The sequence below is a fragment of the Crinia signifera genome, chromosome 9, assembly GCF_055691185.1.
Source record: "Crinia signifera chromosome 9, ASM5569118v1, whole genome shotgun sequence".
In the NCBI taxonomy this organism is placed as follows: Eukaryota; Metazoa; Chordata; class Amphibia; order Anura; family Myobatrachidae; genus Crinia; species Crinia signifera.
Genome location: NC_139225.1, coordinates 40,224,260 through 40,287,495, shown reverse-complemented (window position 1 = coordinate 40,287,495; position 63,236 = coordinate 40,224,260). Strand labels below are relative to the sequence as shown.

The following is a 63,236-nucleotide window of genomic DNA, read 5'->3' as shown; positions in this document are numbered from 1 at the left end:
GATCGTCGGTCTATTTTATAATTTTAAATCATACTTGCCTACCCACCTGAAAATCGGGTCCCCTCCCGTGCCCCCAAGAAACGTGGGCAGGACTACTACATGCCCCTGCACCCCTCGCATCTCCCCCCCCCCCATGCTGTACAGTTACCACGATTCACTGTTCTTCAGGAAGGGGGGGTGGGCTAAAATTAATAATTTTCATAATTTTAGCCCTGCCCCCTCATCATACTCCTGCTAATCGCGGTATTTGCTGTACTGGGGGAGGGGCTTGATGACATAAACATTAGCTCCCACCCCCCTTAATGCAGCTGACAGTCTCCTCTTTGGAGAGGAGACAGAACAAGTTGGCAAGTGTGAGTTAGATCTATCTACAGTATATCTCACATCACCCCCCGACAGCCGGGGAGCTTTTTATCAAAGGGGCATAATAACTTATAATATTTTTTTTTTTTAATAATCTTTATTAATTGTGTTCCCACTTCCCCTCACATATATGTATATATTTTCTAAATACATTGTGAGTATGGATACAGGGAATTTTATCGTACAATTTACATGTAGTTAAAAATGTGCGAATCATAGTGTACCAAGACACTTTATAGAGTTTCATTCAAGTGTGTCCAATGGGTTATTGGTTTAGAACCTGTCCTGGTAACGAGCTGTGGAGGGGACCGTTTCAGAATTCTATGCAAGCAAGAAGCCGCATGGATTCAGAAACAGCAGCCCCTTTAACGTCAGAGATTAAATGCGACTATTGATCTTGAATTTATATGAACCCTGTGAAATCCTACTTCTCGTTTCCCCTCTTCCTTTCTTTTTAACCCTTTTTATCATGATATTGGTGGACCACTGTATTCATTTTTACCTTCGTCTGGCCTTTTGAGATTTAGTCGTGAGATGACAAGGAAACAAATAATTATGATTTGCATAATCATCAATTCACAGCCAGGGAGAAATCATTTGAACGCGACCATCAAATTATTTCTCCAACACAGAAATACACAGCCCGATTGCAGCCGGATCCCACCACTGGAAGGGACGGCTGCCGGGTTGTGGCCATCCCCTCCATTGTAAACTGCTCAGTGCGGCACTGCTTCTTGGCCGTGTGGGGTTTCGCCGCTCGGCAGGACCCGGAGCGTGTGAAATAGCCCTTACAGCCCAAGGTGGGATTCGTGTGGCAGGTCAATGTTAGAGGCCAAGGTGGGATTTGTGCTGCAGGCCAGTGTTACAGGCCAAGGTGGGATTCGTGCTGCAGGCCAGTGTTACAGGCCAAGGTGGGATTGGTGCAACACACCAGTGTTACAGGCCAAGGAGTGATTCATGTGGCAGACCAGTGTTACAGACCAAGGAGGGATTCGTGTGGCAAGCCATTGTTACAGGCCAAGGAGGGATTCATGCGGTAGGCCAGCGTTAGGCCCTTTCATTCGCTCTGGCTCCTGTCGGGCGGCGAAACCCTGCACGGCCAAGAAGCCGCGCCGTGCACAGCAGTTTACAATGGTCAGGATGGCCACAGCCCAGCCACCGTCCTTTCCAGTGGTGACAGACGGCTGCAACCGGGCGGCCAGGCCTTGACCGTCCCATGTAAATGGACACAATCCAGTCCATTATTAACTACTGAGTATGGCATGGCTTTAGTCGTGCAGTGTTTCGCTGCCCCGCAGGAGCCGGAGAGTGTGAAAGGGCCAAGGATGGATTCGTGTGGCAGGCCAGTATTACAGGTCAAGGTGGGATTCGTGCGGCAGGCTAAGGTGGAATTCATGCGGCAGGCCAGTGTTACAGGCCAAGGAGGGATTCGTGTGGCAGGCCAGTGTTACAGGCCAAGGAGGGATTCGTGCAGCAGACCAGTGTTACAGGCCAAGGTGGGATTTGTGCGGCAGGCCAGTGTTACAGGCCAAGGTGGGATTCATGCGGAAGGTCAGTGTTACAGCCCAAGGTTGGTAGTCGTGCTGCAGGCCAGTGTTACAGGCCAAGGTGGGATTCGTGCAGCAGACCAGTGTTACAGGCCAAGGTGGGATTAGTGCGGCAGGCCAGTGTTACAGGCCAAGGTGGGATTTGTGCGGCAGGTCAGTGTTACAGCCCAAGGTTGGTAGTCGTGCTGCAGGCCAAGGTGGGATTCGTGCAGCAGACCACTGTTACAGGCCAAGGTGAGATTCGTGCAGCAGATCAGTGTTACAGCCCAAGGTTGGTAGTCGTGCTGCAGGTCAGTGTTACAGGCCCATGGTGGGATTTGCATTGGCAAGTAGGTGTCACAGGCCCATGGTGGGATTTCAACGCATACTTACAGACATTTTTTTCCCCCTCTCTGGGAGAAACCCGGAGAGGAGACCAGATACTGCTGCCAGGAGGAGCGGGACAAGGCTGATGTTAGCAAACCCCGCCCCCATGCCAATCAAACTCTGCAATTCACGGGTCCGTGGATTTGGGGAGGGGCTAAAATGACGCAAAATTATGGCATTTGTGTTATTTTAACCCCACACATTTGCAGCGGACGCGCTAAACCCGTGATTCCGCTGACGGTGCAGCAGTGAAGGTAGGTGCGGAGGCTGTGTGGGGGGGAGAGAGACTTGCCTACCTTCCCTACCTTCCCGGGGAGGGGGACCCGATTCAGGAGCTTCCTGGTCATTTCGGGAGGATAGGCAAGTATGTTTCAATGGTAGGTAGGTATCACAGGAAGGAATATGCCAGTTTCCAGTGACCACCTCTACTAGAACCCGTGTGTGAGTGTATGTATGTATATGTGTACAAGTGTATTAGAAGCAGAACATGAGGAAAATATGCAGGCTTACATTGGGTCGGCCAATGTACTGTAAGCCTTCATATTTTCGTCATGTTCTGCTTCTAATACACTTGTTTTTCCACAAATCTCGTGAGTGCTGGTTCAGTTCTTTCCCTCACCTAGGGAGGAAAGTGCATTTATTTACTTCTATAAGAACCCTGCACCTAACTTGCGCGTTTAATATTTTGAGTGCCCTCTTGTACCACATGATTTGCTATATATTCCTTATATGCCGGCACTCCAAGTAAAGCAACGTGGTCCGGAGCACTCCAATATCAAAAACAGGTATTGAATGAAGAAGACACACAGACAGGCTTTCGGAGTCACCACCCTGTCTTCGGCATAACTGCCTTTCAGAACAAATGTGAACATCAATTGATTCCCATCACACAGCTAGACTAAATAGCAGAATTATTTAATTACTCACCTGTCCCGTCTCGTGTCTCCGGGTGCCGCCGCTCCATTCACCGGAAGTTGCATTTACTGCCAAACACCGGATGCCGGGTCAGGAGCGCTGGTCTTGCGTTCCATTCCCCTGCTTTTGCATTTCACCGGTCAGCTAGGGGGCGTATCTAGCGGCTTTCTGGAGTCAAAGTGCCCCTGGGACACCTGTAAAGGAGCGATGCGGTGCACTTTAAAAAAAACATATATAACAGACTAAAAACAAATATGCTTAAAAAAAACATAAAAAATAAACAACAAAAAAGTCTTATACCAGGGAAGGCTAAGGACTGTGGTATCGCCATTGCGAGGGGTTCTATAGCTAATACATACTTGATAGGTGACAAGGGGCAGCCCTGCCTTGTTCCATTGGAGATCTTAAAGGGAAGCGATGTAAAGCTGTTACTAAACACTACCGCGTTAAGTGAACTATAAAGAGCTAAAATGGAAGAAAGAATTGGACCTTGAAGGCCAAAACTTGTCAAGGTTTCGGTGAGAAAGCCCCAGTGGAGCCTATTGAAGGCCTTCTCGGCGTCTAAGTATAGGAAGATAGCTTCTTCTCCTCTATGAGAAATATATTCTGCAAGGTCAAATACCCCCTCCTAGTATTATCTGCTGTTTGGCGCCCTTTTACAAAACCAACCTGATCTGGGTGGATCAGATTGGGAACGAGGGGAGCTAATCTGTTTGCAATTTTAATTTAGAAATTTTTTAGATCCATGTTAAGCAGGTCTATAGGCCAGTATTTTTGACAAATTGAAGGGTCCTTACCTTGTTTATGGATTGTGATAATGTGGGCGTGTAACATTTTATCCGGGAGTGCACCAGCTTCAGTGGCGAAGTTAAACAAAGGATAGGGAAGGAGTTAGGTCATTAATATATATAAAATGCATTGGAAAAACCATCCGGGCCTGGGGCCTTCGCTCGGGGCAGGGGTTTAATTACATGTCCAATTTCTTCCACTGACTATTTTGCGTTAAGTGCAGCTAAGTCTTCCAAAGTCACTTTGGGAAAATGTAAGGCTTCCAGGAAGGAAGATATTAAGGCAGGGGTGGGTTGGGGGTATTAGGATCTGAAGTGAGGTTATATAGGTTGTTGTAAAATATAGCATACGATGCTGCTATATCAGCGGGGTTTAAGAACTTTTTACCATCCTGCGTCTGAATGAATTTAATTTTGTTCCTCGTTTGTCAAAGGCTATGGGCTAAAAATTTGCCTGATTTATTACCCAAAGAGTACAATTTCTGTTGGAGTTTAGAGTACACATACTGCATTCGGTTTAAAAAGAGTTTTTGGCGTTGATTCCTAAGTGAAACAATTTCCCGCTTCAAGGCGCGAGAGGGGTGAGATCTGTTAAGGGACTCAGCTTGAAGTAGCTTCAGCTCCATGTCTTCCTGCATTTTTAACCATTGCCTCTTCAACCTGGCTTCGGTTTCTATGATAACTCCCCTAAGAACTGCTTTTAATGCAAACCAGTGGATAGGAATTGAGGTATCGGATGGGGAATTAAATTCTAGGTATGTGGTGAGCATTTTTGAAATAGTTACCGAGGCCTCGTGAGAGTCTAAAATGTATTCCGGGAGTCTCCATGGTTTAGGGAAGGATTGGGATTGGTTAGAGCTCCGCGTCCAGGTCACCACCACGTGGTCAGACCACGTAATAGGTACAATAGTAGATTTTGAAGTGTGTTGTAAAGACCATTTATCTGTCCCTATTAGGTCAATACGTGAGTACGTGTTGTGAACCTATGAGAAGGTTCAAAACACGTGAAGGTGATTGTGTGCACCAGACATCGTAAAGGTCAAACTCAGTTAGTAATCGCCTTAGAGTAGAAGACTGATGGGAGTTCGGAAGTGACCTGGATTGGGCGTGGGATTTATCAAGTTTCTCATCTAGAACCAGGTTGAAGTCGCCCATAATGACTACACGGCCTTTCTGGACTAGTTGTATTGTCTCAAAAAAGTTTGCATAAGAATGCAATTTGGTTAGTATTCAGGATGTAAAGTAAGACGAGAGTAATATCTATGTCACCTAATTTCCCCACCAGAATCAAATATCTCCCTTCTTTATCTGAGTGTTGGGAAACCTCTTCAAATTGTACAGAACATTTCTCTTAGCAGGACCATTCAAGAAGTAGCCTAATGGATAGTGGGAATTGTAAAATTTAGGGGGAGCTGAGGTTAGAAAGTGTGTTTCCTATGTATACGGTCATTTGGTCGAAAAGCATTAGGTCGACATGGGCTTAGGTCAACAGGTCATTAGGTTGACAGTCAAAATGTTGACATGGGGTTTTTCACTGTTTTTTTGAGCCATGTGTCGACAGGCGGTATGTCATGCCCTACCATCCACTAGGGCGTGGTGGAAGAATAAAATAGTGTGCCCGAAGCATGTCGAGAGAAGCACTTTAAAATGTGTCCATGTCGACGGTGTCGACGTTCGGGTAAAAAAAACAGTAAAAAACCCCATGCGGCCTAGACCAGGCATGTCCAACGTTGGCCCTCCAAATGTTGTGAAACTACACATCCCAGCATGCTTTGCCACAGGTTTGCTATTAGAGAATGCTAAAACTATTGCGAAGCATGCTTGGATGTGTAGTTTCAAAACATCTGGAGGGCCAACGTTGGACATGCCTGGCCTAGACACTGTTGACCTACTGCTTGTGTCCGCCTATTGACCTGTCGACCTATAACCATGTCGACCTAATGGTGTTGACCTAATACTTGTCGACCAACTTGCTGTAGACCAAACGTTCCCAACCCGTTTCCTGGAGGCCGATGACCTGGGCGCGTTCTATGTGGAAGGTTTCTAAAGGTGCCCATACACATTACAATTATTGTATACAATATTGTATACAATATCGCATCTCATCGAATATCGGTTATGCGATGAGATTTGGTGAGATGAGATCTAGTACAAAAAGTATGTGCTGCACATACTTTTTGTACTAGATCTCATCTCATCTGATCTCATCGCAAAACCGAAATGCGATGAGATGTGATATTGTATCCAATATTGTATACAATAATTGTAACGTGTATGGGCACCTTAAGGCTAGGCATCTTTTGTTAGGAGAGTTTAGGCCAGGGGTGGCCGGACTTTTACAACCTGGGATCTACTTTTTGTACACTTACTTACCGGGGATCTACCAGCATCTACCCCTGCGTAAAATATACCCTGTCCCTTAAGGTGCGTACACATGGATAGATTTATCCAACGATTCAATCTCGTTAACGATTTCCTCTGAACCTCCTGCACAAACGATTTGGTGACAAATGATGAACGATTGAGCAAACGATTACACATGAAAGATTGATCTTTAACGATTTTGGAGGGAGAGGGAGCCAGTCAATCAGCCTTACCAAATCGTTCATACACATGAAACGATTGGTACACATCGTTAATGATTGGTCGCTGATCTTTCTGCATGCAGGAAAGATCAGCGAGCTCTACTAACGACTGGCGGGTGCGCGCATCGCTGGCCATATCGTTCCTAAACACGGAACGATTTGAACGATTGGTCTTTTCGATCGATCGGGAACGCCCAGATCTTTTGCCAAATCTATCCGTGTATACCCACCTTTACACATTGTGCTACACGTAATGAGACAAACTTAACATTACAGTATGCCTCAAATGATGAGCTAAAATTCACATTCTGAGACCGGGAACGTGCCCGAAATTCACATTCTGAGGCCGAGAACGTGCCCGAAATTCACATTCTGAGACCGGGAACGTGCCCGAAATTCACATTCTGGGACCGGGAATGTGCCCGAAATGCACATTCTGAGACCGGGAACGTCAGGGGCTGGCAACTTTTAGCCTGGGGGGCAAGTCCTGAGCACTGGCCCATAAGTAACAGCGCATCATTAAAATGGAGGTTTTTCGGTAAAAAAAAAAATGTATTAATAAAAAAAAGATAATAACACCACAACACCACAACAGGCTGCTCCCCCTGTATAATAACGGATGTGGGACGGATATTAGACAGCACTTACATAGACAGCCATTACATCGACACCATTAGTTCGACAGCTCAATAGGTCGACATGGTTTTAGGTCGACATACCATTAGGTCGACAGCTCATTAGGTCGACATGCTTTTAGGTCGACACTGCCATTAGGTTGACAGTGTCTATGTCGACAGTCAAAAGGTCGACATGGTTTTTTCACTGTTTTTTGGCCGAAATGTCGACACAGTCGACATGGACACAGTTTGAAGTGAACCGCAGCCCCTCGCATCGCTCGCTTCGCTCGCAATGCTTCGGGCACGGTGCCTCGCTGCGCTCGGCACACTATTTTATTCTCCCACCACGCCCTAGTGGATAGTAGGGCATGAAATACCGCCTGTCGACACATGTCGGCTCAAAAAACAGTGAAAAAAACATGTCGACCTTTTGACTGTCGACATATACACTGTCGACCTAATGGCAGTGTCGACCTAAAAACATGTCGACCTAATGAGCTGTCGACCTAATGACATGTCGACCTAATGGTATGTCGACCTAAAACCATGTCGACCTATTGAGCTGTCGAACTAATGGTGTCGATGTAATGGCTGTCTATGTAAGTGCTGTCTAACAATAGTCCGGATACCTATAATAACAGGACACCAGAGCCTCTGGTGTCCTGTTATTATACAGGGGGAGCAGCCTGTCGTGGTGTTATTATCTTTTTTTTATTAATACATATTTTTTTTACTGAAAAACCTCCATTTTAATGAGTCCACAGGCTGCTTCCCCTGTATAATAACAGGACAACACAGGCTGCTCCCCCTGTATAATAACAGGACAGCACAGGCTGCTCCCCCTGTATAATAACAGGACAGCACAGGCTGCTCCCCTGTATAATAACAGGACAGCACAGGCTGCTCCCCCTGTATAATAACAGGACACCACAGTCTGCTGCCCTGTATAATAACAGGACACCACAGACTGCTCCCCTGTATAATATCAGGACACCACAGGCTGCTCCTCAGTATAATAACAATAACAGGACACCACAGGCTGCCCCCTTGTATTCAAATAACAGAATAGGACACCACAGGCTGCTCCCTCTGTATAATTATACCAGGACACCACAGGCTGCTCCCCCTGCATAATTATACCTCACACCACAGGCTGCTCCCCCTGCATAATAACAAGAAGACACCACAAGCTGCTCCTCTGCATAAACTGAACAGACACCACAGGCTGCTCCCTCTGTATAATCATACCAGGACACCACCGGCTGCTTCCCCTGTATAATTATACCAAGACTGTCCTGGTATAATGATACAGGGGGATCAGACTGTGGTGTCCTGACAGGACACCACAGGCTGCTCCTCCTGTATAATTATACCAGGTCACCACAGGCTGCTCCCCCTGTAGTAGTAGTAGTAGTACGTTTATTTATAAGGCGCCGCAAAGTGTCCGCAGCGCCGTACATAGCAAACAAAAAAAACAAATTACAAGGTAACGTACAGGGTGTGTTGAAAGATACAGTATAAATAGGGGTATAGCTGGTCGAACTAAAATCAGCATCAGTTCAGAAGTAGGTGTCAAAATTGTCAAGGACTATCCTGGTATAATTATACAGGGGGAGCAGCCTGTGGGGTCTTGGTAGGACACCACAGGCTGCTCCCCCTGTATAATTATAGGAGGACACCACAGGCAGCTCCCCGGCCCCCATTATAACACTCAATACATACTGTAGTTACAGGACACCTGCCTTTCATAGGCCCGGGTCCATGCTCTACTGCTGCGGCTCCCTCTGCCCTCTTTGCCTTTACTTTCTGGCACCGCCTCTCCATCCTCCGAGTATGTGTCGCACGAGTGGGACGGCAGTGACGGCGTCATGATGTCACGCGGTGTCCGCCGCGGCCACACTGTAGAATGTAGACCAATGCCAGGAATCCGTCCGGGACTTGCACATCCCATGCTGGTGAGCATGTCCTCATGCAGGAGGAGGCAGCCATGTTCCTGCAGCCGTGGTCAGTGGCGTAACTATAAATTTTACTCCCCCCTGCCAAAAAAATTATTGCACCCCCCCCCCCAATGGGCTTTTTTGGCAAGGCAAAAACATGAAGAAAAAAAACAGTTCTATTTTTTTTTTCAAAGTATGCCTGACGACGGGCCGAAACGGCCCGAAACATTGCATGAAATTGAGTGGTATGCGTTGTCATTACTAAGATTACAGGAGAAGGACCCGGGGAGTGCCGGTCATATCGTGTGTATGTATGAAACTTTTTTCTGACAAGGCACCCCACCACGGAACATAGGAGCGTGAGTGCCAGCACATCAGTTTGCCTCTAGACCACTAATCCAAGGCACCCCTGCAAGTGTCCTGAGGAACCCCAGGGACCCTAGGCACACAGTTTGGGAACACTGTATATATATATATATATATATATATATATATATATATATATATAGTCCAGGGTTCCCACACACTTGTGTAGGATATAGGGCACTCGCCGAAATTAAGAGTGTTAAACTCAATAATTAATCATCAAAGGCATTGATTTATTCCACAGAAAAGGTGCTCCATATGCTCCAACGTTTCGGTCCCTGCCTTGGACCTTTGTCAAGGAGCCTAAAATACATGCATACAATAGTTCAGTGTATATACCAAAACATGGTCCCACAGGGGACCCAACATAATACATTACAAGAATGGCATTCGAAAAAAGCACAAAAATCTGTTACATTACTTGTTATGGAGAAAAGAGCCAGCGTGGTTCAAGATGGAAGGAGCCTCCAGGATTGGGAGTCAGCACCTACTATGAGGCTGCCCGGGCCCGACATTTATACCCCCTTCAATTACTGAATTGATTACAGCCGGCATTCACGCCGCGCTGTGCGCCCCGATACCGGAAGTACGGGCGCCCGGAAGTGACGGCGCTGGACCGCATCGTGGTCCGCATAGCGCGTCTAGCGTCACTAGGAACTAATCTATGCTATGGACGTGTGAACCGCTGGATGGCACGCATGACGTGCTCATCTCGCGGTATTTGTGATCAGCTGTGCACACTAATCAGTAAGGATGGAGAGGGCTAGTCGGGGACCGTAATACAGTGGTAGATAACGGCTGTGTATATTAAAGATATACACCCTATTAACCCCTTCCTGACAGAGCCAGTTTTTGCGTTCCTGACAGAGCCCTTTTTTTCAAATCTGACATGTCTCACTTAAGTGGGGATAACTTTTTTTTGCTTTTACTTATCCCAGTGATTTTGAGATTGTTTTTTCGTGACACATTGTACTTCAAATTAGTGGTAAATTTGGGTCGATACAGTCTGTGTTTTTTTGTGAAAAATACCAAAATATCGTGAAAAAATGGAAAATTTAGCGATTTGCAAAATGTTAAATTTTCTGCTTGTGAGACAAATAATCTTACCACTCAAAATAGTGAATAACTAACATAGGCCATATGTCTACTTTATGTTGACATCATTATTTCAACTTCCTTTTAATTTTTTGGGACACTAGGAGGCTTACAATATGAATAGCAAATTCTCAAATTTTCAAGAAAATTTCAAACACTGATTTTTTTAGGGACCAGTTCAGTTCTGATGTAACTTTGAGGGACTTGTATGTGAGACACCCCCATAAATGATGCCATTTCAAAAACTGCACCCCTCACAGTATTCAAAACAGCATTTTGGAAGTTTGTTAACCCTTTAGGTGTTTCACAGGAATTAAAACAAAGTGTAGGTGAAATTTCAAAATTTCTTTTTTTTTGCAGATTTGCAATTTTAATACATTTTTATAAGGAACACAGTACATTTTACTAGAGAAATGTGACTAAAAATTGATTCCCCCAATTCTTTTGTTTTCATAAATATCCTATATGTGGCCCTAGTGTGCACGGTGACCAAACCACAGGCTTCATAATAGAAGGAGCACCTACTTGATTTTGGAGCCTCCTTTTTATGAGATTATTTTTTAGGCACCATGTAGGTTTCAAGGCACCATAAGATGCTAAAAGTTAGGAACCCCCCCACAAGTGACCCCATTTTGCAAACTACACCCCTCAGGGAATTCATCTAGGGGTATAGTGTACATTTCAAACCCCCAGGGGTTTCACCAATTGTGGTACAACTGGGCAGTGAAAATGAAAAATTATTTTTTTTACACAAAAATGCAGTTCTGGCTCCAAATTTGTCATTTTCAGAAGGTATGAAGGAGACAAAGCACCCCAAAATCTGTGCCCCAATTTCTCCCGAGTACGGCAATGCCTCACATGTGACCAAAAAATACCAGTTGGGTGCATGGCAGGACTCAGAAGGGAAGGAGTGATTTTTGGATTTTGCAGCTCAGATTCTGGTGGAATTTTGGTGGGTGCTATGTCGCATTAGCAAGACCCCCCAAGCACCAATACAGTGGAACCCCCCCACAAGTCACCCCATTTTGCAAACTACACCCCTCAGGGAATTCATCTAGGGGTATAGTGTACATTTCAAACCCCCAGGGGTTTCACCAATTTTGATACAAGTGGGCAGTGAAAATGAAAAATTACATTTTTTTACACAAAAATGCAGTTCTGGCTCAAAATTTTTCATTTTCAGAAGGTATGAAGGAGAAAAAGCACCCCAAAATCTGTGCCCCAATTTCTCCCGAGTACGGCAATGCCTCACATGTGACCAAAAAATACCAGTTGGGTGCATGGCAGGACTCAGAAGGGAAGGAGTGATTTTTGGATTTTGCAGCACAGATTCTGGTGGAATGAATGGTGGGTGCTATGTTGCACCAATACAGTGGAACCCCCCCACAAGTCACCCCATTTTGCAAAGTACACCCCTCAGGGAATTCATCTAGGGGTATAGTGTACATTTCAAACCCCCAGGGGTTTCACCAATTTTGATACAAGTGGGCAGTGAAAATGAAAAATTACATTTTTTTACACAAAAATGCAGTTCTGGCTCAAAATTTTTCATTTTCAGAAGGTATGAAGGAGAAAAAGCACCCCAAAATATGTGCCCCAATTTCTCCCGAGTACGGCAATGCCTCACATGTGACCAAAAAATACCAGTTGGGTGCATGGCAGGACTCAGAACGGAAGGAGTGATTTTTGGATTTTGCGGCTCAGATTCTGGTGGAATTTTGGTGGGTGCTATGTCGCATTAGCAAGACCCCCCAAGCACCAATACAGTGGAACCCCCCCACAAGTCACCCCATTTTGAAAACTACACCCCTCAGGGAATTCATCTAGGGGTATAGTGTACATTTCAAACCCCCAGGGGTTTCACCAATTTTGATACAAGTGGGCAGTGAAAATGAAAAATTACATTTTTTTACACAAAAATGCAGTTCTGGCTCAAAATTTTTCATTTTCAGAAGGTATGAAGGAGAAAAAGCACCCCAAAATCTGTGCCCCAATTTCTCCCGAGTACGGCAATGCCTCACATGTGACCAAAAAATACCAGTTGGGTGCATGGCAGGACTCAGAAGGGAAGGAGTGATTTTTGGATTTTGCAGCACAGATTCTGGTGGAATGAATGGTGGGTGCTATGTTGCACCAATACAGTGGAACCCCCCCACAAGTCACCCGATTTTGCAAAGTACACCCCTCAGGGAATTCATCTAGGGGTATAGTGTACATTTCAAACCCCCAGGGGTTTCACCAATTTTGATACAAGTGGGCAGTGAAAATGAAAAATTACATTTTTTTACACAAAAATGCAGTTCTGGCTCAAAATTTTTCATTTTCAGAAGGTATGAAGGAGAAAAAGCACCCCAAAATATGTGCCCCAATTTCTCCCGAGTACGGAAATGCCTCACATGTGACCAAAAAATACCAGTTGGGTGCATGGCAGGACTCAGAACGGAAGGAGTGATTTTTGGATTTTGCGGCTCAGATTCTGGTGGAATTTTGGTGGGTGCTATGTCGCATTAGCAAGACCCCCCAAGCACCAATACAGTGGAACCCCCCCACAAGTGACCCCATTTTGCAAACTACACCCCTCAGGGAATTCATCTAGGGGTATAGTGTACATTTCAAACCCCCAGGGGTTTCACCAATTTTGATACAAGTGGGCAGTGAACATGAAAAATTACATTTTTTACACAAAAATGCAGTTCTGGCTCAAAATTTTTCATTTTCAGAAGGTATGAAGGAGAAAAAGCACCCCAAAATCTGTGCCCCAATTTCTCCCGAGTACGGCAATGCCTCACATGTGACCAAAAAATACCAGTTGGGTGCATGGCAGGACTCAAAAGGGAAGGAGTGATTTTTGGATTTTGCAGCTCAGATTCTGGTGGAATTTTGGTGGGTGCTATGTCGCATTAGCAAGACCCCCCAAGCACCAATACAGTGGAACCCCCCCACAAGTGACCCCATTTTGCAAACTACACCCCTCAGGGAATTCATCTAGGGGTATAGTGTAGATTTCAAACCCCCAGGGGTTTCACCAATTTTGATACAAGTGGGCAGTGAAAAAGAAAAATTACATTTTTTACACAAAAATGCAGTTCTGGCTCAAAATTTTTCATTTTCAGAAGGTATGAAGGAGAAAAAGCACCCCAAAATCTGTGCCCCAATTTCTCCCGAGTACGGCAATGCCTCACATGTGACCAAAAAATACCAGTTGGGTGCATGGCAGGACTCAAAAGGGAAGGAGTGATTTTTGGATTTTGCAGCTCAGATTCTGGTGGAATTTTGGTGGGTGCTATGTCGCATTAGCAAGACCCCCCAAGCACCAATACAGTGGAACCCCCCCACAAGTGACCCCATTTTGCAAACTACACCCCTCAGGGAATTCATCTAGGGGTATAGTGTACATTTCAAACCCCCAGGGGTTTCACCAATTTTGATACAAGTGGGCAGTGAAAAAGAAAAATTACATTTTTTACACAAAAATGCAGTTCTGGCTCAAAATTTTTCATTTTCAGAAGGTATGAAGGAGAAAAAGCACCCCAAAATCTGTGCCCCAATTTCTCCCGAGTACGGCAATGCCTCACATGTGACCAAAAAATACCAGTTGGGTGCATGGCAGGACTCAGAAGGGAAGGAGTGATTTTTGGATTTTGCAGCACATATTCTGGTGGAATGAATGGTGGGTGCTATGTTGCACCAATACAGTGGAACCCCCCCACAAGTCACCCGATTTTGCAAACTACACCCCTCAGGGAATTCATCTAGGGGTATAGTGTACATTTAAAACCCCCAGGGGTTTCACCAATTTTGATACAAGTGGGCAGTGAAAATGAAAAATTACATTTTTTTACACAAAAATGCAGTTCTGGCTCAAAATTTTTCATTTTCAGAAGGAATGAAGGAGACAAAGCACCCCAAAATCTGTGCCCCAATTTCTCCCGAGTACGGCAATGCCTCATGTGTGACCAAAAAGTGGCAGGACTCAGAAGGGAAGGAGTGATATTTGGATTTTGCAGCACAAATTCTGGTGGAATGATGGTGGGTGCTATGTCGCATTAGCAAGACCCCCAAAGCACCAATACAGTGGAACCCCCCCACAAGTGACCCCATTTTGCAAACTACACCCCTCAGGGAATTCATCTAGGGGTATAGTGTACATTTCAAACCCCCAGGGGTTTCACCAATTTTGATACAAGTGGGCAGTGAACATGAAAAATTACATTTTTTTACACAAAAATGCAGTTCTGGCTCAAAATTTTTCATTTTCACAAGGAATGAAGGAGACAAAGCACCCCAAAATATGTGCCCCAATTTCTCCCGAGTACGGCAATGCCTCACATGTGACCAAAAAATACCAGTTGGGTGCATGGCAGGACTCAGAAGGGAAGGAGTGATTTTTGGATTTTGCGGCTCAGATTCTGGTGGAATGAATGGTGGGTGCTATGTGGCATTAGCAAGACCCCCGAAGCACGGTGAAATTATGAACCTAATATTCCATAGATGTGTGGTATATTTTAAAACACTCCTTTATACATAGGCCGGGTTTGTCGGGGCAAGTGTCACACTGGAAAATAGTTTGCTTTCTTATTCCCTTTTTATAGCAAACTTTGCACCTTTTTTGTGTCCTGCCCTTTTTTCCAGTGGAGGGGATTTCATCAGGAAAATGCTGCCCTGGTACAATACGGGGGCCAGTACTAGAAGTACTGGGGCCCTCTGCCTGCTGGTTCCCAAATATTAGGCCCTTTATGACTTCCTCTTGAAAGTGCATAAATGTCCCCCTCTGGCCGGTAGAACGGAATAGCACGTAAGCGTTATACAGTGCCATCTGGATGATATACACGGCCACCTTCTTGTACCAGATTTTTGTTTTCCGCAGGGCACTGTACGGCTTCAGTACCTGATCTGAAAGATCCACTCCGCCCATGTACCTATTGTAATCCAGGATACAATTAGGTTTTGAGGTGTGGGTACTGGTACCTCGTACAGGGACGGAGGTGGTACTGTCTCCGTGAATTGTTGTCAGTATAAGGACATCCCTCTTGTCCTTATATTTGACCAACAACATATTTTCGGTGCATATTCCCCTGCTTTCACCCCTTCTCATTACTTGGGCAATGTGCGTTTTTGGGAGGCCTCTTTGGTTCTTGCGCACAGTACCGCAAGCTGCTGTACCTCTTGAACCAAGGGCCTTAAACAGGGGGATGCTGGTGTAAAAGTTATCCACATAGAGGTGATAACCTTTATCCAGGAAGGGGTGCACTAAATCCCAGACAATTTTCCCACTAACACCTACGAGGGAGGGGGGGCATTCTGGCGGTTCAATTCTTGAATCCTTCCCTTCATAAACCCTAAACCTGTGGGTGTACCCTGAGGTGCTTTCACACAGTTTGTACATTTTTATGCCATACCTTGCCCTCTTACTGGGAAGGTACTGGCGGAATTTAACCCTTCCTTTAAAATGTATAAGGGACTCGTCGATACAAATAAATTTTTCAGGGATGTACACCTCTTCAAATTTGGCACTGAAATGATCAATGACCGGCCTGACTTTGAATAGCCGGTCAAAGGTGGGATCATCTCTGGGTGGGCACTGTGCATTATCGGTGTAATGTATAAATTTAAGAATTGTCTCAAATCGAGTCCGGGGCATGGCCATACGGTAAAATGGAGTACTGTACAGAACATCTGTACTCCAATATTGCCTAATTTCTGGCTTTTTTACTATGCCCATATGAAACACCAGACCCCAAAACGTCATCATCTCTACTGCATCTACAGGGGTCCACCTAGCAAATGATGACGTGGGGTTTTGAGCAATAAACTGCTGGGCATATAAATTAGTTTGGTCCACCATTAAATTTATAAAATCATCAGAGAAAAATAATTTGAAAAAGTCAATTTCTCTGAGACCTGTGGAATCAAATTGGATTCCTGGCATGGCCAAAAACTCAGGAACCTGGGGCTCAAAATTGTCTGGTGGTGGGGTCCATACGAGATCAATTATTGGGGGGGGGGTCTCAGCTGCTCTACGGGGTGTCTTTGAGGGGGTCCCTCATCACCAGAGGAGGAAGAGGAGCTTAAGGCGAATCCTTCAAATTCCCCGCTTGCATCACTGGCTGTGTCAGAGTCAGAAGCAAGCAGGGCATATGCCTCCTCCGCTGAATACATTCTCCTGGATGACTGGGAGGACATTTGGGAGGACATTTGGGAGGACATTTGGGATGCCATTTTTATTTTTGTGTTACTGGTAGTGAAATGTTTCAACACGTGTATAGTGTAGGGGGGGGGGGTACAAACTTTATTTCAATCCGGGGGGTATGTAGTGTGTAGTGTGTATGTGGTGCAGAAAAAAAAAAATACTTTATACCAATAAAAAAAAAAAAAATGAAGGGGTTAAAAATAAAAAATTTAAGGGGTTAAAAAATTAAAAAAAAGACCCCACAGCACACACACAAAAAAAAAAAGGTGATCAGTGATGCGACACTGATTACCAGTGAGGTGCAGCAGGTGCACAACCTTTGGTGCAACTGACAGGTATATATAAAAAAAAAAAAACCTCTGTACCCCCAAAAAAGTTGCTGATCACCTCAGATATAGTGATCAGCACAAAAGGCGGGGGCAGCAGACAAAAAATTTAGCACTCTCTATCACTCTCTGTCACTATCTCTCTCTATCTCTCTATCTCTCACTATCTATCACTCTATGACACTGCAGCAGCAGCACTGACAGGTATATCTATATATAAAAAAAAACCTGCGCCCCCAAAAAGTTGCTGATCAGTTAATTTATACTGATCAGCACAAAAGGAGGGGGCAGCAGTCAGTTATATCAAAAATATATAGCACAATCTGTCACTATCTCTCTCTATCTCTCTCTCTCTATCTCTCTCTATCTCTCTATAACTATCACACTGCAGCAGCACAAAATATAGCACTCTGTCACTAGGCCTCTCTATCTATCTCTCTCTCTCTATCTCTCTCTATCTATAACTATATCACACTGCAGCAGCACAAAATATAGCACTCTCTGACACTATCTCTCTCTATCTCTCTCTATCTCTCTATAACTATCACACTGCAGCAGCACAAAATATAGCACTCTGTCACTAGGCCTCTCTATCTATCTCTCTCTCTCTATCTCTCTCTCTCTATCTATAACTATATCACACTGCAGCAGCACAAAATATAGCACTCTCTGACACTATCTCTCTCTCTATCTCTCTCTATCTCTCTCTATCTCTCTCTATCTCTCTATCTATCTCTCTATCTAGCTAGTACACTGCAGCAGCACAATTTCACAGGAAGGCACAAGTAGCAACAGGATCCAGGAAGCAGTGATGAAGCAGCGATCAGCACTCTCTGACACTATCTCTCTCTCTATCTCTCTCTATCTCTCTCTATCTCTCTCTATCTCTCTCTATCTCTCTATCTCTCTATCTCTCTATCTATCTCTCTATCTCTCTATCTATCTAGCTAGTACACTGCAGCAGCACAATTTCACAGGAAGGCACAAGTAGTAACAGGATCCAGGAAGCAGTGATGAAGCAGCGATCAGGTAAGTATGGAGCAAGCTATGGAGCAAGGTTCTGGTCAGTATGGCGGCAGGGAGGTACGGTGACCGCACTGCACGCTATTCCAGACCGGAATGGCGTCTGCAGTGCAGTCACCGTTAGTTTAAATCCCCCTCCTTGGCTGTGATTGGTCCGTCGGTCCGACGAACCAATCACGGCCTTTGGGGGCGGGCGGGGTGCGGTGGGGTGACACCAGTGTCACCCTTACACCCCGCGGTGATTGGTGCTGTACTTTACAGCACCAATCACCTCTGATCCCGTGTCACCGGCGAACGTTATTCGCCGGTGACACAGGAAAACGCTGTAATTGGCTGTTCACACTGAACAGCCAATCACAGCGATCGCCGACGGGGGGGCGGCATCGCAGCCCCCCCTGGGCATGCACGGACATGTCTGCTGTCAGGGACAGCAGACATGTTGAAACTGTCACCGCGTCTATAGACGCGGTGACAGTTAAATGCCATGACGTACATTTACGCCATGTGTCGGGAAGTACTTCCCGACCATGACGTAAATGTACGTCAAATGTCGGGAAGGGGTTAATTATGCCAAATAAGCAATGCTAAATATAGAAAAAAGTTTATAATAAAAAAAGTTTATAATAAAAATGAATAAGATAGGTGCGCTCATAATGTTATAACCACTATATGGGGTTTTTTTTTGCTTGAACAGTGTTCAACGGGATATGATACCTGCTTAGTGTCTGATCCGCCTATATCAGACATCTAGTATCCACAAGATATTAGCATCATTTATTTAGAACTAAATATTATTGATTATTTGGGAGAGGAAGGGATTTATACAATAGATAATAAATGTTAAGTTTCTTATTTTTATTTTTATTATAATTTTATTTTATTTTTTATGATTTTTTGTATGTATGATTTTTATTTTTATTTTTTTATTTTTTTATTCTTATTATTATTATTAATAATCTATTTACATGCGGTGAGGGTCCCTATCGGCCTTTTGGTCACAGAATATAAGATAGAGCATACTTACGGGTCATTATAAATATTGCTGCTATTATGATTACCAAAAAGAGGAAATAATGATGATATCCATAGCAAGGGGAATCACTATGGACATTTAGCCTGTCCAATGGAGGAGTATCATGCATATGCCAAAGGACAATAGAATATCATACATATGGTAAAAGGGAGACATATATGGAAAACAAATATATAAGGAGGTTATAAAATATAAATAAAGTCCAATATAGCCTTTATATACCAGAAAAGTAAGATGGAGAGTAAGAGAACAACCAAGTGCAAAAAATTAGGTGAAAAGAAGGAAAAATGAACAAATAAATACATGAAGGTGGCCAGTGGTAGAAGATCCATTAAAGAAAAGGAACCGGTTTGTATAAGAAATGTCTATTGACAACAGCGTGTGAAGAAGATGGGTACGCAGACATTCGCTGCGACCATCCTATCATCTCATTTCTTTAAAAAAATAGACAAAGGGTTGTTCTCATTAAGGCCCCTGGGGGCCAATGTTCCAAGCTGGTGGATCCATCTGCTCTCTCTCTTCTTTAAGAGAAGTCCACGATCACCCCCTCTGGGTGGCGGCGGTATCCAGTCGATCAGACGACATCTTAAGCTGGATAATTGGTGACCTGCGGTTAGAAAATGACGTGGGATAGGGAGTTCGGCTTTACCAGTCTCGGTGGCAGTTCGTATTGAGTTTCGGTGGTTAGCCATCCGTTCTCTAAATTTCCTTGATGTCATCCCAACGTATGCTAGGCCACAGGGACAATTAAGTAAATAAATCACATGGTCCATTTGACAATGCAGACGAAACTTAATCTTGATTGCTTTGCCCGAGTGCGGGTGGGGAAAAGTAGTGCCTGGTGTCATGCTATTACAGGTCGTACAGCCTGAACATCGAAAGCATCCTGGGCGTTGGGTGTGTAACCAAGTTGTTTTAGGTTCAACAATTGGGCTTGCAGTCGGTCTCATCAAAAGTTGTTTCAAGTTGGGGCCTTTTTTGTAGGCCATCATTGGGGGGCCATGCTTTTGCAGCTTCAGAGTGTTGTCTGACTTTACTATAGGCCAGTGATGTTTCAGGCTCTTCTGGATCTTAGAGGATGTGTGGTCAAAGGTGTTAATAAAAATCATCCGTGGCGGATCTTTTTTGGAGGTATAGGGTCCCTCATGTCTAGCTATATTCACACGTGCCTTGTGTAGGCATATGGACAGTGTGTTGGCTTGGTAGCCTCTTTGGATGAATCTGCTGGTCATCTCACGTAGTTGGTGTTCCATGATGGAGGCATTGGTGTTATTTATAATAACCTATACCTCCAAAAAAGATCCGCCACGGATGATTTTTATTAACACCTTTGACCACACATCCTCTAAGATCCAGAAGAGCCTGAAACATCACTGGCCTATAGTAAAGTCAGACAACACTCTGAAGCTGCAAAAGCATGGCCCCCCAATGATGGCCTACAAAAAAGGCCCCAACTTGAAACAACTTTTGATGAGACCGACTGCAAGCCCAATTGTTGAACCTAAAACAACTTGGTTACACACCCAACGCCCAGGGTGCTTTCGATGTTCAGGCTGTACGACCTGTAATAGCATGACACCAGGCACTACTTTTCCCCACCCGCACTCGGGCAAAGCAATCAAGATTAAGTTTCGTCTGCATTGTCAAATGGACCATGTGATTTATTTACTTAATTGTCCCTGTGGCCTAGCATACGTTGGGATGACATCAAGGAAATTTAGAGAACGGATGGCTAACCACCGAAACTCAATACGAACTGCCACCGAGACTGGTAAAGCCGAACTCCCTATCCCACGTCATTTTCTAACCGCAGGTCACCAAATATCCAGCTTAAGATGTCGTCTGATCGACTGGATACCGCCGCCACCCAGAGGGGGTGATCGTGGACTTCTCTTAAAGAAGAGAGAGAGCAGATGGATCCACCAGCTTGGAACATTGGCCCCCAGGGGCCTTAATGAGAACAACCCTTTGTCTATTTTTTTAAAGAAATGAGATGATAGGATGGTCGCAGCGAATGTCTGCGTACCCATCTTCTTCACACGCTGTTGTCAATAGACATTTCTTATACAAACCGGTTCCTTTTCTTTAATGGATCTTCTACCACTGGCCACCTTCATGTATTTATTTGTTCATTTTTCCTTCTTTTCACCTAATTTTTTGCACTTGGTTGTTCTCTTACTCTCCATCTTACTTTTCTGGTATATAAAGGCTATATTGGACTTTATTTATATTTTATAACCTCCTTATATATTTGTTTTCCATATATGTCTCCCTTTTACCATATGTATGATATTCTATTGTCCTTTGGCATATGCATGATACGGTACTCTTTACCTAGAAGGGCGCCCGTCGCGGGCATCGCGGGTACATTTATGTATGGCCGCGACGCGACCGACGCGATGCCCGCGATTTCCCATTGAAACCAATGTTAAACATGAAAATCGTGTCGGTCGCGTCGCGGCCGGCCATAAATGTACCCGCGATGCCCGCGACGCGATGCTCCCGATTTCCCATAGGAATCAATGTTAAAAGGCGCGATGGACCCGATTTTACTGTTAAATGCCTCAATCCACCCGATTTGGCCATAGGAATCAATGTTAAATGGGCCACAGAGCCCATTAACCCTTAAATGTCCCCCCAAATTTTTAACGCCACCCCACGATCCACGCCAACCCGAAGCGTGGCGAGCGCAGCGAGCCCGCGAGGGGCGGCGGTACGCGTCCTCCGACCTTTTCATGCCCTACTATCCACTAGGGCGTGGTGTGAGAATATAATAGTGTGGCGAGCGCAGCGAGCCACCGAGCCCGAAACGTGGCGAGCGCAGCGAGCCCCGCGAGGGGACGCGGATACCTTCACAGTTATGCGCGTCCCCTCGCGGGCTTCACAGGTGTCCGTGGCGACGCGGACACCTGTGAAGCCCGCGAGGGGACGCGTCTACCTGTGAAGGTATCCGCGTCCGCTCGCCACGCTTCGGGCTCGGTGGCTCGCTGCGCTCGCCACACTATTATATTCTCACACCACGCCCTAGTGGATAGTAGGGCATGAAAAGGTCGGAGGACGCGTACCGCCGCCCCTCGCGGGCTCGCTGCGCTCGCCACGCTTCGGGTTGGCGTGGATCGTGGGGTGGCGTTAAAAATTGGGGGGGGACATTTAACGGTTAATTGGCCCTATTTGGGCTGTGTGGCCCATTTTACATTGATTTCTATGCCCAAATCGGGTCCATTGAGGCATTTAAGTGTAAAATCGCGGTCACTCAGGCTTTTTAACATTGTTCCCTATGGGAAAATCGCGGTCATCGCGGGCATCGCGGCCATCCTGATTTACCCGCGATGCCCGCGATTACCGCGATGACCGCGATTTTTACCCACGACGACCGCGATTTCAATCGCTGGCGCCGTTCTAGGTAAAGAGTACCCATGATACTCCTCCATTGGACAGGCTAAATGTCCATAGTGATTCCCCTTGCTATGGATATCATCATTATTTCCTCTTTTTGGTAATCATAATAGCAGCAATATTTATAATGACCCGTAAGTATGCTCTATCTTATATTCTGTGACCAAAAGGCTGATAGAGACCCTCACCGCATGTAAATAGATTATTAATAATAATAAGAATAAAAAAATAAAAAAATAAAAATAAAAATCATACATACAAAAAATCATAAAAAATAAAATAAAATTATAATAAAAATAAAAATAAGAAACTTAACATTTTTTATCTATTGTATAAATCCCTTCCTCTCCCAAATAATCAATAATATTTAGTTCTAAATAAATGATGCTAATATCTTGTGGATACTAGATGTCTGATATAGGCGGATCAGACACTAAGCAGGTATCATATCCCGTTGAACACTGTTCAAGCAAAAAAAAACCCCATATAGTGGTTATAACATTATGAGCGCACCTATCTTATTCATTTTTATTATAAACTTTTTTTATTATAAACTTTTTTCTATATTTAGCATTGCTTATTTGGCATAATTAATAGGGTGTATATCTTTAATATACACAGCCGTTATCTACCACTGTATTACGGTCCCCGACTAGCCCTCTCCATCCTTACTGATTAGTGTGCACAGCTGATCACAAATACCGCGAGATGAGCACGTCATGCGTGCCATCCAGCGGTTCACACGTCCATAGCATAGATTAGTTCCTAGTGACGCTAGACGCGCTATGCGGACCACGATGCGGTCCAGCGCCGTCACTTCCGGGCGCCCGTACTTCCGGTATCGGGGCGCACAGCGCGGCGTGAATCATGAATGCCGGCTGTAATCAATTCAGTAATTGAAGGGGGTATAAATGTCGGGCCCGGGCAGCCTCATAGTAGGTGCTGACTCCCAATCCTGGAGGCTCCTTCCATCTTGAACCACGCTGGCTCTTTTCTCCATAACAAGTAATGTAACAGATTTTTGTGCTTTTTTCGAATGCCATTCTTGTAATGTATTATGTTGGGTCCCCTGTGGGACCATGTTTTGGTATATACACTGAACTATTGTATGCATGTATTTTAGGCTCCTTGACAAAGGTCCAAGGCAGGGACCGAAACGTTGGAGCATATGGAGCACCTTTTCTGTGGAATAAATCAATGCCTTTGATGATTAATTATTGAGTTTAACACTCTTAATTTCGGCGAGTGCCCTATATCCTACACAAGTGTGTGGGAACCCTGGACTATATTTGGGTGTATACCTAAAAATATACACTCTTTATAAGGCACCCCAAGTTGCACTAGATGAGTGCGAGTGCGGTCTTCCTCTGTACTATATATATATATATATATATATATATATATATATCCCGATAATGAACAGCGGCACTCCACGGATTTGTGAAACCAATGTTTCGTGGTTCTTAAACCCATTTTTCAAGATGAACCCCGAAATGTTGGTTTCACAAATACAAGTTTATTTTTTGTAATCCGTGGAGTGCCGCTGTTTGTTCATTATCGGGCTCTATCTACCCTGCCAGAAGGCACCCACATAAGCTGTTGATTTGAATGGAGTGCCAGACTGAACGTCATATATATATATATATATATATAGGTCGATCCTATTAACCCCAAAGGGTGCGAGTTGCTGTTCATTTGCCGTTTTAGGTGAAAACGGCACCCGAATTAACCCTAACTCGCACCCTTCACTGTGCAGAATTCACTGAAATTTACTCACACCCCTAATGAGGTGCGAGTATTTTTCAGCGAATTCAGTCCGTCTAAAGTGCGCCCGGTGTCGTGATGATTCACACTCAGCAAATCATCCGCAACCTTTGGGGTTAATAGGATCAACCCGACAAACACATAAACACACATATATATATATACACACACACACACACACACACACACACACACACACAAATAGACTGTGAGATGTATGTATGTATGTATGTATGTATATATATATATATATATAATATATATATATACATACAAATAAGTATAGACTGTGAGATCTATGTGTGTTTGTGTGTGTGTGTGTGTGTGTGTGTGTGTGTGTGTGTATCTCTTATATATTTGGCCAGAGGCGTAACTAGATATTCGTAGGCCCCATAGCAAAAGTTTGTAAGGGCCCCCTGTTTAACAACTGATGGTGATAAATATATGCAAAACATATTAGTTTGACAGCAAAGATGGGCCCCCTTCAGCTCTGGGCCCCATGGCAGCTGCACCCCCTGCACCTATGGTAGTTACGCCCCTGTATTTGGCTACATCTGTCACTCAAAGTGTGTCTGAAGCTGTAACGCTGGGTGGAGCCTCTGACTCACATGACTGACTCACATGACAGAGAACCAGCCCAGTGAGCCCACAGACAGTGTGCCTCTCCATGTTAAATAGCAAAGACACAGCTACTCACCAGACACACCAGGTGAGCGCCCCACACCTCCATACCTCCCAACATGACCCTCTCCAGGAGGGACAGAATGCTCTGTTTCTGGACTTCCATCTTAATTTATGATTGTCAGCACCTGTTTTAAACAGGGTAATTGATAAGAAAGGTGTTTAAGCACAGGTGATGGTAATCCATAAATTAAGAAGAAAGTCCAGAAACAGAGCAATGTGTCCCTCCTGGAGAGGGTCATGTTGGGTATGCACCTCCCTCCCCCCCCCATTCACGGCATCCCCACGATTAAATGGCACATGCAAAACACTGACATGGCTATGGTCGACAATGAAAAAGGTTGACAAGATTAATTTTTCACTTTTTCAATGTTTTCATATTTATTCTCATGTGTCGACATGGACACCAATGAAGTGCCACACTTATGTCAACATTTACATGTGTTGACCTTTCTGTGTTGATTTTTTCTTTCACCCCTCACCTCCTCCCCCCCCCCCACCCCCGTGCGCGATTCACGGCAACCCCAGGATTAAATGGCACATGCAAAACACTGGCACGGCTATGGTCGACAATGAAAAAGGTTGACATGAGTTTTTGAAGATTTATTTTTCACTTTTTCAATGTTTTCATATTCATTCTCATGTGTCGACATGGACACCAATGAAGTGCCACACTTATGTCAACACTTACATGTGTTGAACTTTCTGTGTTGATTTTTTCTTGCGGCAATTTTTTTCCAGTGACAACTATGTGCATGTTCAACATGTGCATATCATCAACCAATTCTTTGTATAATATATAACACCTGTTCTGTTTTACTGTAGGTGTTTTCAGGGCCATCTTAACAGCATTATGGGCCCCCGGGCAAAGCAGTCCAGCCGGGCCCCTCCCTACACAACCTTGTGAGTGCCGCTGTACTGTATGTATGTGTGTATATATATATATATGTATATGTTCATACAGGGGCGGATCCAGGAGAAAATGACAGGGGGGCACCATCAGGGCCGTCTTAACAGCAGTGTGGGTCCCTGGGTAAAGCAATGCACTGGGGCCCTTACCCATTCTCCCCTCCTAGGGGTGGGGGGTGCTATCAGCAGCAGCTTTGATGTCCCACGGGTGGCAGGGGGTGCTCTAACTTCCATTCAACATGTAGGACCTGGAGCAGTAACTTCTGCTAATTACTAATTTACTGCACAGGTGGTGGGAGGGAGAACACTAATGTGTGGAAGGGGCACTGAGCTGAATGAAGGGTCCCTTGTAAATGACTTCCAGGGAGGTAGGGGGTGTTTTATACACAGGGGACGGTTGGATAATGGAGTGGGCTTAATATTCGTCATTTTCCGGTGGAAGGGCAGCTTGTTTGACTGCAGATATCTGCAATTATCTGTAAATAGATTTCTTAGCCTTCAATAGAATAAAAACCTAGAGTCCCAACTTTCAGGAGGTGCTGGGAACTTGGAGATCAGAGATCAGGAGCCAGAGCAATCCATTGACAAAAATATAAAACTGTACACCAGACATTTGGAGCTGGAGCAGGGACCGGCTGCTGGAAGGCTGATATCTCTGGTTCTGAGAAAGATAGAGACAAGCCACTAGTGTTGACAGAAAGGGGAGAGTCCCAGCTTTTGGACTATACTCTCAGAAAAACCAAGTCAGAGAGAACCTGAGAAATATGACTGGGAAGTAAATGAGTAATTAGCAGAAGTTAATGTGGTCTGCTGCTTTGAAGTTGGATATCTCCAGTTCCCCAGGGCCGATTTTCAAAATTCTGGTATCCCTGGAAAAAGGGGATCCTCAGCTATCAGAAAAGGGCCCTTATACACCTGGGGCCCTTGGGCAAGTGCCCATTAAGCCCATACGAAAAGACGGCCCTGGGTGTTTTAAGTCAGACCTTTTACTGCTACTATTACTGTTTATGTAAATGCATTCTGAATGACAGCAACATCCTACCATCCTTCTACAAGAATATATAACCAACTAGGTGATTCATCGCGCCCCGTGCCCCCCCCTCCCACAATTCGCGCCCCCCCCGCGCACCCCCGTTCCACGATTCACGCCCCCTCCCACGATTCACGTCACCCCCGCACACCCCCCCTCCCACAATTCGCAACCCCCCCCTCCCGCAATTCACGCCCCCTTGCGGACCTCCACCCTCTCCCGCGATTCGCGGACACCTGCGCCCCCTCCCTCCCTTGATTCACGGCACCCCCCACGCCCCTCCCACAATTCACGGCACCCCTAAGCCCCTCTTTAATCTCCCGTATACTCACACACCCCTATCACTACCCAGCTTCCTGCTTTCCTGAACCATAACTTCCACCACTGGGGAGTTGCTGACGCTGTTTTGCCCACATGCCCCTATCATGCCTCATAGCCCAGCCTCCTGCTCTCATGCACCCTAACTCCCACCCAGTAGGAGGAGACACTGACTCAGGGTCACCATCCTGTACTGCCACGCTGGACCCTCACCCACTGGCAGAAGCTGCACAGTATCTCCCACCCTCCTCTTTAGTCCCCCTTATGCCCACACACCTCTATCACTACCCAGCCTCCTGTTTTCCTGTGTCGTGACCTCTGCCAGTGGGTAGCCGCTGACTCAGAAACACCCTACTATACTATTGCACACACACACACCTAAACAATATGCACACACACACCCACAAATGTCACTGTACCATCCACACTATCAATGTACATCTTACTCTGTAACCGCTTTTTTTTTTTTTAAATTCAATCATTTTTATTGAGAAGTTTTTTTTTTTTTTTTTTATACAGACAATAACGAGCACCCCATAAGCATATTTGGGTAGCTATAACTTTGGAAACATTATATATAAGGCAAAAACCAATTATATCAGGAACTTACAGTCTTGTATGGATAAGAGGGTTAATGTAGCAATCGCATATAGCATAGAGTAGTATCGCACTTCATGTAGAGCACACCCATACCCAAAGGCGCCATTCGGGTATAGACAGATATAGGGCAAGCAGGATATATTATGTCATAGTGCTTGTGCAGTAGAGTGAACATCACCATTGCTCATAATAGATATCAGTAATCTAGATCCCAAGACCATGCACAGAATCAACATAAAATAAATTAGCTACCAGGAATAAAAAGTAAAATGAACAAAGCACAAAATCCCAAAACCCCAAAACAAACCTTCCCATGACCCCCCACCCTGTATAACCTACCCCCAACTTAGGTATACCTGGATCCCATTAACATAACCCCTACCCTCCTAACTATACTATCTAAGATATACCCCCCACCCATCCCTCCCAACTACTTGAAAATACGAAGGATACTGACCGAATATCTAGCTGGGGCAAAGAAAATAGGATACTTAAAAAAAAAAAAAAAGTAAAAAAAGGCAGCTTGCTTAAACTATATATACGCTCCCCCCCCCCACACACACACACAATGGAGATTAGGCGGATGTTTTGTAGGGGCAAAGTTAACAGGATATGCCAAACTAGGTTGAATCCAGCCCTCCTACAATCAATCCAAGAATTCAATTAAGTAGAACTATTTCACTCAGGGTATAATAATAAGATGGAGATAAGCATCCCAGATTGGACAGGAGAAAGCACTGTCGTAGGGGAGAGGCCCACAGGGGTAGAAAATTAAAGGTAGAGAAAGAATGGCATTAACAACATTGCGTCATATTGGGATATCGGACAGTGGATTGGTCAATGTTACAAAACATCATTACAGACATATATAATAAGTAGCATAATAAACGTAGAAATTTAACAGCATTATCATTTCAAACGAAAAGCAAGTCACTAGTCCGGCCAGTACTCAGACTCATGGGGAAACAGAGCGGAATGCAACTCATCCCCAGCCACTCGGGGATAGGCGAGGGAGCATCTAGGATATTTGATCAGCAAACACCAGGATAATGGAAAATTAATCAGTAGATGAATCACTCCTTTAACAGGGCTCTCAGTCATGGAGCAGCAGATAGACACAGTTTTGTCCCAGACCATAGGGAGGGGTATATCCAGGGTAGGAGCCTGCGTGATGATATCGAGAGCTACAGTGTCCTTAAGTGTAGGCAGGGTATCTCCAGTAGACTCCGCACTCCAGCCAGGAGTGTGGGTAGAGGGCAGGGTATGGCCGTATAGATCATCCATCCTACGGAGAAGCCTGGCAGTAGAAGTGTAGATCGCTCGTATTATTTGTTGAACAGAGACCTCCATGGTCTAGTATATAATGTAGCACACTTAAGAGATAGTCACCAAAGTGGCAGTCCATAAACTGTATAATGGCCACAAAACGCAGGGAGATGGAAGCGGCTAGCACACCCCCAGAGCCCACTGCCTGTATCCAACAGGGTATTGGAAGATGGCCACACAGTTCTGTCAGTGAATAGCTAGATGCGAATACAGGGGGAAAACAGTATCAGTATTTGCTGTAAATTATGGCAGTCTCCCTCACTCCGAACTTCGTGACAAGTATAGTCCAGAAAAAGATAAGTAACTGTACCAGGAATCAGTCCAAGCTACCTTGCATATACTGGGTAGATTAAAAGTTTTAACTGCGCTCGGTATGTGCAGGAGCTAGTCAGCTGAGGCGCCGCTTCCCAGGGGACAGATAGTCAAGATGGCGTCGGCTTCTCCGCGCGGCCTGAGCAGCGTGCCCCTTTAGAGACAACTCCCGCTCTCGCCGCTAATCCCCGGATACCACCGGACGCTCTCAACCGCCGACTCACCCAGCAAGAGGCACCAGCGTTGGATGTCGGGGCCACACGTCAGCTTCAGCAATGTTCTATTAGAGTAGTCTAACATTCCAAGATGGCGCCCGCATCTGATGAGAAGGGCGCACCGAGCACTGTCCAGGCATCCACGCATCAGCCAGGAGGGTCCCAGGTGACGCAGGGGACACAGAAGCTGCCACAGAGAGGAAAAAAACATACACAGGGTGTCCAGGGGTCCCAGGTCAGGATATCTAAACCGGATAATTGCAGAGCTCACACTCCCTGCGACCTGTCCCGCTGCCGGTCAAGCCACGCCCCCTGTAACCGCTTTTTAATTAAACAAAACAATACACCCCCCTTCCACATCATATGCTCTCTATTTAACACATTTCACCTATAAATCAAGTTGCAATTCAGGCATCTTTCATACAATTCTCACCATCTTTCTCACAATACAAACATTCACAAATTAAGGGGGCGCAGCCCCTTACACCGGTGTGAAGAGCGCCCGTAGGGCGCGATGAATCACCTAGTATATATATATATATATAGTATACACACATATTCAGTATATACACATATACTTATTTTATATAGGTGCTAATAAAAACGCACCTGTGTTCTTAACAAGTCACAGTCAGGTGCTCAGCTTCAGTTCCCGGCTCCTCTCCTCCCCTCCTCTCCAGCGTGTGACGTGGTGACGTCACACGCATAGGAGAAGCAGAGACAGTAACCTGCTTCCCCCTGACACTTCGTCCCAGGCCGCGCCCCCGCCCTCCCTCCCTTCAGCCCGTTCTCATACGACAGCCCGCCTGCCCATGAAGTAAGGGCAGTGTGACAGTGAGACTGTCATGACGGCGCCCGTGCCGCGGCCGACTCGCCTGTGCGGGAGCTGCAGGCGGCACGCTAGCAGCCGCAAAGACACATACTGATCACCGGCACCCGGCGCCCATGCGGCCCCCGCTCCTCCTTACACTAGCTATGCCACGGGTCGCGGTGCTGCTTACAGGAGGACAGCAGGTAAAATAGGAGGCAGCCCGCGGCCCGCAACAGTGCCTGTTAGAGCGGCCCGGGGGGCACATGGCACCCTGTCCCCCGGCCCAGCCCGCCCCTGGGGAACGTGCACGAAATTCACATTCTGAGATCGGGAACGTGCCCGAAATTCACATTCTGAGGCCGAGAACGTGCCCGAAATTCACATTCTGAGACTGGGAACGTGCCCGAAATTCACATTCTGAGACTGGGAACGTGCCCGAAATTCACATTCTGAGACCGGGAACGTGCCCGAAATTCACATTCTGAGACCGGGAACATGCCCGAAATTCGCATTCTGAGACCGGGAACGTGCCCGAAATTCGCATTCTGAGACCGGGAACGTGCCTGAAATTTGCATTCTGAGACCGGGAACGCGCCCGAAATTCGCATTCTGAGACCTGGAACGTGCCCGAAATTTGCATTCTGAGACCGGGAACGTGCCCGAAATTTGCATTCTGAGACCGGGAACGCGCCTGAAATTCGCATTCTGAGACCGGGAACGCGTCCGAAATTCGCATTCTGAGACCGGGAACGCTCCCGAAATTTGCATTCTGAGACAGGGAACGCTTCTCTGTATATTGGGGGTCCCATTTATAGAAAAGAAATGTAAACATTGGGGAGAAGAAAATGGATTGGTTTTGACCTAATGAAATATAAGTTGAGGTTGGACTGCAAGGTAGAGATGGGGCACAGGAAAGTGAGAAAAAAAGGGCAAAGGTAAAGGGGGACAAGAAGGAAAGAGGTTAGTAGAATAGAATAAGATCTATATGGCCCGATTATTGACAAGACTCAGAATAAAATTTTATTATACGCGGATGACGTCCTACTTCTGCTAACAGATCCAAAAAATTCAGCTATAGAAGTATTAAAAATCCTGGATACATTTTCAAAAGTTTCTTATTATAAATTAAATAGAAGTAAAACGGAGGCGATAACAATAAATGTTAATAATGCGGATTTGGCGGCATTGAAATCAGAGTTTAAATTTAGTTGGAAAGCCACATCTCTTAAATATCTGGGGATCCAATTAGTTACAAATGATAAAGAAGTAATAGACTGCAATTATGGACCTCTATTACACCACATAAACCAAAAGATAAATGACTGGATGAGGACAGAATTATCCTTACTCGGTAGGATTGCAGTAGTTAAAATGTTTTTACTGCCTAAAATCCTTTACCTTTTTAGAGCAATACCAAGATGGCTTCCTAAGTACTGGTTATATAGATTTAATATGATATTTAATAAGTTTATATGGTGTAATAAAAAAGCCAGAATCCCTAAAAAATACTTGATGCTACCAAAAAACAGAGGGGGCCTTACCCTCCCGAGTCTGGAAGACTACCAACTAGCGGCTCTATTAGACCAGATAAGCCACTGGAAAGGATATATAAGTGAAGTAACGGAGGCAGGAGCGCAACATGGAGAAATAGGGAACATACCGTTGAAAGATATAATTTGGTTTCCCCCTACCTTTTTGGAGCCATGTAAGCCTTTATTAAGATCAATAGAAGTGGTGTTAAAAGCATGGTACAAATTCCTGGGACAAATTAATAAACTGGGAGCCCCGATTGGACATTTACCCATTGACTCCATAGCTAAAAGTATATCAAATTTAAATCTAAATAGTTGGAAGAATAAAGGAATTAATACGCTATCTGATTTATTTTATAACAAACAATTAATGTCCTTCACACAACTTATAGAAAAATTCGGCGTTTCCCACACCGATTTTTACAAATATTTACAATTAAGACACTGGATGCAATCTAATATCTTTCAGTCTAGAGAGATGGAGTTACTCCCAAGAGAGATGGTGACCCAAATATTGGGTGCAAGAAAGAGGGGGGGGACTTCCCTCTGGTATAAAACTTTAATCCAAGGGAAAGAAGTAGAGAAAACTATCTGGCAAATGAAATGGGAACAGGAGCTAAGTTTCTCCCTAGACCTGAAGCAGTGGGATCAACTATTTGGAATGGTGCACCAAATGTCAAAAGCTGCTATCCACACAGAAAGATATTTTAAATTATTCTATCATGCATATTATACACCAGTTAAGATACATAAAATATTCAAGGAACAAACAGATGTGTGTTGGAGGTGCTCTATGGAGAGAGGAGACCTCATACACATCTTTTGGTCCTGTAAGAAATTAGAAGGATTTTGGAGAGATATCGAGAATTTTATATGTGAGGTGGCGGGGATGAGGTTCCAGTTAAATGCTCCAGTGGCCCTCTTACGTATGGGAGTTTTCGATCTTGATCCATCAAAGAGGTACCTGATAAATCAAATCCTAAGCACTACTATAACAGCTATAGCTCAGTTATGGAAACAAGAACAGCCTCCGTCCTTGCAGATGGTTATAAACAAAATAAAGTTTAATTTTAAGATGGAAACCCTAAATAGACCAGGAAACTCCAAGATACGTAAGTTGTGGAAGGAATGGGAGAACTTCCAGATAATAATATAATATTGAAGAAACACAGATAAAACAGACTGAGAGTAAGAGAAACTAGACACTAGGAATACTAAGAAGGTCCACTTAACTCTCGCCTCCTCCTCCTTTTCCCCTTCTCCTCTTTTTTTTCCCTATAATATAGAGATAAAGCTAGAGATATGTATAGAATTGATTATACTCATCAAGCAAATTTGATCTGACTGTCGAAAATTGTAAGTCTTGTATGTATGTATGTATTGTCTTGTCTAAAATGTATATAAGGGAGAATATATCCCTATTGTATGTAATGATGTTTTGAAAACTGAAATTTAAAAAAAAAAAAAAAAAAAAGAATAAGATCTATATTTAGAGCCACAGTGTTTGTCACAAAAAAAGGGCAGTGACAAAACCATAACCATTAAGGGAAGATCTTACAGTCAGGTCGGCGACACCGGAGCTGGTACTGTAGCTTTAGGTTGCAAAGTCTGAATGTCCTACTCTTCAAGCAATTTTACTCCAGCCTCAAAAGAGGAGATTATGTACGATGAAGAATCATACCGGACAATTAACTTGACCGGGAAATCCCATCTATACTGGATGTCATTATCATCTATTGAGAGAAGTCATGGTAGATTTGTAAACCTCCCAGGGTATCGAAAGCCTCCATCTTGCTGCCTCGTTTTGATGGCATTGTAACAGCGTGGTAGGAGGACCTAAAGCGTGGCTGTGTGATCAGGAGTCGTGTGGAGGATCCAAAAAGCAGGAGGGGTTAACCATCCATGTGAGATGAGACCCATTTAGGTGGAAATGCTAGCCATCTGACGAGTAAGAACCCTCAACAACTTAGCTTCCTGTTAAAATAGTAGCCTGACCCGTGGTGCTTTCCATTCTGACAGGACTAAGAACAGTGTTGCGTTCCTGCAGGTTTTAGTGTAATCACCTGTATTGCCCTCTGAATACACCAAGGGGGTCCTCTAGGGGAATTGGCTCAACTTCCCAGTGATCAGGTGGTGCAATGAACAGTGTCCTCTGGGATGGCAAGGGAGGCAAGTTGCTGTATAAGTCTGCCAAACATGCATCGCATATGGGTAGGAGCCAGAGGGCGGTCGTGCACTCCATCCCCCACACAGACAGTGGTCCCACACTATGGGCCTTATTTTGGTTCATTCTTTCTGACAAAATCCTTCTTAGATGGGCAAAACCATGTGCACTGCAGGTGGGGCAGATGTAACATGTGCAGAGAGAATTAGATTTGGGTGGGGTTTTACTTCAAAGTGAGATCTATATTGCAGTGTAAAAATAAAGCAGTCAGTATTTTCCCTGCACAGAAACAAAATTACTCACCCAAATCTAATTCTCTAGTAGTAGATTATAGGGCATGAAATACCGCCTGCCGTCGGCTGAAAAAACAGTGAAAACCCCATGTCGACCTTTTAACTGTCGACCTAGATGCTGTCCACCTAATGCTTGTGTCAACCTTTTTAAATGTTGACCTTTTTGCATGTCAACCTTTTTTGCATGTCAACCTTTTTGCATGTCGACTTTCTTGTTTGTCGACCTGCAGCAGATGTGATGGCCATTGATGATTCATGATAATCAATGATTTATGGACAATGTTTAATGCTTTTTCCACTGATGGGAGAGAATCAGAGAGTTTCTCTCCATCGATGGCACAGATTGATGTGGGTTTTTTTTGCAATTCACTGAAAGAACAGGGATGACTATCAATGGCTAAAATAATCAATTGTCTCCCATGACGTTGTTGTGGATGGGCATGGGTCATAAAGTTGACAGTCATTAAGTTGACCACTATAGGTCGACACATTAAATAGGTTGACATGCATTAAGTAGACATGATCATTAGGTTGACACAAGCATAAGGGCAACATGAGTTTTTCATGATTTTGTGGTTTCTATTTTGATTTACGTTGACATGGACACGAGGCTGAAGTTGGCTTCTTATTCGGCCAGCTTCTTATTCGAGCTCCAGCTTCTTATTCGAGCTCCAGCTTCTTATTCAGAAAAATCACTTTTACAAGGGTTAATGAATGATGGACCACAAGGACACCAGCTACTTATTCAAAATGATATCTGGGACCCATGCCCATTTTTGTGCCCATTTTCTGCCCAAATCATTGTTGGTCAAAAGAAATTGCAAGTGGGTCATATGTAGGCAACCCCCCTGTGTTGATTTCTGCAGTCACATTTTTGGTCCATGATTCATTAACCCTTGTAAAAGTGATTGTTCTGAATAAGAAGCTGGAGCTCGAATAAGAAGCTGGAGCTCGAATAAGAAGCTGGCCGAATAAGAAGCCAACTTCAGCCTCGTGACATGGACACCATATAAACATGAAAAACTCATGTCGACCTAATCTTGACTTGTGTCAACCTAATGACTGTCGACCTAATACTTGTAGACCTAGTGACAGCGTCCTCCTGTTGTACCATTATGGGGCGTTTCCCTGTAGGCTGGGGGCGTTGCTATATGGTAAAAAGGACGTCCTCACTCCGTGAAATGCAGGGCAGAACAGGCCGGGTTGCGACGCGTTGTTCTTCCTGTGGGCGGCCGTAGGAGCTTGGGGCTGGGCTGGTGACTGTTGAGGCCTGCGGGCCGCAGGAGGAGAGCTGGCTGCAATGTCCCGCAGTGTGTTCGGTGCCGGGCTGCTGGTCAGGGCGGTGCACGCGATGCTGAGCTGGGGGGTGGCGGTGGTGCTGTTCCTGCATGACACCGGCAAGTGGTTATTATCCGTGCACCCTCCGGGTGCTACCCATACCCCTCTAGCCGCAGCATCCCGGAGGGATGCGTCCCCCCAAGTCATCATTGAGGGTTGTGTTGTCCCATTGCAGCATTGTCCAGTGGGACGAATTTATGTCCAACGCGATGTATCGAGCAGCCCAATATATTGGGATCTACAAATTATCAAAACTCAAGAGGATCTAGAGTAGACACTACCTAATATATTGTGGCAGTGCTCTGCAAGGGTGTTGCTAGGTAGAACAGTGTTCATGTGGGCACTGTGCTTTTCTCTGAGTCTTACAGGTAAATTGAGCAGTGTAACCTGCATTTATATGGACAGTCACTAGGGACAGGATCTGGCAGCCATGTACAGGTGCTGTTATAACCTGGAGTAAAGCGGGCACACGCTTTACGGTGATAGGGTGTGTATAACATTGGAACTGTCTGTCTGTCAATGTGCAGGACATTGGACAGTGTCTGTGTACCCAATCCGTTGTACCTGTTGAATATTCTGCATGTCCAGTGGGATGATTGCACAAATGACGCTGTTTTTTTTACATCAAGGGTGGGATGTACGAAAGGGAAAAGGTGTCCAAAAGGCAGTATTCAGACTTTGGACATATTTCCCATATGCACAACGTGTGGAGAGTAACATCAGCTTTACCCTTGAGAAGCCTACGGGCTTCTTTCCTCATTGAGGCCCTTATTCTGGTTGGTGCGGTATTATCCGCGTGCGTTCGTGCCGCCGATGTTTTGTGTCTGCGCATGTGCAGAGGCGTCTCTGCGCATGTGCGAGCGGGGCGTACGGCCAAATCCCGCATGAAATGTGAACACTACGAACAGGGGGTGGAGAGGGGCGTGAAGGGCTATTTGGGCTCATTACCATATGGGCGTTCCCATGCAAACGCTGGGCGTACGTATGGTAATGCGGCCGTGACGCACGTGTAGGGGGCGGACATATGACATCGCCGGATGTCCGCTGCTCGCCCAGATCCCTGCTTTTGCACGGAAAAATGTCCGTGTGGTCTGAGGTTGCGGGAGCTGGTGGAACACTCGGTCCTGCATTCGATGGTCTGCGACCATCGAATGATGGGGGAGGTTCCCTGAGATGGAGGAGGCGTATTCCGTGAAAAATACACATGCGGTCCGTTCGGCCAGCTTCTTACCGCGTACGGACGGAGTTGGCGATCCGTATGGAAGGCGGGGTTTCGCACGCACGGTCCTGGCCGCATATTCGGATCCGGCCGCACCGATCAGAATAAGGCCCTGAGCACGGAGAGGGATCCAATCAGGTCCCTCCCAGAACTCCCCACCGGCACAACGTTACTGCGCATGCGCAGATGGACTCCCAGGTCATACACCCAGAGGTCCAGTGACCAGCGCAATGCGAAGTGCAGCTCTTATTGGGCCAGATGTATCAAGCTTCAAAATGTGATAAAAACAACCAGCCAATCAGTTCCTAACTTTCATGTTACAGGCTGTGTTTGAAAAAATGACGGCTAGGAGCTGGTTGCTTATCACTCTCCATTTTATCACTTTTTGAAGCTAGTTACACCTGACCCATTGGGAGAGTTGTCCTTTGCAGTACTAATCACATATGCAGTTAGTATGAGTGCAATGTTTGGTGAAATGCAACACTATTGGTTAGTACAGTGGTTCCCAAACTGTGTGCCGTTTCACCCTGGGGTGCCTCGGGAGACTTGCAGGGGTGCCCAGGGCTGGTAGTCAAGGACAAATTTAAAACTATTTATGATCAATTTAACAGGCAAAACTAGTGTTTGTGGCTGCCAATCATAACATATTTGGACAAACAGTAGCAAGTCTTGTCCCTCACAGAATAACTGACCCTAAGGATGACATATAAAAACTATTTTCTTGGTACTTGTTTCCTAGCACGGCGCCCGTCGTGTGTGATCACATACCTTAAGTTAAGGTAACTTAAGGTATGCGATGGACGCGACTGACACTATATTTGGCTATTTTTAGCCTTTATTGCCGGTAATGAGAAAATCACGTTGATAGCGTCCATCGCATGCCATTATAATGCGATGCGACCGACGCGATTTTACATTTTTTATTACATTTTTATTTAACGGCAACCCACGATTAACGCCAACCCGAAGCGTGGCAAGCCCGTGAGGGGCGGCGGTACGCGTCCTACGACCTTTTCATACCCCCACTATCAACATCGGCGTGGAGTTGATTTTATATAGTGTGGCGAGCGCGAGCCCCACGAGGGGCCACGCATTAATCACAGGTATTACGCGGGGCTCGCCACACTATATAAAATCGACTCCATGCCGACGTGGATAGTGGGGGTATGAAAAGGTCGGAGGACACGTACCGCCGCCCCTTGCGGGCTAGCTGCACTCGCCACGCGTTGATCGTGGGTTGGCGTTAACAATGGGGGGGCATTTCACCCATGAGGGTGGGTATATAATGAAAATTGGGATCTGGGGGGCATTTTACATTGGGGCCAATGTAAAATCGGGTCTCAGGGATCATTTTACATTGGTTCCAATGTAAAAAATCGCGTCCATCGCATGCGATTTGGTTGCATGCGATGCGATCGACGTGATTTTTTGGGTCCCGATGGATGCAATTAAAACCGCTGGTGCCGTGCTAGGAAAAAAGTACCATTTTCTTAATTTAGGGCAATAAGTGGCCCTCCAGCTGTTGATGAACAACGCATCCCAGCATGCCTTCTATCAGTTTCAGCATGGCCAAATAGCAAAACTAAAGCAAGGCATGCTTGGATGTGTAGTTCATCAACAGCTGGAGGGCCGCTTATTGCCCACCCCTGCTCTAGGGCTTTGTGATTCAAAAAAGTTTGGGAACCACTGGGTTAGTATATTATTGCGCAGAGATGGAGGAAGGGACCCATGTACAGTCTCCGTATGGGCCATCCCTCTCTTGGCGATGCATTTCCGAGTAGAATATGGCAATGTTTCGGCGTATGCCGCATGTCGTTATGTTCTTGCACTCCATTTCCCAGATGGTTGCAGTAATGCATAGATCTGTGGCAAAATGGTGCCCACTCCATTTTCCTGGTGATTTCTGCAGCCCTGATAACCAGGTAAGTATTTTCCTTGGGGTTTTGTGTATGACCTAGAGAAAATGGCGGCCTAACATAGCATACAGGAAGTGTATGAGTTATTGTGCAGAACCATGCAGAGAGTCTTCTCTCTGCCTGATATGACCTGAGGTATGTAGGGGCAATTCGGACCTGTAGGCTCTCGTCTGAATTTGGTCTCCCAGCTGATGGTGGGGGTTTGCGCATGGGGCGTTCGCTCTTTGATGGGCAGGCTAGGGTCCACCCAACATTCATGGGTGTGTGCAGAAATGGTGGGCATGCCCATGTAAACGCTGTGTGGACACCTGCGTATGCAGGCGTGTCGATTCCTGCTTTGGGCGGGCGGCTGACATCACATGACGTCAGCCCCGCCCCCATTTATGCCATCACCGTCTATAGACTTTTATCAACGAAGGGAGGAAAATTATTCGATGGTGAGCGACCATTGAATGATTTTCCCTCTGTGTAGCCACATGCGTGCAGATGGGTAAGCATAGCGAGGGTATTCGGGTTTCATTTACCTTCTTGGTAGCAAATATACACCACCTAGCAAGCAGGTCTGAATGGGGCAAATGGTTCTGTCACAGACACGCAGGCAATTGTTGTTTTTTATTGGACGCCTGTATGTACATTTGTAATGTTGGAACCCTCATTAGCCCCCTGTGTTCGACATCTGTCCATTCACCATCAAAATGAATTGTGCCGGGTGGGTGTGTTAACCCACGCCCATTATTCCTCTGTGTAGACAGTTTGCCATCAATCCCTAGTTTCCAAGGACAATGTCTTGGTTCATGCAGCAGGTTGTATATTTGTCCTATTTTAATTAACCCCATATACCATCTTATAGCTAGGGATGGCCATTGACCATCGATGATTCAAAATAGTTTGATTCGAAATCGTTTGAGTGATTGGCCCACAGGCCAATCACCCAAACATAATAGATTGCAATAGTCTCCTAACTGGTCTTCCCAAGAACAGACTCTCGCCACTGCAATCCATTTTAAATGCTGCTGCTAGGCTGATCTTCATAGCAAGACGCTTGTCGTCTGCTGATCCGCTCTGCCAGTCCCTCCATTGGTTGCCTGTATCTTACCGTATTCAATATAAAACACTTCTACTTGCATATAAAGCTATTAACCATACTGCACCAGCTTATATCTCTCTACTTATCACAAAATATCTCCCATCTCGCTCTCTCCGCTATGCACAAGATCTGCGTCTCTCCTGCACGGATCACTAGCTCCCATTCACTATTACAGGACTTTCATCTGGCTGCTCTCACCCTATGGAATGCCCTTCCACGCACAATAAGACTCTCTATTAGCCTCCAAACTTTCAAGCGTTCCCTGAAAACTCACCTCTTCAGGCAAGCCTATCATATTTAAGTTCTACACGCATAACCCTCTGAGGCACTTATGTATTATTTCTCTTTCAATGGTCCTGGTGACACAGCTCAACACTGGGATGTAGGAGGGTCCGAAGGAGCCAGGCACCTATCCTAAAGCTTTAGAGGGTAGGCTCCTCCCCTACTGCATCCCTGGACTCCTCAGTTCGTGTTAGGTGCCCACTGGAGTGGGTGCTATTCTAAAGGGCTGCAGGAGCAGCCGAAGAATTAGAGTAGTTAGGGGATTTTTATTATTTTATTAACTATTACCCTAGCTAGGTAGGCACAGTGTGAGGATTTTCATAGTGAATCCTCACACTGCTAGCGCAGCAGGAGCTGACAGAAGCGCGTCCTGTCAGCTATCTGTGCACAGGGTAGACGCTGTCTGGTCTCCCTGTGCTGCGCTCATAGCCTCTATTAAGAGGCTGCCTGGGCTCCGGAGCTGCCTGAAACCGGCTCCACAGTTAGGTGGGGATCATGGGGGACAGGCGCTCCGTGATGGCGGCGGCCATTTTATGCGGAGCTTACACGCTGAGCTCCTGACTGAGAGGACAGCAGCGCTGTGACAGGCATGTTCCAAGTGGTCCCCATTTGAGGGGGAGACACTGGAACAAGGAAATCCTACCTAAGGAGCGGCTAGCTGGGGGTGGTTGGCGCCAAAAGGTCACGGACCCCGCAGCAGCAGGGACTTTGGTCTCTTCCTTCACTCTGACTTTGGCGCCTTTCAGAACGCTTGCAGCGGAGCTGAGCTGGCGAATTGATCCTGGCAGAGTGACTTGGATTTCCTGGGCGTCGCTTCCCCGCAGAGAAACCTACAGACAGCTAAGTGACTGGGTGCATTGACTTTGTATAAGCGCTTGTACAATTGTTTGCACTGTGTATACTGTTAGATATACAATTATCACTTGCATCATGTCTGAGCATCAGGCTGTGGTTTTGGGGGAGGGAGCCCTTAATGCACTGAGCGCGTGCAATGTTTGCACACAAAAGTTTGTCCCTGAGCAGATGGCCAAGGGGGGCTTATGTATTACTTGCGCTGATGTGAGACCCATGGGCAGCGATCCCCATAGGGCAGAGCATATGGAACCTGCGTGGGCCAGGGCCCTAGGCAGGTCAGTAAACGCTTTGGTGCAGCTTTTGGACAGGCAGAGTGATGGGCTGGTAGAATCACAGAGACCTATGCCATCATCTCAGCAGTCGTCTGGCTCCTTGCCTCTTACCCAGGCAGATCCTGCACTGATTCAGGTGATGCAGGATACTGCAAAAGGGATTAACAGGTTCAGTGAAATGCTGGACAAAATGGATGATGTGGCAGGGACCCCTAGAAGGTCTTATGCTTTAACTACTGTGGTAGATGAAGAGGAAGGAGAGTATAATGACATCCCCTGGGATCAGGGTGATGATTTGGAAGAGAACTCTGCTGCTGGTATAGAGGATCTCATTGTAGCTGTGAAGCAGGCTTTAAAGCTGACTGTGGAGGATAAGACTCCTGTTAAGGGTGTTTTTAAGCGACAGCGGAAGGAGGCTGTTACTTTTCCTTCAGATGAGGGGTTACAGGAATTATTAGAAGGAGCTTGGAAAACTCCTGATAAGAGGCTTCAGATGCCTAAGCGATTCCTTAGTCTGTACCCCATGCCAGAGTCTCATGCGGAGCTCTGGGAAAAGGTCCCAGTGGTGGATGCTTCAGTGGCACGTTTGTCCAAGGCTACTGTATTACCAGTACAGGGCGGTGCAGCTTTCAAAGATTCTGTGGATAAAAAGCTGGAGGGAAACCTCAAAGCTATCTTTGAAGGGGTGGGGTTTACCTTACGGCCCCTTATTGCTTCAGCCTGGGTCTCTAAGGCCATGATAGAGTGGGCTGGTGAATTATGCACCGTGCTGCAGGCTGACCCTGGTGCATTACTGCTTGCAGAAAAGATTAAGGCAGCAGCAGAATATGCAGTGGAAGCAGAGGAGGAAGCTATTAAAATGGCTACCAGAGTGTCCACAGTCTCCATTAATGCCAGGAGAGTGCTTTGGCTTAAAGCCTGGGAAGCAGACAATGAGTCCAAGAAGGCTCTGGAAACATTAGCCTTCAAAGGAAAGGTACTCTTTGGTACCGAGCTAGAGGAGATTATAAAACAGGCCACGGGCGGCAAAAGTACATTCCTGCCGGCCTCCTCAGCAAAGCAGATGTCAAGATTTTCTGCTTTTAAGCCGTCCTTTCGGCCCTCCCCTAGAGGTGGTGCGTCCTTTCGAGGACAGTCTTTCAGGGGAAGGTTTCAGTCCTCTAGAGGCAAGACACAGAAGTCAAAATTTGGCTCTTTTCACAAGAAGCCAGCCACAAAGGGAGAGGATAAACCCTCTGCATGACTGTCAGGGGCTTCGCCCGACAGTGACAAAAGTGGGGGGGCGTCTCACACTCTTCAGGGACGCTTGGACTGCTTTAGGCCAGGATGCCTGGGTGTTAGATATTATAACACAGGGTTACAAAATCCCTTACAGAGGGCTGCCTCCGAAGAGGTTCATCCCCACATCCTTACCAAAGGAGGCACGGCTTCGTACAGCTCTTGTGAGAGCAGCTCACTCCCTTTTGGAGAAAGGGGTGGTTACACCAGTCCCCAGGGCAGAGTGGAAGAAAGGCTTTTACTCCACGCTGTTCCTGGTGCCCAAACCAGACGGGTCTTTCAGACCAATACTAAATTTGAAATCCCTAAATGTTCATTTATGGGTAGACCATTTCAAAATGGAGTCCCTACGGTCAGTACTCCTGAGTCTGGACCAGGGAGAATTTTTGGCGTCCATGGATGTCCAGGACGCATATTTGCACGTTCCTATACACCCGGAGCATCAGACCTTATTGAGGTTTGCCATAGGAGACCTGCATTTACAATTCCGGGCGTTACCCTTTGGGCTAGCAACCGCGCCAAGGGTATTCACAAAGATAATGTCAGTAATGGCGGCGGTGCTGAGGCTCAGGGGAATCACAGTCATACCCTATTTGGACGATCTCCTGTTCAAAGCAGAGTCAGCAGTCTTGCTGCAGAGTCATTTGGCAGAGGCCATCAGTTTTTTGCAGGCTCACGGCTGGATTTTAAATTTGCAAAAATCTCAGTTGGTACCGTCGCAGAGGCTCCAATTCCTGGGAGTCATACTAGACACCCATCTTCATCGGGTATTCCTCACGGAGGTAAAGGCCAGGGATCTGGTCACCCTAGTCCAGGAGATTCTCAGGGCTCAGAGCATTTCAGTATGGAGGTGCCTCAAGCTTCTGGGGAAGATGGTGGCGTCATTCGAGACGCTTCAATTTGCCAGGTTCCACTCTCGGAGGTTCCAATGGAACATCTTGTCAGCCTGGTCAGGAAACACTTTGACCATGAAATCCGAGATGATAGTGCTGTCTTCGGACACCCGAGAATCCTTGAAGTGGTGGACAGAAATAGATTCACTTCAGTGGGGTCGGTCATTACAGACCTGGGACTGGTTGATAGTAACTACCGACGCCAGTCTCAGGGGCTGGGGGGCAGTAGTCCTGGATCTCAGGCTTCAGGGCCTGTGGACGGCAGAGGAATCAGCGTTACCAATCAACATCTTGGAGCTGAGAGCTGTCTGGAAAGTGATTTCCTTGGCGGGAGACAGGTTACAGAACCTCCCTTTGAGGATTCAGACCGACAATGCCACAGCTGTGGCGTATCTGAATCACCAGGGAGGTACACGCAGCAGATTGGCCATGTGGGAGGTGTCCAGAATCTTCCTATGGGCGGAACAGAATGTTCCAGCTGTATCGGCTATATTCATCCCGGGGATAGAGAATATAGAAGCCGACTTCCTGAGCAGGGAGGAGCTCAAGGAAGGGGAATGGAGCTTACACCCTCAGGTGTTTCACCAAATCGCTTCGAGGTGGGGAACTCCGGATGTGGACCTGATGGCATCCAGGATCAACCGTCAAGTGCCCAGGTTCTATGCCAGAACAAGGGATCCACTAGCGGAGGCAGTGGATGCCATGACTATTCACTGGCAGGGAGATCTCCTTTATGCATTCCCACCTGTACCAATGTTACCGAGACTTCTAAAGAAAATACAAGGGCAGAAGGTTCCAGTGATCTTAGTGGCCCCAGATTGGCCAAGGAGATCCTGGTACTCGAGGCTTCAGAGGTTGTCTGTGGACTCATGGCGTCTACCTCTGAGACCAGACCTTCTAAGACAAGGCCCATTCAATCACCTGGATTCAGATCGATTGATTTTGACGGCCTGGCTATTGAAACCATCATTTTAAAAAGAAAAGGGTTTTCTGACGCAGTAGTACAGACGATGATAAAGGCCAGAAAAGCTGTATCTTCGGCAAATTATTATAGAGTCTGGAAGACTTACATTCGATGGTGTGAGAGAAGAAAGGCTCATACATCTCATTTTAAGCTATCAAGAATGATGGAATTCTTACAAGATGGTTTTTCATCGGGCCTAAGCCTTCAGTCACTGAAGGTGCAGATCTCGGCCTTGTCCATCTATTTCCAGAAAAAGATAGCCATTTTGCCGGAAATTCAAACTTTTTTACAAGGAGTATCCAGGTTGAAGCCTCCATACAAGCAACCAGTAGCTCCTTGGGATCTATCACTGGTTTTGGAATGCCTTCAAAAGGCACCTTTTGAACCTTTAAGGTCGGCTGACTTTAAGTTTCTTACGTGGAAGCTAGTATTTTTGTTAGCAGTAGCATCTGCTAAAAGAGTTTCAGAGTTGGGAGCTTTATCATGTAAATCTCCCTTCTTAATTTTTCATGATGACAGGGCTGTTTTAAGAACAGTGCCTCAGTTTTTACCGAAGGTGGTATCTACCTTCCATTTAAATCAGGAGATTGTTCTACCTGTGTTTCAACCCCCAGAGGATTCTAAGAAAAGGGACAAATTGAGAACTTTGGATGTTGTGCGTGCCTTACGCATATATGTGGACAGAGTGAAGAGTGTCAGGAAGACTGACACATTGTTGGTATTGTATGACGTACACAAAATTGGTTGGCCTGCATCTAAGCAGACTATTGCTAGGTGGTTGCGGTCTATGATAGCCTTTGCTTACACCAAAGTGGGTAGACCAGTACCGGCCAAAATAAATGCGCATACCACCAGGTCAGTTGCCACCTCTTGGGCGGTTCGACATGGGGCCACAGCAGAGCAGGTTTGCAGAGCTGCCACTTGGTCATCTGTTCACACATTTGCCAAATTCTATAGATTCCATGAGTTCGCGTCGGAGGACGCATCATTCGGGCGAGCAGTGCTGAGAGCTGCAGACCTGAGCGTACCCTCCCAAAGGACCGGCTCTGGAACGTCCCAGTGTTGAGCTGTGTCACCAGGACCATTGAAAGAGAAAAAGGGATTTTTGTAAGAACTTACCGTTCGAATCCCTTTCTCTGATATGGTCCTGGTGACACAGCGATCCCTCCCTTACGCTCAGTAAGTATGCCAGAATTTCATGATGTTCATGTTAAAATGGTTAAAAGTTAACAGTTTCTGTTATAAAATGTGCAGATAATGTGCAGGTGTTTGTACTGAGTTAATGTATTCCAGTGGCTTTGAAAGTTGAACTGAGGAGTCCAGGGATGCAGTAGGGGAGGAGCCTACCCTCTAAAGCTTTAGGATAGGTGCCTGGCTCCTTCGGACCCTCCTACATCCCAGTGTTGAGCTGTGTCACCAGGACCATATCAGAGAAAGGGATTCGAACGGTAAGTTCTTACAAAAATCCCTTTATAGCTTCCCTTCTGGACTTGTAACTTGGTGGGACTGCTATGCTATTACTGGTGCCTGCCCTTGTGTTTCCCTCCTATATCCCTATAGATTGTAAGCTTGCAGCAGGGCCCTCTAACCCCCAAATCTGTCTGTTGGTACCCAGTTTGTTTTATCACTGTCTAATATTGTAAAGCACAACGGAATCTGCTGCGCTATATAGGAAACTGTAAATAAATAACACCTCATTGAGGCATATGTAATAAGGGGAAGGGGTCATAGGCTGGACATACATTAGGTCGATCAGTAAAGGTTAACAGGGTTTGGGTCGACATATGAAATAAGTTGACATAACTAAATTCGACACAAGCATTATATCGCCAATAGAAGGTCAACAGTCAAATAATTTTTTTTTTTTTACATTTTTGGTCCCAAATTTCCCAATATCAGTGTACAGTGTACCCTGGACCCGATTACATATACCTCCATACATGCTTCAATATGGATATACCATTAAAAGAAAACCAAACACAAATGTATCCATTATGGTCATTTATATTAAATATCTATTTTTTTCTCTCCTCCATGTCCTGCTCAGATCTTTACCACCAGGAGAATAACTGGATCTATCTGCAGCCTCTGCTCTTCGTGGCGGCGGTTATGTGCTCCGTGGCACTGTATTTCGGGGTGTCTCTTATGGATCCAGGCTACGTATATGTGGACTGTGATGAGAAGGTTTGGGGACTTTATAGTTAGATCTTATTTGTATCTTAAGTGATCCAAATAAAGTCACTAATTGTTCTCTTTAAATATCAGTATTTTCCAGTAAATGAAGAGCAGGAGATGACATCACAGAAACCCAGCCCGGTACGGATGAGGCGCTGCGGATACTGCCTTTTAAGGGTAGGGATGTTTGTATTGCGCACTCCCAACATTGCCAGGATCATATACACTGATATATTGAGCATGTAGTGATTTAGGGACATTTTCTAAGGGCTCTCACTAGATCATCGCTCCGTGTGTAGGGTCCATAGCTATGTGTGGCCCCGCACGTCACTATCGTCCGGCGACTAATATCCAGCATGCTGATAAATCTAGTAATATGGCCAGTGTTCTCACTGGAGAACACTGGCCCTGACAGATTGCTCAGCACACAGCGCTGACACATCACTGTGCAGAGCAATCTAGCATCTGGAATGAAATGAAGAGATGATTCCACAGTGAAAAAGAAAACAAGTGCGGTTGCTCAATCTTTGTGACCTAGCACATCAGTAGGACAAAATACAGTCCCATTTATGTGTTGTCAATATTTGGCAGTGTAAAGCCAAATATTTAATACTTCATTTAATAGAAGACCTAAACCAGGTATGCTGATACTTAATTTATGCTGACACCATTTAACATACTGTAAAGTAGTACTTGCACTATAATACTGTACTGTGTTTCATTGGAGACTTCACGTTAGCGCAATGGTACAGTCATTTTCAAAAGTGACATCTGGTGGAGGAACATAAGTATTACACTCACCGGCACCTTCTTATTTCACCCTACAACATAATTTACCCCCCTGCACAGCGCACCTTATGAATCGATCTATGCACCATATGGAGGATAGATGAGTATGACTACATCTGTATTGTTTCTTTTCTGTCTTTATGATCTTGAGTAAGGAGCCATAGTTCTTATTTTTAAACTACTAGAATGCTGCTAAATGTGTCACTTTAATTTACATATTAGAGCCACTAGCACTAAGCATGCAGGTTCCAGCAGCAAAAAGAAGGGAGAGTACAGGTAAAAAATGAAAATAGCAAAGATTTTAGCAGATATATATTCATAATTGTTCATAAAATAAGTGGAACTGGAATAGATACAGACTTTCCTCATTTTTCTACAGCAGCCAATGAGGGCCAAGCATTGTAAATCTTGCCAGCGCTGTGTGCGGAGATACGATCACCACTGCCCCTGGATTGAGAATTGTGTTGGGGAGAAAAACCACCGGGTCTTCATCCTGTACCTAACTGTCCAGTCTATGGTCCTGTTCTGGGCTTTCCGTTTAGCATGGTAAGATGCATCACAAGATCTGCTTAGATCGGGCTTATTGTAGAGGGGATGTCACCATTAGGTCAACAAAGCAATGGAAGACACATGAAAAGATTAACATGAGTTATGTTTGTTTTGCCTTTTTTATGTCGATCCATAAGCCAGTGGTGCGAGGACCTCTGTTCAGCAGCAGTATACGGTCATTAGGTTGACACATATAGGGTCCACATGGCTTAGGTCGACACAAGCATAAGCTCGACAGTCCAAAAAGTCTACGAGTTTTTCACTTTTTTTCTTCTTCGGGTTTCATGGTCCCCACAGGGTGACATCGGGGGTTGTAGGCGGATCCAGAGGACTGTGGCACCAATCAGCAAAGCTTTGAAACATCCCAGGATGTGCGGCTCCTCTCCCCTATAACCCCGCCTCCTTTAGTTTTTTTGTTGGTGCCAGCAGGAAGTTGGTGCACCATTTTTATCAGCAAGGATTGCCTTTTTTTTTACTGAAATCATTTTTCACTAAAGCGATTACTGCTAGCGACTACAGCTCAGCATCTCCATCCCCCCTGCTGGTGCCGAAACTCCCCCACGCCCTGGGTCAAGCAGGATACTTGTGGAAGAGGTAGCGCCTGGTGTTTAGCACCGCCGGATGCCAAATTCCTTGGACAGAGTGGCCAGCATTACAGGAGGGTAAGGCTCTCTCTCTATAAATTGCTGTTGTGCTGCGGGTCGTCTCCCTGGCATGGACATTGCTGCTTGTGGCAGGGACTCCACTAGATCACCAGGGTATTGAGCGCAGGCTGTGTATTCACCCATTTTACATAGGGCTCACTAGCTTAGGGGGGGGGGGGGGGGGGGGCGGTGCCAGCCTGCAGTACCTCCCCCAGCTTTGGGTACCATCCTAAAATGGGATGGACAGCAGCACCGAACCAGAAACTCGTTCATGACTCTGACTCCAGAGGTTCCAGCAGTGGTTGCTCCAACTATCCCATCTGAACCAAGGACGACCATTTTGGTCCACCAATTGGATTCTCTTAACCACCGATGCCAACCTACAAGGCTGGAGAGTGGTTGTAGAATCCCAATCTTTGCAAGGCGTGCGCTTCTGCTCAGAAGCGCATCTGTCCATCAACGTCTTGGAACTACGAGCAGTGTACAATGCTCTCATCCATTCCCGGGATCTTTTTCAGAACAGACCGGTACAGGTTTGGTCAGACAATGCCACAACAGTGGTTTACATAAACCGCCAACGGGTCACTCACAGTGCAGAAGCCATGTGAGGTGTCCCAAATCCTCACTTGGCCAGAACACCATCTCCTTGCATTTGTCGGGTGTGTTCATCCCCGCAATACTGAATTGGGAAACAGCCTTCCTAAGTCGACAAGACGTCCATCCGGGGGGAGTGGTCACTCCACCAGAGGTCTTTTAGCTTCTGGTGAAACGCTGGGGTCCTCCAGACGTGGATCTTATTGAATCATGCCACAACAACAAAATTTCAGTGTACGAATCGCGATCCAGGGATCCTCAAGCCAGCTTCACAGAACCACTGTTGAAATTCAGGAAATTCAAACAGGAAGGCAGGGATCTCATACTGATAGCTCCAGCGTGGCCTCCACGTCACTTGTTTGTAGACCTGCAACGTCTGTAAGTACAGCAACCGTTTCGGGGCTGCCTTTCCAATCAGACTTACCCGGTCAAGGGCCCTGCCTACACCCAGATCTACAGTGCCTGTCTTTGACGGCATGGTGCTTGAATCTGATGTATCTAAAAAAAATAAAGGATTCTCCCAAAAAAGTAATCCAGACAATGATCAGAGCTCGTAAACCCGCCTCTCTAAAAGAATATACTATAGAGCAGGGGTGGTGAACCTCAGGCCCGGGGACCGTATGCGGCCCCTGTAGCCGGTCTGAGTGGCCCTCCCACTCGCCCCGCGGCTTTGCTGGGAGTCAAGTACAGGGGAATTCTCGCAAGAGGTCGGTAGTTCTCGCAAGATTCCTCTTCATCAACAGCAGCCGGAGGCTGTCAGTTCTATTCAGCTGCAGCGTGGGACGGCTGCAGCAGGACAATTTGTAAGATAAATTTTTACATATGGCCCCCAAAGGATTTTTTACCCATACAAACAGCACAAAAAAGGTTCCCCACCCCTGCTATAGAGTATGGCATACATATTTCTCCTGGTGTGCGGCTTGGGCCTGTGACACAGCAAGACTACTTGCTTTTTCTACAAAGAGGCTTAGACTTCGGTCTGAGGCTAGCTTCATTGAAAGTGTATATCTCTGCCAGTTCCATCTGGTACCAACGGAAAATTGCATTTATCCCAGACATACGTACTTTCCTTCAAGGAGTGATACGTATCCAACCTCCATATGTGCCACCAATGACACTGTGGGATCTGTCCTTGGTTTTGCAGGCTTTTTGCAGCCTTTCGAACCACTGCACACAGTGGACTTCAAATGTCTCACATCTAAAGCTGTGTACACACGGGGGAGATATATTGCTGAGCAATATATTGCTCAGTGTCTCCTTTTCATCAGCGACCAGAGATGGTCGCTGATGAAAGGGAACCTCTGCCGGGGGAGCCGTACAGGGAATCAGTTGGTCGCACATCGATCATAAGGTGGCTAAAAACGGGAGCGTGCTCAGTGACCATATTGCCAGCGATTTTTTTTTTTCCTGTGTGCACGCACCTTAAGACAGTTTTCCTGTTGGCAATTTCATCTGCTAGACACGTATCGGACTTGACTGCCCTCTCATGCTGTCCTCCTTTCTTATTTTCTACTCGGACAGGGCGGTTCTGAGAACCAGAGCTACACACCTTCCTAAAGTAGTGTCCAGGCTTCACTTCAACCAGAAAATTATTGTGCCTGCTTTCAACTCAGAGGATCTGTCTCCGGCTAAGCATTCTTTGGATGTAGTTAGGGCTCTAACTACATACATTGACTGTACTGCTTCCATTCGGAAGTCCGAGGCATTATTTGTGCTCTACGGTTTCCACAAAAGGGGCTGGGCTGGCCAGTGAACAAACTGTGGCTCGCTGGATGCGATTGGTCATTCAGCAGGCTTACCAGCAAGCTGATCTTCCATTACCACAGTCTAATTGTGCACATTCTACCATTTCGGTAGATCCCTCATAGGTGCCACGCTGAGTTGTGTCCTCTGAACAATTATGCAAGGCCGCAACATGGTCATCTTTTCATACATTCAGTAGAATCTATAGAAGTTCTTCTAACACCTCAGGGTGGTACCCTCCCTTGAGTACTGCTATTGGACATCACCGATGTCACCCTGTGGGGACCATGAAACCCGAAGAAGAAAACAAGAGTTATGGTAGACTTACCTTCAGTTAACTCTTTGTTTGAGGTTTATGGGACCCACAGGCCACCCACTCTTATAGGCCTGAGGTATTCCTTGTGATATACAAGATGTGATTTAAACAACCTTCGTCACTACTTCCCTCACTCTGTCTATGTATGTATGAGTGTGTTGGTATGTTCATCACCTGTCTTCTTCCTGCTATTGGCTGGTTAACAAAACTGAGGAGCAGAGCATGGGTTGGGGTGATAGGGAAAGAGGAGCCGTGCATCCTGGGATGTCTCAAAGCTTTGCTGATTGGTGCCACGTTCCACTGGATCTGCCTCCAACCCCCGATGTCACCGTGTGAGTCCAATGAACTTTGCCGATATGTACCGACAGGTGGTATTTCATGCCCTACCATCCACTAGGGCATGGAGGGAGAAAACAATAGTGTGCAGCGGTAAAATTTGAAGTGTCCATGTTAACTGTGTCACCATTCTGGACAACAAAAATGTGAAAAACTCATGTTGACCTTATAAATGTTGTCCTCATCATTGTTGACCTAATACTTGTGTCCACCTTAGGGGTGCTATCCTGATATTGGTCAACGTAATTACCCATACCCTCATCAGCACATAGTAAATGTACGCGCATATGGCAATGTTTACATTTGGGTGCACATCCCATTTACATTACTGGCATGTACCCATAGCACAAGGTGTATAGAAAAAGCAAATGCAAACAGTCTATGAATATTAACAGGTATTTTTAGCAAAAGATCCTGTTAGGTGCACTTACTGGCATAACAATAACTATCTACCACGTTTACGGTTGCTCATCATTGCAACGGCAACTTGCCCACGTGGCGGATAATTTACTTGATCACTATCAAAATGAACGAACAGCAGCATTCTACAGCTTAAATAGAAGTATAGGGTGAGTATACCTTCTCTGCTTGGGAATTTTGGAAAACCTATTATTGCGTATTTTGGAATATTTTTATATTTCAATGCGGAATCTTGAGGATGGGACCCAAGCAGTGGCAGAACTCTGGGAGACATTGGAGTTATCTGCCGCCAGGCTCCTGCCCCTCAAGGGGGCACCTCTCCTGCCCTGCAAGTTTTATTAATCCATTAATTGAAAGCCAACAATATTGCTTCTGTGGCAGAGTTCTGAAATATATGCGTTTTCTCTCTCTATATAGATATTTAATTCGTAACAGACATACATATATTATAAAAGGTTGTGTGTGTGTGTGGGCACCAATATACATCTTGCCTCTGCGATGAACTTTTGCCACTGGACCCAAGTGTGAACATAAAATGCTTTTATGTTGCATAAACACATGAAATACACACACAAGGTTTCAAAACATGAAAACAGGTGTGTGTAATCAGGCATTGAATATGAATACTAAGCAACCATTTTATTACACATATTTAGTGCCAGTCATGTCCCCCGAGTAGTGTAAAAGTACATTCTGGAAACTATGGATTTTGGAATAATTTGGATAACAGATTTCCAAATAAGGGATATTCAACCTGTAGTCTTATAAAAGTGTTTTGCTTAAATAATAAAAAAAAGTTACGCAAAATGTTAGAATTGGGTACAAGACAAGACCCATAATTCCACCTGACTTGCAAACACAGAAGCACTCAGAAAAGAAGTCCACTTATCAGTAACCTATTATCAGCATCATCATGGCTGGTCCTCCAGGTCCAGAACAGAAGATGTAGGTCATAATGTCATTGCATGTTAAGAAAGTCTGAGAGAAAACCTTGCCATGTTTATACAATGTTGGCTACCTTGTTGTGTACTCTGTATGTCATTTATAAGTTCCTTTGGATGTCAGCATAAGTTGCTTACAAAGTTTCTGATGTGTCCCATCTCAATGAGACTTTCATTGTGCTGTTGTTTTTTAGGTCTGGGTTCCAGTCTGACCTTTCTTGGAGTGGGTGGATGCGTCTTAATGTATTCTTGCTCTTGGCCTTCATCCTAATCAGCATTTTGACAATGTTGGTCTGCCTGCTGCTTGTATGTCACTTATACCTCATCTCCTGCAACGGTACTTGTGGAGTATCACGGCTCCCATCGCATGGCATCGTATGCCATATGTAGTGGCATACGATGTGATACGATGTTTTACCGATTTTTGAGCATTTTTGCTCAAAAATCGTATGCCATCGCATGGCATCGTATGCCATATGTAGTGGCATACGATGTCATACGATGCGATACGATTTTTTACAGATTTTTGAGCAAAAATGGTGAAAAATCGGTAAAACATCGCATGGCATTGTATGCCATCGATGCGATACGATGTTTTAACGATTTTTGAGCCATTTTAGCTCAAAAATCGTATGCGATCGCATCGGATGCGATGCAATGGCACCCGATTTTGCACTGAAATGCATCAGAATGCATTGAAATGTGTATTAAAGTAGTGAAATGCCCCCAAATGCCATTTTTCATAGTGCACCACCCCCACTATCAACGTCAACCCGAAGCGTGGCGAGCGCAGCAAACCCGCGAGGGGCGGCGGTACGCGTCCTACGACCTTTTCATACCCCCACTATCCACGTCGGCGTGGAGTTGAGAATAGAATAGTGTGGCGAGCGCAGCGAGCCACCGAGCCCGAAGCGTGGCGAGGGGACGCGGATACCTGTAAAGCCCGCGAGGAGACACGTATAGCTGTGAAGGTATCCGCGTCCCCTCGCGGGGCTCGCTGCGCTCGCCACGCTTCGGGCACGGTGGCTCGCTGCGCTCGCCACACTATTCTATTCTCAACTCCACGCCGACGTGGATAGTGGGGGTATGAAAAGGTCGTAGGACGCGTGGCGCCGCCCCTCGCGGGCTCGCTGCGCTCGCCACGCTTCGGGTTGACGTTGATAGTGGGGGTGGTGCACTATGAAAAATGGCATTTGGGGGCATTTCACTACTTTAATACACATTTCAATGCATTCTGATGCATTTCAGTGCAAAATCGGGTGCCATTGCATCGCATCGGATGCCATCGCATACGATTTTTGAGCTAAAATGGCTCAAAAATCGGTAAAACATCGTATCGCATCGATGGCATACGATGCCATGCGATGTTTTACCGATTTTTCACCATTTTTGCTCAAAAATCGGTAAAACATCGTATCGCATCATATGACATCGTATGCCACTACATATGGCATACGATGTTATCCGATGTTTTACCGATTTTTCACCATTTTTGCTCAAAAATCGGTAAAACATCGTATCGCATCGTATGACATCGTATGCCACTACATATGGCATACGATGTTATCCGATGTTTTACCGATTTTTGACCATTTTTGCTCAAAAATCGGTAAAACATCGTATCGCATCGTATGACATCGTATGCCACTACATATGGCATACGATGTTATGCGATGGCATACGATTTTTGAGCTAAAATAGTCAAAAATCGGTAAAACATCGCATCGTATGCCATCGTATGCCACATGCGATGCGATGCGATTTTTAGCATACGATCTGCATACGATGCAGGTCGTGGGAGCCGTGATACTCCACAAGTACCCCTGCAACACCACCACGTGGGAGTTCATGTCCTACCATCGTATAGCTTACCTGAAGCAGTGCGACACGGACACTAACCCGTTTGATAGGGGCATTGTGCGGAATTTGTGGAGTTTCTTCTGCACCTGCGGTACCGTGGCCTGGGAACAAGTTTATTTCAGAGAAACTTACAACACGGTTTGAAGCAGTTTCTGCCAATTGAACTGTTCGGTGCCAGCCTGCAGTACCTCCCCCAGCTTTGGGTACCATCCTAAAATGGGATGGACAGCAGCACCGAACCAGAAACTCGTTCATGACTCTGACTCCAGAGGTTCCAGCAGTGGTTGCTCCAACTATCCCATCTGAACCAAGGACGACCATTTTGGTCCACCAATTGGATTCTCTTAACCACCGATGCCAACCTACAAGGCTGGAGAGTGGTTGTAGAATCCCAATCTTTGCAAGGCGTGCGCTTCTGCTCAGAAGCGCATCTGTCCATCAACGTCTTGGAACTACGAGCAGTGTACAATGCTCTCATCCATTCCCGGGATCTTTTTCAGAACAGACCGGTACAGGTTTGGTCAGACAATGCCACAACAGTGGTTTACATAAACCGCCAACGGGTCACTCACAGTGCAGAAGCCATGTGAGGTGTCCCAAATCCTCACTTGGTCAGAACACCATCTCCTTGCATTTGTCGGGTGTGTTCATCCCCGCAATACTGAATTGGGAAACAGCCTTCCTAAGTCGACAAGACGTCCATCCGGGGGGAGTGGTCACTCCATCCAGAGGTCTTTTAGCTTCTGGTGAAACGCTGGGGTCCTCCAGACGTGGATCTTATTGAATCATGCCACAACAACAAAATTTCAGTGTACGAATCGCGATCCAGGGATCCTCAAGCCAGCTTCACAGAACCACTGTTGAAATTCAGGAAATTCAAACAGGAAGGCAGGGATCTCATACTGATAGCTCCAGCGTGGCCTCCACGTCACTTGTTTGTAGACCTGCAACGTCTGTAAGTACAGCAACCGTTTCGGGGCTGCCTTTCCAATCAGACTTACCCGGTCAAGGGCCCTGCCTACACCCAGATCTACAGTGCCTGTCTTTGACGGCATGGTGCTTGAATCTGATGTATCTAAAAAAAATAAAGGATTCTCCCAAAAAAAGTAATCCAATGATCAGAGCTTGTAAACCCGCCTCTCTAAAAGAATATACTATAGAGCAGGGGTGGTGAACCTCAGGCCCGGGGACCGTATGCGGCCCCCGTAGCCGGTCTGAGTGGCCCTCACACTCGCCCCGCGGCTTTGCTGGGAGTCAAGTACAGGGGAATTCTCGCAAGAGGTCGGTAGTTCTCGCAAGATTCCTCTTCATCAACAGCAGCCGGAGACTGTCAGTTCTATTCAGCTGCAGCGTGGGGGGCTGCAGCAGGACAATTTGTAAGATAAATTTTTACATATGGCCCCCAAAGGATTTTTTACCCATACAAACGGCACAAAAAAGGTTCCCCACCCCTGCTATAGAGTATGGCATACATATTTCTCCTGGTGTGTGGCTTCGGCCTATGACACAGCAAGACTACTTGCTTTTCTACAAAGAGGCTTAGACTTCGGTCTGAGGCTAGCTTAATTGAAAGTGTATATCTCTGCCAGTTCCATCTGGTACCAACGGAAACTTGCATTTATCCCAGACATACGTACTTTCCTTCAAGGAGTGATACGTATCCAACCTCCATATGTGCCACCAATGACACTGTGAGATCTGTCCTTGGTTTTGCAGGCTTTTTGCAGCCTTTCGAACCACTGCACACAATGGACTTCAAATGGCTCACATCTAAAGCTGTGTACACACGGGGGAGATATATTGCTGAGCAATATAATGCTCCGTGTCTCCTTTTCATCAGCGACCAGAGATGGTCGCTGATGAAAGGGAACCTCTGCCGGGGGAGCCGTACAGGGAATCAGTTGGTCGCACATCGATCATAAGGTGGCTAAAAACGGGAGCGTGCTCAGTGACCATATTGCCAGCGATTTTTGCCTGTGTGCACGCACCTTAAGACAGTTTTCCTGTTGGCAATTTCGTCTGCTAGACACATATTGGACTTGACTGCCCTCTCATGCTGTCCTCCTTTCTTATTTTCCACTCGGACAGGGCGGTTCTGAGAACCAGAGCTACACACCTTCCTAAAGTAGTGTCCAGGCTTCACTTCAACCAGGAAATTATTGTGCCTGCTTTCAACTCAGAGGATCTGTCTCCGGCTAAGCATTCTTTGGATGTAGTTAGGGCTCTAACTACATACATTGACTGTACTGCTTCCATTCGGAAGTCCGAGGCATTATTTGTGCTCTACGGTTTCCACAAAAGGGGCTGGGCTGGCCAGTGAACAAACTGTGGCTCGCTGGATGCGATTGGTCATTCAGCAGGCTTACCAGCAAGCTGATCTTCCATTACCACAGTCTAATTGTGCACATTCTACCATGTCGGTAGATCCCTCATAGGCGCCACGCTGAGGGGTGTCCTCTGAACAATTATGCAAGGCCGCAACATGGTCATCTTTTCATACATTCAGTAGAATCTATAGAAGTTCTTCTAACACCTCAGGGTGGTACCCTCCCTTGAGTACTGCTATTGGACATCACCGATGTCACCCTGTGGGGACCATGAAACCCGAAGAAGAAAACAAGAGTTATGGTAGACTTACCTTCAGTTAACTCTGTTTGAGGTTTATGGGACCCACAGGCCACCCACCCTTATAGGCCTGAGGTATTCCTTGTGATATACAAGATGTGATTTAAACAACCTTGGTCACACTCCCCTCACTCTATGTATGTATGAGTGTGTTGGTATGTTCATCACCTGTCTTCTTCCTTCTCCACTTCCTGCTATTGGCTGGTTAACAAAACTGAGGAGCAGAGCATGGGTTGGGGTGATAGGGAAAGAGGAGCCGTGCATCCTGGAATGTCTCAAAGCTTTGCTGATTGGTGCCACGTTCCACTGGATCTGCCTACAACCCCCAATGTCACCCTGTGAGTCCCATGAACTTTGCCGATATGTGCCGACAGGTGGTATTTCATGCCCTACCATCCACTAGGGCACGGAGGGAGAAAACAATAGTGTGCAGCGGTAAAATTTGAAGTGTCCATGTTAACTGTGTCACCATTCTGGACAACAAAAATGTGAAAAACTCATGTTGACCTTATAAATGTTGTCCTCATCATTGTTGACCTAATACTTGTGTCCACCTTAGGGGTGCTATCCTGATATTGGTCAACTTAATTACCCATACCCTCCATCAGCACATAGTAAATGTACGCGCATATGGCAATGTTTACATCTGGGTGCACATCCCATTTACATTACTGGCATGTACCCATAGCACAAGGTGTATAGAAAAAGCTAATGCAAACAGTCTATGAATATTAACAGGTATTTTTTAATAGATCCTGTTAGGTGCACTTACTGGCATAACAATAACTATCTGCCACGTTTACGGTTGCTCATCATTGCAACGGCAACTTGCCCACGTGGCGGATAATTTACTTGATCACTATCAAAATTAACTAACAGCAGAATTCTACAGCTTAAATAGAAGTATAGGGTGAGTATACCTTCTCTGCTTGGGAATTTTGGAAAACCTATTATTGCGTATTTTGGAATATTTTTATATTTCAATGCGGTATCTTGAGGATGGGACCTAAGCAGTGGCAGAACTCTGGGAGACAATGGAGTTATCTGCCACCAGGCTCCTGCCCCTCAAGGGGACACCTCTCCTGTCCTGCAAGTTTAATTAATCCATAAATTGAAAGCCAACAATATTGCTTCTGTGGCAGAGTTCTGAAATATGAGTTTTCTCTCTCTATATAGATATTTAATTTGTAACAGACATACATATATTATAAAAGGTTGTGTGTGTGTGTGGGCAAAAAAAATACATTCTGGAAACTATGGATTTTGGAATAATTTGGATAACAGATTTCCAGATAAGGGATATTCAACCTGTAGTCTTGTAAAAGTGTTTTGCTTAAATAAAAAAAAAAAGTTACGCAAAATGTTAGAATTGGGTACAAGACAAGGGGCGGGATTCTCTAAAATCCGCAGCCCTCTTCGCCGGCCACCGCATTTCTAATGACCGCATATTCTCTAAAATATGCGGTCATTAACACAAGGGACAGCTCTTGCGGTAAGAGCTGTCCCTTGCGATGCGGCGCCGTTGCTGGACTTCCGGGTCTATGACCCGGGAGTCCGCCTGCGCATGCGCAGACTGACGCGCCGGCCGCAGGGCATGCTGGGAGGGATCCGTGATGGATCCCTCACACACCGCTGCGTTAAGAAACCCATAGGCTTCTGCAGGGAACCTCCAGCTTTTGCTGGCGATTCCCTCCGCAGCGGTGACACTGCGGAGGGGGGTTAGAGAATACAGAAATGCGGTAAAAACCCAGATAACGGGGTTTTTACCGCATTTCTGTAATAGAGAATCTCGCCCAAGACCCTTAATTCCACCTGACTTGCAAACACAGAAGCACTCAGAAAAGAAGTCCACTTATCAGTAACCTATTATCAGCATCATCATGGCTGGTCCTCCAGGTCCAGAACATAAGATGTAGGTCATAATGTCATTGCATGTAAAAAAAGTCTGAGAGAAAACCTTTCCATGTTTATACAATGTTGGCTACCTTGTTGTGTACTCTGTATGTCATTTCTAAGTTCCTTTGGATGTCAGCATAAGTTGCTTACAAAGTTTCTGATGTGTCCCATCTCAATGAGACTTTCATTGTGCTGTTTTTAGGTCTGGGTTCCAGTCTGACCTTTCTTGGAGTGGGTGGATGCGTCTTAATGCATTCTTGCTCTTGGCCTTCATCCTAATCAGCATTTTGACAATGGTGGTCTGCCTGCTGCTTGTATGTCACTTATACCTCATCTCCTGCAACACCACCACGTGGGAGTTCATGTCCTACCATCGTATAGCTTACCTGAAGCAGTGCGACACGGACACTAACCCGTTTGACAGGGGCATTGTGCGGAATATGTGGAGTTTCTTCTGCACCTGCGGTACCGTGGCCTGGGAACAAGTTTATTTCAGAGAAACTTACAACACGGTTTGAAGCAGTTTCTCCCAATTGAACTGTTCAGCAGAACATATTACCTCAGCCTTGTGGAGATCGCAGGAGATTACTCCACCATGGGTCCCTTTCAATCTTAACTTTACTCTGGCCAGGACACTTATTTTTCCAGTACATTCAGATGGAAAACACGTCTGTAGAGCATTGAATGAAGTGCAGAGCAATATCTTACCTCCCCCACTAATGATGTGCTTTGATGGGTCACTTGAGAGAGCATGGCTTGGCAGGATTTGCCATGCTTGGAGAGTCAGGTACCTGTTTCTGTAAAGCTGGGGCTTAGACAGGACTCTGGGTGCTGCTGGACAGCTCCCAGTCTCTCAGAGATGTCAAAATGGGGGTTATTCTAATGCCCAGTACACACCAGGACGATGGTGCTCGTGAGCGGGTCGTCACAGGAACGTACGAGCTGACTGCGCCGGTGACACGCCTTGAAAATGCGGCTGATGTGATCACGATCACGACCCCCACCCTGCAGCAGGTAGGATCTCGGAAAAGACCGACCCACCCGCGAATCGGATCGGGATTGCATCAAAAGAACACAAACATGGCCAATTTACATACAATCGGTCAAGATTATATCTAAATTGACTTGTTTTGGGCCAGATCATCCTGGCGTGTACCCCACATAATTCAATCGGTTCCCCGCGTATTCGCACATGGGGACCGATTGTTTGCAACTGTGCATAGGTTTCTATGCAGCCGCTGTGGCGAGAGCTCACACAAAGAAGTGCAGGTGTGGGGCAGCATGCCGGAGTATTTGCCTATGGAAATGCCCAGCATTTCAAGAGCGTTCCCATGGTAATTCCCGAAGGAGGCAGGGGTGGGCAGCTGATGTTATAGACTCTAGAGCATATCTGCTTCCCACACAGGACGCTCGCAGATCGGCGATACCATAGAGCAGTGGTAGCCAACCCTAGCCCTCGAGAGCTACCAACAGTTCACATTTTCCAGACAACCTAGCTGCTGCACAGCTGCACTCATTAATCACTGACACATTTTAAAAGATACACAGATGGAGCTAATTAGCTCACTTGTGATTCTGTGAGGAGACCTGCAAAACATGCACTGTTGGTAGCTCTCGAGGACTAGCGTTGGCTACCCCAGCCATAGAGGCATCTCATATCTGCGCTTAAATCATTCGATGCTAGCCCCCATGCCCAAGGCTGATTATGCACATCACCCACTTGTATGCCCGCAGGGGGGAGGAGTGCTAGCAGAACACACCTGTACACTATACAACAGGGATGGGGAACATTCAGCCCTCCAGCTGCTGTTGAATAGCACATCCCAGCATGCCTTGTAACAGTTTTAGCATGGCCAAATAGCAAAAAACATAGCAGGGAGGGCTGAATGTTCTCCATCCCCACTCTACAAGCATGTCCAACCTGCAGCCCTCCAGCTGTTGTGAAATGACACATCCCAGCATTCCTTGCCACAGTTTTGCTATTATGGAATACTTAAACAATGCTTGCTGGGATGTGTAGTTTCACAACAGCTGGAGGGCCGCAGGTTAAACATGCCTGTTCTACAGAAATTAACTGAAGCATGGGTAATGAGAGACAGAGTTTATGGGTACTTGGCCTGACGGTAAAGCTCCCATTAATATACAGCACACATTAATAAAATTATTTAATATGCAAACATAATTTACTGGTAAAGGCGGCAGAAATCTGTACCCAAGGGTTTTTTTGGAAAATTCAATGAACTACAATCCCACATCACCTCTAATCCATCGCATCATCCTGGTTTTTCTCTGTCCCCAAGGTGTGGGTTTTTGTGTTTTTTTTTTTTTAATAAGAGAAGACTTAGGGGGGTATTCAATGTTAGGCGTGCTCCCGCAGCCATCTCCCGACGGGGGAGATGGCTGCGGGGCCCTATTCAATGCTGTCTTCCTCGACAGCATTGAACAGGGGTTTTAGCGCAGAACGAGCGGGCTCGTTCTGCCGAGAAAAGCCGGAAATAGGCGAGCTCCCGGCCGGAACTCGTCTGTTTTCGTCATCAACTCGCGGCCACGCCCCCTTCTCGCCGCTCGGCAGCCGGGACATTGAATCCCAACTGCCGAGCTCCAGGCGAGCAAAACGAGAACGGGACATTGAATACCCCCCTAAATAGACTTTACGGAGGATATTGAATCTGGATTCCTACTGTGGGGACGTCACAGCTGTTTACGCTGCCTTCCGACGTCAACTCATCAGTCAGTATTCAATATTCCAAGTGTCGAAAATGCTGCAGTTTGTGGAAAAATGGCTGCAGATTTGACAATCCACGGCTGTTTTTGACAATACAGATTCACCTACATAGGGAGGGGAATCTGCAGCAAGCGAATTCTGGCCAGGGTTGAATACTAAACTGCCAACATTTCCACCGGGCGGAAATATTGGCAGGGATTAACCCTTTGAGTGCCAAGGGAATTAGTCAAAAAACATGTGAAAAATTGTATTCATCATAATGACCTGTAATGTTACCTTATATAGGAAATAATGTTTTTTTTACACAACATTTTCTATTTACATTTAGAACATGTGAGCGACGCTGACATTTTTAGTGGACATTTTGTGGATCTCTCAGAGATGTTGGTACTCAAAAGGGGTAAAAATCCCCTGTATATATGTGGCCTGGGATTGCACTGAAATTTTGTACCTTTTTATATAAAGTTTTTGTTTATTGTACAAAATTGGACGTAGCCTTGTATTTTTTCTTCCTGTATCAGAATATTGAACACCACAAATATCTCTGCAAATAGATAAATAAATAAACAAACCAGAATAATGGCCATACATACAGACCAAAAGCACCTGTTAATATACAGTACAAGATAATAGATTGATACCCATCCAACAAAAATATGTATCTCATACAATGAAAATTCAGAAATAGGTAAGATGCCAAATAACTCCAAACCAACAATATATTATTTATTTAAATGTGTTCTGTTTAAAATTAAATCCTGTGGTTTTATAGGTAAACTAGACCTAGATTTGTATTTATGAAAAGAGGATACTTGTTACTGCAAAACCAACACTTGTCACATACACACACATACATACATATAACCAACATAATATATTACCATTTCACATTCTAGTCTAATATTGGGGCAGATGTATTAAGCTTTAACAAAAGATAAATGCAAGGGTGATAAATAGAGATAAACGTCCAGCCAATCAGCTCCTTACTAACTTTTTTCAAACACAGGCTGTAACATG

The 63,236-nt window shown here is 45.7% G+C and overlaps 1 protein-coding gene across 2 annotated transcripts; it reads left to right on the top strand.

The window, feature by feature from the left end:
* The first annotated feature begins 35,671 nt into the window (after positions 1 to 35,671).
* Positions 35,672 to 62,913, top strand: ZDHHC12 (zDHHC palmitoyltransferase 12). 2 transcript variants are annotated; one of them, XM_083158955.1, is made up of 5 exons: positions 35,672 to 35,899; positions 46,654 to 46,790; positions 46,872 to 46,958; positions 47,953 to 48,116; positions 59,697 to 62,913. In XM_083158955.1, the coding sequence occupies exons 1-5, from the start codon at positions 35,803 to 35,805 to the stop codon at positions 60,010 to 60,012; spliced, it is 801 nt and encodes a 266-aa protein (XP_083015081.1). In that variant the 5' UTR covers positions 35,672 to 35,802; the 3' UTR covers positions 60,013 to 62,913. The 2 variants fall into 2 exon arrangements, with proteins under 2 accessions (XP_083015081.1, XP_083015080.1); XM_083158954.1 differs by having other exon boundaries at positions 35,676 to 35,899; positions 47,950 to 48,116; positions 59,697 to 62,909.
* The last annotated feature ends 323 nt before the right edge of the window (positions 62,914 to 63,236 follow it).

Bases quoted from the DNA above. Each gene is read 5' to 3' on its own strand.
- ZDHHC12 (XM_083158954.1), top strand. From the start codon at position 35,803: ATGTCCCGCAGTGTGTTCGGTGCCGGGCTGCTGGTCAGGGCGGTGCAC. The intron at 46,791-46,871 runs GTTTGGGGACTT...TTTAAATATCAG, and splicing joins ATGTGGACTGTGATGAGAAG to TATTTTCCAGTAAATGAAGA. The intron at 46,959-47,949 runs GTAGGGATGTTT...ATTTTTCTACAG, and splicing joins GCGGATACTGCCTTTTAAGG to CAGCCAATGAGGGCCAAGCA.